This window comes from Peromyscus eremicus, chromosome 1 (assembly GCF_949786415.1).
Source record: "Peromyscus eremicus chromosome 1, PerEre_H2_v1, whole genome shotgun sequence".
Classification (NCBI taxonomy): Eukaryota; Metazoa; Chordata; class Mammalia; order Rodentia; family Cricetidae; genus Peromyscus; species Peromyscus eremicus.
Genome location: NC_081416.1, coordinates 87,109,074 through 87,181,162, shown reverse-complemented (window position 1 = coordinate 87,181,162; position 72,089 = coordinate 87,109,074).

The following is a 72,089-nucleotide window of genomic DNA, read 5'->3' as shown; positions in this document are numbered from 1 at the left end:
GTTTCCAGACCCAAAGGCATGTGAGTAGGGAGGGCTGAGGAGATGGCTCCATGGACAAGAGAGCTTGCTGTACAAGTATCATGTCTAAGTTCCTGGCAGCCATGTGGAAGTTGGGCATGGATGCATACGCCATAACCCCAAAGTTAGAGGGTAGAGACAGGGAAATCACAGGAACTTAATGGCCAGGTATTCCGGCCAAAGTGGCTAGCTTCAGGTTCCCTGAGAGACCCTGTTTCAAGGAATAAGGCAGAGAGTGATGGAGAAGGACAGTTGATTTTCTTCTCTGGCCTCTACATATGCACTCACACTACATATGCATGTACATGTACATGCATACCCACAGTTTATTTTTTTAAAATAACAATTCATAATTTTGTGGAAATATGGCACTTTTCATGATTGTCAAGATCTGAGCACTCACATCCACAGTATGCCATCAGTAAACTGAGTTGCCACTGAGGCATTGTTCATAGGATGCGACAGATGTAGAATGAAAGGGAGTAAATGGCAGCAACGTGTAATAGTGTAAGTAAATCCCACCAACAACAGAGACCAAAGGGCACACACACACACACACACACACACACACACACACACACCGTGGTTCCACATGTGTAAAGGTGAAGTGGTTTTAGGATCCTGAAGTTACATGACTTGTTCTGTTCAGGAACAGTGGGTAGACAGGGCCACGAGAGGCGACCTGTAGAATGCTGCTAATGTTCTAGGTTTTTATTTTGGCCAGTAATTCACACTGGTGTGCTCACTTTGCAGTGATCCACATTAAATAAAAAGCACAGATAAACTAAGAGTAGAAAGATTGTACCTTTCAAAGAACAAGTCCTAGAAAGCTATTCAGCATACCAGTTGTATCATCAGACCAATTAGACTTCAGGTTAGGAGTGACGTCAGAGTATGAGTGACATCAGAGCTAAAGGATCTGTCCTGTAATAGAATGATCAGTTCATCAAGAGGAAGTTATTCCATGAACTACTACCAAATGAGTAGTTGCTTTGATGTATGTGAAGCAAATAGTTATATAACTAGAGAGAAAAAGGGGCTGTAACACCATTTCACAGTAACTCATGACACAAGCGAAAAAATGTGGGTAAATGTATAGAGGATCCTAGCTAAACAGACACCATGGGTTGAAAAGAACCAAATTCCAGCACTGCAAAATGTTTTTATTTTTCAACTCCAAAAACTCAATTGAGACAGATATCCTGGACAATCAAACACATTTTATTTTTTAACATTTATTTTATGTTTGTGAGTGTTTCCCCTGCAAATGTACTATGTGCCCATACGCATGCAGTGCCTATGGAGGCCAGGAGAGCCTCTGGTACTGAAGTTATAAATGGTTGTTAGCTATCACATGGGTGCTGAGTGTCAAACTTGGGTCCCCTGGAAGAACAGCCAGTGCTCTTGACTGAGGAACCACATCTCCAGCCCCAGATACTACATATTACAAGAATGCAATCTGAAGCAGCATGCTTTATGACCAGAGAACAATAGCTTAAAATATAACAATAAGATAATTTAAAAAGCCTTAAATATTTGGAAATTAAGATAATTCTAAATCAATGATGAATCAAGCAAGTTACAACAAGGGAAATTGGGAAATAATTTAGACTAAGTGATTATAAAATCACAGCAGATTACAGTTTGCAAAGTATAGCTGAAGCAATGCTTGGGGAAAATGCATAATTTGAATTCTTATATTAGGAAAAATGGGGGTTTAAAATTAATGCTAAAATGGTGAAATACATAAAATTAAGAGGGAATTGGATAATATAGTAAAATTAAAACAAAAAGTCAGTGACATCACAGACAAATAATTCTGGCATGATATGATCAGAATTGATCCTAAGAAAGTATTAATAATAATGTTGACAAACCCTAGAGCATCTGATCAATAAAAAGTACAAATTACTAATATTGATAATGAAATACACATTACTGTTTCTCTTTAAGGGCATTAGAGGAGGGAAGAAGCTTGTATCATGAATAATTTTGTATGAATAAATTCAACATTGTAGACTTCTTAAAGAACTCAAATTCCTTGAGGTATACCACATATAGAAACTGACACAAGAAGAAATAGAAAAATTTCATGTGCCTTTAAAAATTAGAGATTTTACCAGTGTGGTGTACATGCCTGTGACACCAGCACTTGTCACTAAGGCAGAAAGACCAAGAGTTCACTGGCCTGGAGTATATACACAGTACTAAACAAGCCTGGGCTACACAGTGAGAGTGGAAGGGAAGGAAACAGGTGGGGGGAGGGAGGGGAAAGGAGATGGCTCAGTGGTTAAGAGCATGTCTCTACAGAGGACACAAACTTAGTTCCCAGCAACCATATCCAGTGGTTTGCAACCGCCTGTAACTCTAGCTTCAGAGGTATTGGTGCTGTTGACCTCCATGGACACCTGTATGTACATGTGCATACCCCTACACAAACACACATATACATAGTGAAAAACCATCAAAAATCCAAATTTTAAAAAAGAATTTTTTTACTCCAACAACATAATAGTGAAATTTCCCTGCAAAGAAAACTCTCAGCTAGAGCCTCTAGACTCCCATCTTCTTCATCTGATGGCCAGATAGGAGTGCTTGGTATCATGCTGTTTCATAAGGCTGAAGTGAGTCCCTGAGTTTAATGACCTGCACCTCCTCTTCCCTTATGGTAATGACTTGAGATGGTCATGCAGCATTGGGATTTGGGATTTGTTATACAGCATACCCAGCCTGTGCTGACTGATAAAGCAGCCATAACTAATTTGGTATATATATATATATATATATATATATATATATATATATATATATATATATATATATATACTTCCATTAGGTAGAATAAGCTAAGCACTAAGAGAAACTAAATCCATTTTACTCAACTTAGACCAAATCAAGAAACAGAACTGAAAGATAGAATTTATTGTCTCCATGACTTGAGTCTAGTTCCTGATTTGGGAAACAGAATGATAGATTCAAAGCTCTCAGAAATGGGCCACCTCAAATCAAGAAATGGAGATAGTGGGTAGGCTAGAATATATTCTATTGAGCTATTGAGTTTTTGATGGATTGCCTAAGGTTGGGTGGGGATGCAGGATCATGACATGATCCTGCATGATCATGCAAGATCACTCCCAGACTTCACGTTTCAGTACCCAAGAAGGGGCGGAAGCCACTTGTTAGCTAAAATGGTTCAGTAGAGTGGTTTGTGGATGAAGGTACAGGAAAAACAAAATGAAAATGAATAAATGAAACAAAGCAAAGCAAAATCAGAATTATTGACATTGCTATTTTATTTTAGTAATATTAACTTTAAAATTCCTGTTGGATGTCCAAATAGAAACGTGAAGTAAGAATTCTGGCCTGGTGATACATGTTGTAGTTTTTCATTCCTTGTGATTTATAAGCAGGAGGAACAGAAAAGTTCCAGGTTGTCTTTGGCTACATAGGTAGTCTAAGGCTAACTTGAACTACACAAGATCTTAATCATAGCAATCAAGCATAACAGTTGTCACCTAAGCACTTGAGATTGTTTTTTGCACAATGGATCACGTGTTCATCAAACCACTGATCATAGCTGAGTGTTGACTGTACATCAGATTCTCTTAGGTCACAGGACCACATCTGCCTGTTTACATCCCAACTCCATGGATGGAGCTTGTGGACTAATTGTTTCTCCCAAACACATGGAAGATGTTCCTTAGCACAACAGAGGGATGGTTGGGGAAAACAGGATGCTCAGAAAAACGAGGGATCTCTGTGAAAGATCATGTATTAAAGGTCAAGGACATGATCTGTATCAAAAATATAACAGCTAAAGCTTCTTATATGTATAACACATAGAGCCAACGTACAGATACAGAGTACAAGTGTACATTGCACTATGTACATAGTGCAAAGAAGTGAGAAAATACTAGAATAAATACACAGGAACAAACAGAAGTAGAACACTTTAACCTATTAAATATTTAATTTTATTAAAATTAATATGCAAAGGTGGCATGTGATATGTTTTCAGACTAGGCTATGCCCAAGCACAGATATGTAACATATAACAACAAGCACACTTAGGGCATGCATGATCACAGTTAAAGGGATAGGGGCAGAATCAGTAAATTCTAAAAACTGAAAAGCTGATTACTAAGAACTTTCTAGTTGTCAACCAAACAGGAGGTGACTGGAAGTTGGGATGAAAGTCTTTAGTGAGGAAATGTTTCCTAGACTCCCAGACAGCAACATATTAGCACATCTCTTGAGGGTTGGTTAGAAGGTATGTGTATCACATGCACAGTACTGCAGTTCAATTCAGCTCTAACCTTGGATGGACTTTGAAGGGGACACTGAGCATCAGCTTCCATCTTTTCTTCTGAAAATGGAATTAATAGTATTACCTCCTATGTAGGGTCACTGTGAATGAAACATCAATTATACAACAGTTTGGTAGAGAATATTATTGACTGAACTCACAATTCATCTCATTTATCCAAACACTGCAGGCTAGTTCTGGGCTTAACTTCACACCCAGTTTAAAACACAAAACTCTTGGAATTCTACTTCTTGAGTTCAAATCTGACTCTCTCTTGAGCCAATAGCCATCCCTCTCCATCAGTCGGCCTCCCACAGTATTGAGAACAAAGGCATCATGGGTATTGTTCCTTTCCTTTATAGAAAAATTTCTACTTTGTATCTCAAAATGAATCATCATGGGATACAATTAAAGCCATGGACTCTTGATTCATTCACCAGAATAAAACACTTAGTAGCAATTAGCCATTGTGCTAAGTGAAGAAGGGAAATCTCTGGAGTCACATCCAAGAAGCATACAGAAGGACCTTCTATCCTGACTCTGTCACTCTCCTACTATTCCCATTCCCCTTGCTTACACCTGATATTCCAGGAGTCTGGTGTCAAGATCTGGATGCTTTAGAATTCTTACTTTTTTTTCCAAGACAGGGTTTCTCTGTGTAGTTTTGGTGCCTGTCCTGGATCTCGCTCTGTAGACCAGGCTGGCCTTGAACTCACAGAGATCCTCCTGCCTCTGCCTCCCAAGTGCTGGGATTAAAGGCATGTGCCATCACCGTCTGGCTGGATGCTTTAAATTTAAGGCCACACAACAGGAATAATTCCTCTTGTACATGCCCTACACCCACCCTTAGTGCTGGTTCTTTATGAATGACTACATTTAAAGCAGGAGGAGGTATGCAATTACTGCTGGAGTTTGAGGGTCTCACTCACTTGGAGGATGCTCTCCATGTTAGATGGTTGCTTATCTGGTCTTCACTACGGTCCTTAAATTTATGCATGCTTATGGAAGGAGAGTCCTGCAAAATGAATCAAATCAGGGCTAGATCCTGTAGTCTGGGTCTCCTGGTTAGAGACTACTGATTGGCTAAGAGCTACAATCTTCAGGTCGGCAGTGTCCTGGGGACAGTGACAGCCATGTGCTCCTCATTAAGTTCTCAGGAGTTTTTGTACATATGCCAATCATGATGCTAGCAGACCCGTTCTCACTTTTCCTTCTATCTCTGCCTTTCTTCCCTCTAACCTCCCACCCATGTATAAAGTTCAATCAAGTTTCCAGAAAAAAAATCCACAGTGTAATTCAGGAGCTTAAATCGATGGTAAGATTCACTGCACAGTGTATAGTTGCCAATTTAGGTTTTCTAAGAGAAAGAACAGAAATTATTAAAGAATTACCCAGCTTTGTTGAGACCCAGGCAATTAGTTCCCTGAATGCCGCAGAACCATTTAAAGCACCCATTGCTTATTTGCTGAATTAAAAAGCTTTGGCTATTATTTCTTGTTTAACAAACTTTGACCACACTCAGACTGGGGAGTTCCATACAAAAGATGTACAGGCCTGGAAAAAAAAAATTTTTTTTTTAAAGAAACTGATTAAATTTTAACCAGCTGCTGGGCAGATAGTTTGCCTGAGGCACATTTGTCAGTTTCAAAGGGTCTTTTTATTAATTTTGCATTTTGTATTTTGTTAGTGGAAAGAGCTCTCTCTTTGGGGACTGCCAAAAGCTATAGGCTGCGAATCTCGAAGAAGCCCAAGGACGCGTCTGAGAATGCCAAGTAGATTTGGGTTCCCGAGCACTCCCCATTACGTGGGCTTTCTTGGTCCTAAAAATATATTAACTTCAGGGGTGAGTTATTTGAATTAACTTTATGGGATCCCTGCTGACTTTGCTTTGGGTAATGTAAATCCTGATGTTTGTCTGTGAGACAACATCTGACCTTGCTGTGCGAACTTGAACAATTTATGTGACTTCTCTGAGACTCAGGCTTCTACATGAACTAATAGTGCAAGGGTTGATTTCAGGGTTTCCTCATAATAGCTTATCTGCTTTAGGACTGCTTGGTAAATTCTGACACAGAAAAGGTCCCATATAAGTGGGATATGGTAGCTGGGTCAGTGGCAAGATATACTGATGATGGTGATAATTATTCTATTGTTAAAAGCTAAACTTATTGTTGTGTTTGTATACCAGGTTCCATATTAAATACTATATGCATTATATGCATTTCAAATACGTATTTACTTATTTTATGTGTATGTGTATGTGTATGTGTGCCTGCTTGTATGCATGTACTCAAAAGGTGAGCCGGAGCCCTTGGGAGTCTGAAGAGGCATTGGATCCCCTGGAATTGGCTGTGAGCCAACGTGTGGGGGCTGAGAAACAAAACCTAGGTCTTCTACAAGAGCAGTAAGTGATTTTTAACAACTGAGTCATCTTTCCAGACCTACTACATGCATTTTAACATCTACTTTTCTCAGAGGAAACTTCTGATGCAGGGACCATCCTCAGTCCCTTACTATAAATTAGGCTATTGAGAAAGAAACAGGCTAATAAATGTGCCCAGAGCTAAACCCGAATTAGCTAAGGCACGACTTGAAAACAAGCCTCCTTGACACTGCTCACAGGTATATTTGCTTCCTCTGGTTACAAAATCAGCTCCTATTCCTGGGCTTGAAATGTACCCTTGCTTCACATGGATAGTCTACAATTTCAGATCTGCCTGGGCCTGGTGAAAATATTGATACTGAACCCAACAGTGCTCTGGAAGACATATACAAGCCTCTTTGGGCTCAGACAGCTCCAGGCTGGAGGAGCTGCCTGCAGGGAAGAGGCAGGTTACAGAGAGGAACCACAACTCAGGGGTTAAATGGAAAATACAAACCTCTTCTGTGATGCTGGGGATTTCATAAGTTCCACTCAAGCATCTTCAAACAGCATTAAATACAAAGTGAAAAAGTCTTCCCTCAGGCTAGAATTTGTAGAAGATTTACCTGCAGGAGAATATGGCTAAATTTCTGCCTGAAGACAAAGCATCAGGGCGTACATTTACAAAGTAGATGTGAGCAGGATGTGTATATATATATATATATATATATATATATATATATATATATATATATATATATATTCTGGCTATATATTCCTTTTTGTATTGCAACATAAATATATCATTTCACTCTTGGAACTTTTTATGCTAAATCAATAACCTGGCTGACTTACTTCTGCATTATTTAATGTCCTCACACATCAGGAGGGACAAGATGCCATCCTCCTCCTCAATGTGATCTTCAGATTCCTGTGGAGGGTTCTTTCACTTTAACTCCAAGGGAAATTTACCAGGGTATGTTGCTTGATCATGAATGTACCTTTTTTTTTTTTTTCTGATGGTGCTGGGGGATGGAACCTAGGGTCTCACAATGCTAAGTTCTGTCACTGAGGTACACTTTGTGTGTGTGTGTGTGTGTGTGTGTGTGTGTGTGTGTGTGTGGCTACTTTTTGTTTGTTGGTCTGTTGTTCATCTGGTTTGCGTTCTTCAATCATTGTTTACTCTATTTGTTAAAAATAAGAGGGGGGACTAAATTGTACCTTTCTTTTTCTTTTTTTTTTTTGCGTCATGCTTCAGGTGGAGACATAGGTTATGTCTCAAGAGGCTTATGTGATTCTTTTGTAAGACAAACTCTCCCAACTTCTGATAATCATATCCATAATAATAGCAATATGGCACATCTTAGAACTGGTTCTAGACCCCTAAAGAATGTACACACCATGTTAGTGGCATTAAAAAGGAACATACCCCCTTACAACAACATTGCAAAGTAGGTTCATTTGGCAAATGTTTCTAGACTTAAAATAACTCATAAAGACACGGGAATAAACCATTTTGGAGACACACTTCAGCATTTCATGTGTCACAGGGATTTAGGAATTTCACAACCAACTTGCAGGCACATCATTTTAGATTGAGGAGCCTGAAGTTTCTGTGGATTCTTGAGTAGTCACTGCACAGCAGCCTTGAGGTATGAGACAATCAACAGGCTACACATGCATGAAATTAAATACAACAGTTAAATACAACTGGTCATAAGAGCAGTGACCAGCATGTGAACTAGCTATAAATCAAGTGCACCAGAACTGGTCCATCCAAGATGGTCTAATGCAATGTCTACTGATAGTTGTTACTGAATGTCAACTTGACCAGATCGAGACTCACCTAGGAGACAAGTACCTGGACATTCCTATTAGGGATATCTAGATTAGGTTTATTGGGGTTGGAAGACCTGCCTTAACTGCAGGTGGTACCATTTCCTGGGTTGAGACCCTGAACTTAATAAAAAAGAGACTGTTAGCTAAGTGCCAGTATTTACCTTGCTTTGCTTCCTGACTGCAGATGCAATGTGAACAGCTGCCTTAAGCTCCTAAAGCCTTCTCTGTCATGATGGATGACATGACCCTCACATAAGCCCTTCCTCTATTAAGCTGCTTCTCTCAGGCATTTGGTCAGAGCAAGACAAGGAATTATATATATAACAAGCACTGATATTTGTTGTCTCTGATAATTATTCTTTTATGATGGTTTATTTCCCCCGAATGTTTGATGATCTTTTATCAAAAACTTTCATTTGCTTGATTTTAATTTTGGGGAATGGTTTGTGGTTTGAATTATTGTTTTCATCTAGCTATATATTTATTACTTCTGGGAACCCAAGACCTCTTTAAGCTTCATTCTGAACTTCTAGCTTACTGTGCCTAAGACAAAGAGTGAACTTTTGAGCTGGCCCTCACTCACTAGGATGAGGCTACTATTTGTCTTTCCCAGGCAAACCTGGAAGTCTGTATTTGCTTATCTGCCACACTCAACCTTCTGATCTTCTCTTTTGATTGGTAGAATAGCTGTGTGGAAAGCTCTGGGGTCTAAGAACCCAACAATGCATTCAAAATGATGTTTTTTCTAGCACAGTGTATATTGTGTCTGGTTCCTGCCTCCTGGAGGCAGACAGCATTTCCTGTTCTATTTAAGAACAGGAAAGAAGAACTGGCCTGGCCAGAAGGGAACTTCTAGAGATGGTGGGGGGATAGCTCTGATTTTTTTTTTATTCTTTGCTCTTATATTAAATCCTGACCTCAGTTTCCCCTCCCTCCATTCCTCTCATCCCCTACCTCCCCAACTTCCCCAGATTCAATCCTCTTCCCTCCAGAAAAGAGCAGGCTTTCCAAAGATATTAACTGAAAACAGCATAACAAGTTACAATAAGACTAAGCACATCCCCTCATATTAAGATTGGACAAGGCAACTCAGTAGGAGGAAAAGGGTCCCAAAGCATGCAAAAGAGTCAGAGACAGCCCCCACTGTTAGGAGTCCCACAAGAACACCAAGCTAACAACCATATCTGTAGAGGACCTAGCTGAGACCCACACAGGCTCCCTGCTTGTCATATAGTTCAGATTTTAGTCTAGAGGTATATAAATGTCCATGTGTTCTTATGCCTCCAATATGCCAAGCCATTCCCTCTGCTTCCAAACTACAAGACAATCACCAAAGCATCCTTGGAGGCACTCAGTCCAGGATGGCCACAGAAAAGGAATGATCAAAATCCATCATCCAAGCTTCCTGAGAGCTGTGGCCTAGCACCTGCTGGGACATTAGGTATGCTTGACACCCCTCTCTTTAGGCTGGGCTGTGGAGCAGGTGTGTTTTCAAGACAGTGATGACCATAGGTGTGAGTGACACAGGCAGACAAGTGTGAGACATGAAAAGTACAGGCTTCAGCAGCATGGCCAGGTGTATCAGGAGCACATCTGGCCACAGAACCCCAGGGGATGCTCTCCTAATGCTAGAAATGGAGTTGAGTGTGCAGGACTCCCAGGGGCAGAGTAGGAGCCCTGTGGAGATGAAACACAGAGATTGTGAGACCCAGGGAGTAGTAAGGGATCTGTCTGATTCTCACACCAAAGTGGGTTTCGGAATAGGAGGAAACTGAGGCTTGGGTGCATGTCTGGGGATAGAAGCATGATATGCAGTTCTGGACAAGAGAGAGTTTTAAACATAGAGTGAGCACTCTAAGGCAGAAGGTTGGGGCCTGCAGAGAAGGGTCCTTTGTCTTCAGGCAGTGCTTGCTCCTCCAAGCATCATCCTCCACTAGCACCAGGTGCTTTTGTCTAGGACCACAGCCTGCCTTTAAACAGCAACCGCCACCACACAAGGCACTTGGCTTTCAGCTCCACTGCACTCAGTACACCGAAGGAGATCTTCCCATGACTGTAACTGGCTTTCACACCTTCTTAACATCTGCTATTTTCACTTTGTAACAAAAAGAAGAAAAAAAAGGCAAGCAAAAAACGTTTGCTTTAGAATTCATGACATTGTTTGGCCTTCATTGATTTTTGCTTTTTAAATTTCTTAAAAATTACAATTATTAGCACATTTTAGTCATACAAATGAATGGCTTTGGGGTGACTTATGAACATGAATACATCAGGCTGTACTCAGGTCTACACCCTCTCTTCTCTGCTTGTCCCCACTTTATCCTTTATCCTTCCCTAGTAACTCCAATTCTACATTCAGTTCATTAGATTATATTTATTTTTGAGACATAATCTCATATAGCCAAGGATGGCCTCAGACTTCCTATGTGGTCCAGGCTGGTCTTGAACTTTTGATCCTTCCATGTCTACCACCCAAGGACTGAGATTACAGTGTTGCAAAACCATACCTGGCTTTGCATTTTATATTTAGTTCTACATATGAGAGAAAACAAGTTCTTGTCTTTCTGCATATGTCTTATATCACTTACTTTATTTGTGTTTAGTTAAGTGATATAATGTATCTATAGTAAATTTAAGCAATATACAATGTACATGCATATATACATATATTTGACTATATATACATATACTTGACTATATATATGTATGTATACACATACACATATATATAGTCATATCTGCAGAGTTGCAGTTTCTGAAAATTGGGAAATGAACATCTTTTAGCAGTGAGGGATTTATATATATATATATATATATATATATATATATAATGTATATAGTATTGTATATTCCAAATAGATCAATTTAAGGAAAAAATATTAAAGAAAAAGAAGTATATGTGACAATTAGATATGGCACCATCAGGTCATGAAGATGTCACCGTTATGATCCTACAGTAGGAAAACCAAATCCAGCACAATCCTGCTTGTTTGGCTCAGGCTGAGGAGAATGGGGAAGAGAGGATGTTACCTTCTTTAGTCACATCTCATATTAGCATCAAAACAAGAAGCACAACCCAAGTCCTCCAATAGCCATTACAGCGGTCACTGTCCTCCTTTCTAGGTGGCTCCTTAAGCTTGGACAGTATAGGAAACACACTGTCTACTTGTGGCAGTGAAGGCCAAGCCAAAAGCAGAAGTCGGTCCTCCCCAAGCTGAGTGCCAGTGAACTAGGGAAACAATCGCCCTCTTCTCCTGCTGTCAGCCTACTCCTTCCCTTTCTCCTGCCCTATTGAACAAAGGAGGCTACTCCTTAGCCTCGCTTTAGTAAAGGGATGTGAGGGGCCTCTGTTCACAATGTCTGTGTGCTTAGAAGGCAGCTGAAGGCTATGCATATAGCAAAAGCCTAGGTGGCATGAAGAGAAGGAGTCCTCCCCTGCCCCTGCCCCATCCATCCCTAACTTGAAATGGTGATCTCTGTCTTAGAGTATGAAGGATGGGCGGGAAACTATGTGAGTGCAAGTGACAAAGACAGCTGGGGAAGTAACCCTAGACTGACTCCCATGAAGATTCCTGCTGAGCTCAGAATTCCAGATGGGTCTGTGGGGTCTGGGAACAGAGGGCTGGCTTCTCTGGCAGAGTTTTGGGAAAGAAGTATGACTGCGGAGATGGAGTAGCTGATTAATATGTCTGCAGAACAAGGCTGAGGACCCTATCAGAGAGACTGAGGGACTCCCGTGGCACAGAAGTAAAGGGGTACCCAGTGACGGGGTGACCACGTAGGAATAAGGATAGCAATCAGCCAGGAGAGCTTGTCGAGGAACAAATAAACATGAAGATCTCAAAAAAGAGCTGGATTATAAGAAGAATTTGCCCTTCTCAGCAGATTTGGTGGGCTGAAATTCATGTTTGATTTAAGAAGTAGGCAGAAGGTCTTGCACGAGCTCAGAGGAAAAACAATTGTTAGTTGGATCTGTGAAGTATCTGGGGCAAGCCTTGGGGGAGGGATGATAGGCTGACGGGATGGGAAGTTGACAGAAAGGTTACCAATGGAGGGATGTTTGTTTGTTTGTAATGTGAAGAAATAAGTTTCCCAAGAAAAACTAAGCTAAAAAACAAAACAAACAAACAAAAACAGAAAGGCAGAGGATAAATGCCTGAGTCTCTGAGACTTGGTAAAGACCTGTGCTCAAAGGATGGTCATGGCATCCAGATGTGGACTGATGTGCAGAGCACATTGTCTGTGGCTGCTTGGCCTCTGAGAGGCAGGTCCCCAAGTGTTCCAATTGTACCTGGGGGGTATAAGGGATGACCTGATGTCCTGGCTTCTACCCCATTCTGTGGCTAATCTGGAGAAAAAGTGTTTTGGAGTCTGGTGTGGTGGTGCATGCCGGTGACTCCAGCACTTGGGAGGTAGAGGCAGGAGGATCCAAAATTCAAGGTCACCCTCAGGTCCACAGTGAGTCTGAGGCAGCATAGACTACCTCAAAAAACAAAGCTAGACAAAATTAAAATAAACTAAAAAGTAGAGGTTTTTAGACATTGATGAGAGATTAGATTAATGAAGTGGTGGGGTGAAGGACTTCAGAGGTTAACAAACCAGGTTTCCAGGCGGTAATTTCCGAATCCTCGGCTTTCATATCTAGAGGCATACCTACCCTTGGGGGTGGGGGTCCAGATAATAACAGACCTGTATCTGGAAAACAACATCTGTAGTGAGTAAGGTCTTGGCAGCAACTGGCCTTTCTCCACTCCTCTCTGAAAGGAGAAACATTTTGTTATCTCGCTATCTGTCACCCTGCCTAATATTTTGTCTTACACATACCAAGGGTGATGAAGAATCATTTCCTCTGACCTGCTCCAACTCAAAGAACATGTATTACAGGCAAACAGATAATGCAAACAGTGCTGGTGAGAGTGCCTGGCTGTGGGATGAATAGAGCAGAGAAAGTTTTCCATTAAACAGTGCAGTTTCTGTCTCTGGCTGTCGGGCAGCACGAAGATAATCCCAGGAATCAAGGCACTGCAAAGTGCATTTCTAGCTGGAGTGATCATAGCAGCCCTGACATCATACAGCTGCTGCTTTCCATAATCAATGTCGGAGCGGAGTTTATTCACCTCATGAGTCCCTCATGAGATCCCAAACCCGGAACCTGGACGGTAACATTTCCCCTAATTGATGTACGTTTGCTCAGGGAATTACATCCTGTTTGATTAATTTTCGGTTTGATTTCCCTCCTCCTGCTATGATTTCCATGGACAGAGTGGTTCTTTTGATGCATTGCATGTGGTAGAGGGAGATGAATCTCAGGGAATAGAGCTGGGTCCTAACGCTAGCCTCTTGGTTTGGGGAAAACTTTTCTATGGAAAGAGACCTGGATATGATTGCCCTGCAGTATCTCCATGTAATGTTTCCACTTCCTGTTAGGAATGGAAGAAGAATTACACAGTGCCCCAGACACCAGGCTAGAGCACTTATGTGTAGACTTGCATCACCATTATGAGGCCTGTGATTAACAAAGAAACAAAACCACACACTCAGTAAAAGTGAAGCACTTGATGTAACGCTGCCTTTTCTCCACCACTCTTAGACTAATTAAACCAGAATAGTTCCATAAAGAGCTCAGGCTTTAAAAGGGGTGTGTGTATGTATGTGTGTGTGTGTGTGTGTGTGTGTGTGTGTGTGTGTGTGTACATGCATGTTCCTGTGCAATGGCACTCTTATGGAGGTCAGAGGACATCTTGGCAGAATCAGTTCTTTCTTCCATCATGTGACCCTGGGAACCTAACACAGGTTGTTGGGATGATGGTAAATGCTTCTATTGGCTGAGCCATTCTGTTGGTCCCCAAAACCAGCGTTTTAAGACAATAAAATAACTGTTACTCTTTCTCACCACTCTTGGCCTCAGCTGTGCCTTCTTGCTGTGGTGTTCACTTATGTGCATTTTTAGGTAGAACTGAAATTACATGTTCTTAAGTAAATATTGCCTTAGAAATAGCTCTGTCAGATTCTCAAGAGTCTCCGTTTATTTATTTTATTTTTAAGAAGATGTATTTATTATTTTTAATTTTTATGTGTATAGGTGTTTTTCCTTCATGTATGTTTGTGTGCCGCATGTATGTCTGGTACCTGAAGAGACCAAAAGAGAGCACTGGATCACCTGGGACTGGAATTACAGATGAGTGTGAGCTACCATGTGGGTGATGGGAATTGAACCTGGGTCCTGTGGAAGAGCAGCCGGTGTTTTTAACTGCTAAGTCATCTCTCCAGCTCCAAGAGTTTCCATGTATTGAGCTCCCTTTGGGTCTACAGGTTCTAGCAGACCCTGGAGAGTTTTTGGTTAATGATGGATTCAGGATATGGAATACTCCCTACGGTCAAACTATCCTGCCATGTTGCTCTGTCAGAGACTCAGAAGGAAACTCCTGTGTGGCCTGCTCCCTGCGATCTTGGGTATCCCACCCTGTGTGATGCAATATTTTGTATGTCTCAGTGTCACTGAGAATGTCGAGTCTCTTTTTGAGAAGTTTTCCCTTTTTCTGCAGTTTGTAGCAGAAAGTTTTATGGATTCTGGAACTAAAACTTAAATTTACTTAGCTCCTGCTTCTCTCATTACAGCCAAAACGGCCACAGCTTCCTTAGGGGATTGGCAAAAGTAAACAGTAAGATAATGCGGGTGTTGCACCTACCTTCATGTCTGGTCATGCCACTGAGGAAATACTGAATGCTCATTCCAGCTTTTCTAAAAGCTCAGAGACCAGGGGACAGAGACCTTCTCCCATGACCATGGTAGCTTCTCCTATGAAGCAGACAGTTTTACTATGAGGGTAGAGGGAAAAGGAAGTGGAACATCAGAGAGTTGAAGAGCGTTCTCTGGAAGTGCAGCAGGGAGTGACCTCCAGTTCTTCTGATGAGATGCCCAGGATGGTTCTGCTGAGGCTGAGAAGCTAGGAGGGTCTTTAAATTTCCTGTATTTTCAAAGACCTCAGAAGCCAGGTATAGGCAGTTTGTCTATGAGTATAGGGGAGAAAGGGACTGTGATGTGACAGAGAAGATGGCACTGATAACACTGTGCATGAAAGAGCAGGGTTGTACAATAACCACACGGCTCCAGGGACTTCTTGGCTCATACAGGGACAAGGTCTCTGATATTTTCCACGAAAATCCTCAGCCTTGTTTGACTTCCACAATCACTGCTCAGTATTAGTTCTTCAGAAAGATCCATCTTAGTACTTGGGGATCCAGGTCTTCTACCTACTGTGGCATTATGGGTCTGCCAGGCTTCCCTGGTCAAAGGCAAGCTTCTTAAAGTGGAACTCATCTCCATTTATCCAAGCACTGAGTAGTGCAGACTCAACAGCAACTTAGTCTGTGGTGCTCATGCTTTAGTAAGGAATGAGTAGTCCTGAGTTTGAAGACACTCCTGTGTACCTGCAGAATAGTAGAGGTCACATGAAAGGGTGTTCAGGGAGATCTGACTTCATCCAGAACAAAGACTAGGGATGATGGTGAAAGGGTGGAGCAGAGGGGGAGGGCTGTCTGATTCTGTCTGCAGAGAACTCACGCTACAATTTGAAAAGCCGATAGTAGGTTTGTTACCTGCCCAGAGCAGTTCCCATTTATGTCTCTTATCCCTGCTTGCTTCATCATAGCTGGCTCTTCCACTCTAAAAGCTTTTTTGATTCAGAAAATAAACTAATAGGCAACCTGGCAATGGTAGTTAAATGGCACGTACAAATGAATACATGAAAGAAGATAGGAACAGAAAATGCTCTAAGCATTTGGGGCAAAGAAGTCAGAGATCCTCAGGATGCCTAGAGGAAGACTTTCAGCATCTTTATCACTCAGGTTATTGGTTGGAGCTTATGTGACATTTAACCAATGGGACTTGACCTTGCCTCATATGACCTTATGCAGATGATACCAAGTGCCACTGGTGATAGGCCTTGGAGATGAAGGTTCTAACTCACGGGCCTTCTAGCATTGTATTTGCTTAGCTAAACAATTCCATTAGCCAGAACAAGTCATTGTCCTTAGGCACTTGGCTCATTGTCCTTTCTTTACATCTTAAAGTAGTTAACTAGAACAATGTAATATAGGATGGAGTTGCAAGTAGGAAATAAGAGATGAAGGATGGTATACGTGCACAGCCATTGCCTGTACTGGTCTGAACTGGTCTTGGGGCGTAGGTTCTTCTGCTCAGAGTTCAGGTAATTTACATTATTTATTTGCCCAAGACATTGAGGGTAGTTAGGGATTCCATTTATTTTAAACAGAGAACACAAAGTAAGTATTGTTTCACTTGGTGCTAAGTGAAAGTTCCCAGGAGAGGGGAGTAAGAATGTTGCATGAAATTAGAAAGGTTGGGTCATGGTTTTTGTTTCTTTGTTTTTTTGTTTTTTGTGGCAAAACAAGGGAGAGAAAGTCATACATCACGTCGCTGCAAGGCAGATGTGAAGAACCATCACTGGACAATGAAGAACCAAGGCCACCATTGCCTTCCATAATGTCCTTCTATCCAAATAATCATCCTCTTCATCAATTGACCAGTCAGCCTATTTCTAAACATACCCTGAGGACCTACTATGGAGCAGTCTCTAGGATGAGTAGAGATGACACCTAAGACTCATCCCCTCTCATCAGCAAGCTCACTTTCTAAACGGAGATAAACAAGATTATGTTAGCATTTGTCTTCTCCAGACACAACCATGGCCAGCTCCTGGCCCAACCTCACTGGGTAGGCAAATAGAAATTATAAGCATGAGAGAGTTGTTCCCATTTCACATCTGGTGGACTAACTCTACAGCTGCCCAGGTCCACTCCAAGGAAGTGTGAAGTGTGAAGGAAGTATCAGGTTGTGTGAGACCAGAGACTGGGAAAAACACTGTTATTTTTCTTATATTCAAGATGAACTTCAGCAAGTAGGTTCTTGTTTCATTTTGTCTGAGGCAGAGAAGTCAGTCACAGAAGATGAAAATTGGATTTTGTCTTTGTTTTTCATAAATAAATGTGATTGTCTGCCTTACCCAATTTGGTAAGTTCTATAGTTTTGCCTCATTAACTTTTTAATTGTATATCATGACCATATTCCAAGTGATTAAAATGACTAAATCTTTTTGGTTATTTCAAGAAAAAATATGTTCGATTTTGTAAATATTCAGCTTTTTCTGTGAGTTAGAGGACTAGATGCATTGCAATTTGAAATTATTTTGAGTTAAAGGATCTTTCAGCCATAAGTCCTGGATCTTTGTCCTTTCTTTCAATACCAGATGGTAAGTAGAGGTTGAACTTGCCTCTGAAGTAACCCACAGTGTCTGGTCCCAAATCTGCATCACCAAGTCTAAATGAAAAGATACTATTTTACCTCTTCTTTAGTTAGTATTAAAAATCAAATTGCCTTTAAACACCTCATATTTCTTTATAAATATTAACATGCATATGAAATCAAAGCACTCTAGAAAATCCTCCCTGAGATGCATGTGGACAGTGCATAAATCTCTGAACAGTTTTACTTTCTCCCTTCTTGAGCAATGCTGGTGTCCTTTGATAACATCCTCTGGGTCTGTTTTCATCCTCATGCTTGTTCCTGGACCAAGAAATATTATACACATATATGGTCTCAACTGCTAGCCATTATTTGATATCAGATCCATTTATCTCATTTTTATTATTCATGATTGCCCTGCATTTCAACACCTTTCTGTTGAAGGAACAGTTGAAATATAAGTCCTGACCAGGAGCAACTTTCTGTTTCAAAACAGAAGATACACGGGAATGGTGTAAAAGCTACATGTTCATCATGGTACCCATGAAGGTCTGTGCACTACAGATGTTTAGACAGCATCAGTTGTGGTCTCTCATTAGGTGACCTCTGTAAAATTCCTGGATGCTTTCTTTATTGTGGTGATACAATGTGTACCCTAATAAACTAGTCTGAGGATCAGAGGACAGAGCCAGCCACTAGATTAGACATAGAGGCTAGACAGTAGAGGAACACACCCTTAGTCCTATCACTCAGGAGGCAGAGATCTGTCTGGATCTCTGTGAGTTCAAGGCCACACTGGAAACAGAGCCAGGAAGTGGTAGCACACACCTTTAATCTCAATACTGGGAAGCACACACGTCTTTAATCTCAGGAAGTGACAGCAGGGTGAAGAAAGTATATAAGGTGTAAGGAAACAGGAACTAAGGCAGTTCAGCTGAGAACCTTTTGAGTGAGGACTCAGAGGCTTTCCTTCTGAGGATTTGTGGAAATAGGATCAGCTGAGGAGTTGGTGAGGTGAGGTTGGCTGTGGTTTGCTCTGCTTTTCTGATCTTTCACCCCAATATCTGGTACCAGGTTTTTTACTACAAGACAATCTAAGATTCAAACAACACTCCATATGTTGAAAAAGAAAGTGCTTGCTGAATTTGGGCAATTCCATCATTCTAGGCAACTACTTCATTCCACTGTTTCCAGGCAACTGGGATGAGGTGGTATGACTTCAACTTCTTTATCACACTCAATTTAAATACTTTGAATCTCAGGGATCCAGCATCCAGTGGCAGGAACAGTGCAGTGGCATGCAGTCTAGATGCAGTGGTATCTTTAGAAGGCTAATGTTGGAGCCCTTTGATTTGAATATTTGAATTATGTATAATTATCCTTTCACTGTCTGCAGGTCAATGGTTACAAGTATGGCTTAACTGAGCCTTTGCTTCCAGATCTCATCCAGTTACAGCCCAGATGTGGGCCAATCTCATCAGCGACTCAGATGGAGAAAGAGCTGCCTCCTAAACTCACCTACATTCAGAGTTTTTCATGGAATCTAGTTCTTTACAGTTATTGAAACCATTTTTTAAAAGATTTATTTATATTCGATCTGTACAGACTTTGCCTGTGTTTATGTATGTGCACTTCATGTGTGCAATGCACACGGAGGCCAGAAGAGGGCATGGGATCTCTTGGGACTAGTTACAGATGGTTGTGAGCTGACATGTAGGTGCTGGGAACCAAACGTGGTATTCTCTAAGAATAGTAAGTGCTTTTAACTGCTGAGGCCTGGATCCAGCCCCTAGTTATTGAATTCTTGAAGGATTGATTATTTAAGAGCAACAGTAAGAGTTTTATTTTTGTGAGTGGGACTGTATTCCAAAGTAACAATAAAAATTATAGTATACTGAGCTCATAAACCAGGAACATAGTTGTTTATTACCATTATCTAATTTTAGATATTGTACAAAATTATATTGCTCTATTTTTTATACAGCTAGCTGAACAATAGGCATATTTATACCAACATCATGGCAGACATGTGGGTGATGGACTGTGCTAGATATTGTGAAACCTACAGCTTAGTGAAGAATAAGAATTTTTCAACTCCATTATTGTCCTATGGGACTCCAGTCACATGCACAGTCTAGAAATGTTATTGGCTTAAGGTTGTATTTATAGATCCTGAAGATTGCAGGAGTGAAATTTTACTAGTTCAATATGGATTCATTATGTCACAAAGATGTCTCTGATCAGGAAAGACTAAGGCTTCAAGAATTAGAAGGGGACATATGGGTGTAAAAATACAGAATTACCTTTACTATTCATTTATCTCTGTCTCCTTGTCCTGTTGGACATTCTCTCTTCTTTGTCTAATGAAGCTACTTTATCATACTCTGCTCCATAGCCAGAAAGGTCCAGAGTTTACTGTTATCCCCAGTCTTCTCGCCTCAGCCTTCTAAGTGCTGGGATTACTTGCACAAGCCACCACACCTGGCTTCCCCCATGTGCAGATCTCAAAAGAGAAAATTACTGATTTTTTCATGTAGTAACCTACAGTTACAGATAATTAGTCAGTTTGATCCTGGAGTCCCCACAAGTCTAATCACAAATCAAACCAGGAAGATTTCCCACAGAGAAATTAAAATTCAAGATATCCTCATAATGAATCAAAAATTCCATGTCTCCGCATTCGTCTGACTTCTTCAGATTATAAAATATAACAATGCCTGATGGTGGTGAGAGGTCGAGTGAAGGGCAGGGAAAGGGTGTTTACATTTGCATAAACTTTCTGGATAATTTGGTAAAATGCATGGAACAACTTAAAATGTTTATATCCTTTGAATTAGTGATTCCATTTCTAAAAATAAATCCTAAGGACATAATAATGCAAATGTGAAGAGATTGAGCCACAATAATGTTTATCATGCTATTAAAATGGCAGAAAATTGGATAAATCTAAATTTCCAACAGAAAGAGATTAGTGGAATAAATTTTGGTATAGCTGTGCCACAGAAATTCTTTCTGGCTATTAAAACAGTTCATTATAGAGGAATATTTACTGCTAAGGAGCGATGATCATTAGATGATCATTACATTTTGAAGGTAATTCAACAGGTTCTAGCATAATATACATACTATAATTTGTGTGTGTTCAAGTGTGTGTGTGTGTGTGTGTGTGTGTGTGTGTGTGTGCATGAAAAAGAAAGAGAAAGAGGGGGGTCTTGAACATATGCACACAAAATGTCCATAATATCTGTCTTTAGAAGAGGCATTATGTCTTTGCTTTGCTTTTGCTTATACACATTTCTAATCTCTTTGTGGAATATGTATCAGTGTTGTAGAAGGAACTGCCTGCCGGATATAAGATAATCATTCTGCCCATTCTTATCTGCCATTGGTCATCTTGAGTATGAACTTTCTGATGTCTCACTTAGCATGTCTACTTTAGCATCTGTAAAGCAGAAGCTCACAGAGGAACTCCCACAGTAAGAACACAGGGATGGAAGCGAGTTCCAGAACCTTTGTGATCTAACTGGAGTCTCTTTCTTAGAGATATCTCCTGAAATAATGGAAGATCTGGCCAACATCTCCCCAACTGGTGGTGTTCACAGTATGCTTTCCAAACTTAGGTGACAGGGAGATGCCTCAGGAACTGTGGGGACCAAGCCAGAGGTGAGTGGAGCCCTGACAATGTTGACTAGAGAGTTGTACCAAGAGCAGATACATCTGTGGGGACATATTGTTTGTTTCAATTGTGGACTGGCACAATGTTCCTTAACTTCCATTAGTTCATGTTATCTACAAACTATATTACTCATTATACTTGGATTTGAAACACTCTGACGAATCTAATTCAAGTTGACCTACATGATGGGGCTTGATTTGCTTTCATTATTACAAAGCCGGATGAAAAGTAAGGTGGTGGCATGCTTACATCAGGCCTTCAATTTAAATTCTGTAAAATATTCCTGGCCCCTCCTCCTTACCAGCTGCTCTTTGATCCTGGCTTGCAAGTAGAAGACCTACATTCACCCCAGACCCTAATTCTCATTCTCATTAAACTATCCCAGAACCCTCTCATGGGCAGAATGAATCACTATAGTTCCTGAATACTATGCAACACTTGGTTCAGACAATATTGTGGAAAATGGTGGTATCTTGACTGATTTGGGCCAATACAAGCCCAATTTGTCCTCTTGCCTGTGCTTCTAAATACATTGTATTGGAACACAAGCAGAGGCTTACTTAGCGCCTATGGCTCTTTCTTTCCTGATCCAGCAGTTAAGCAGTTGCCATTACCTGACTTACAACATGGGAAGTACATCTTACCCAGCCCTTTGTGGGAAGGTTTCCTGGCCCTCGGAGCAGGCCTTGCTCCTAGAGTTGAAGCAGTTTCCCTTATCCAAACTTCTAAGCCACTCTAGTACATCGAGGGTAGGTGTAGTGAGGAAAGCTATTCTTCTGTATTTTAAAACCACTAGAGAAGTTATTTTTCTGATATTTGCAGTCAGTCTAATCCAGATGAATCCCAAGCCCACCCTGTAATGCCTTTGCTCACCGTTACCTAGAGTGTTATATTCCAAAGATCTCTAATGCCACAAGCCTGTGTGGTTAATTTGTGTTTTAGTAAGGCCAGCCCTGCTCCACTCTGTCCCACACATATCCCAGTGTGGTCCTTTTCTTCTCTTGGTCTTCTGCTATTCTGGGTTGCTCTAGATCTGTGGTTCTCAATCTGTAGGTCACAACCCCTTTGGGGGTCAAATGACCCTTTCATAGGGGCCACATATCAGATATCCTGCACATCAGATATTTGCATTATGATTCATAATAGTAGCAAAATTACAGGTATGAAGTAGCAACAAAAATAATTTTATGGTTGGTGGTTCAGCACAACATGAGGAACTGTATTAAATGGTCTCAGCATTAGGAAGGTTGAAAATCACTGCTCTAGATGCTCAAATGCTAGAATGTTCTTGCTAAAAACAAATACATCTGGGATTTTCCAGGACTCTCTCACGTTGGATGGTTGTGCAGATGCTCCCTTCCACACATGCTCAGCTGAGTCTGCAATATCTGCCTCCACTTTGTAGAAATGCTCTTGTCACATCCATTATCACTGTGCTTGCTTGCTTTCTGGAGGTGACTGTAATGACAGCCACTTGTTGTATGGTAGGCTATTAAATGGATTATCTTTTAAGGTTCACAAATCTCTACAATGTTGAAATCATAGACATCCACTTTAAAGGTGGAGACACTCAGATTTAGCTGGCTTCAATTACATTGTCATGGTTTAGTATGGGGTGGAAGAGAACTTTGCACCCAAATCTGACTAAATATACAGTGTCACAGATTTAAGCTCTCTACTACATTGCCCTGTCTGGTTTCTATCACAAAATCAACCATCTCCAGACATTCATCTGGATCCTGTTTACTCTCTTTTTATTCCCTCAAGAAAGCTGCCAAACGAGGCTCAGCCAATGCACCCTCTTCTGTTGAGTTCTAACTTTGTCTTCCCAACTAAGTAAGTTCGAGGGATTTTCAGGTCAGAGGTTCACATCCTTAACTGGAACTGATCTATGTCTCTGGAGGTTTTGATTTATAGCAACCCAATGAAAGAGCTATAGGCTTAGGGCAGCTAACAGCAGTCCTCAGAATCTTTTGCTGCTCACATCTCAGTACCCCTAAGTACACACTCAGTACCTCTAGCAGGAGAGGCTCCCACAGTGGGTCCTTGGCAGAATTCCAGTATCCAGCACATGATGAGCTAGTGCAGGCAATTGGGTGGTAGAGTCTCCTTCCCTTGCATGTGTGGGTTACAGAGAACCTAGGCAAAGTGAGCTCAGAGACTAGAACTCTTTTAATTTCACAAAGACTAGGAAAGCAGGCTTCCATAAAAATGGAAAGAACAGGTACTAAGGCAGGCATGTGTGAGTCCCAGGCCTGCCATTCTCTGGCTATGGGAACTGGCAGGAGCCTTCTAATCCTGAGGTCTCGATTCCTATGTCTTCAGAAATGGAGGCAATAGTAGCAGCCACTTCATAGAACTATTGGGAAGGCCTAATTGGGATAACAACCTCTTTCACATTGGGCCAGATGCATATTGGGTGACTGTTAAGCATAAGCTTTGATTAGCAGCTGTGTCCTTACCTGCCTTAGAGGGCTTTTTCGTCTTCATAGGCATTGACTTCAGTTGAGGCTGTCCATACCTCATTTTCATCTATGGTTGACCATGGGGTGTAGTTCTGTACCACCCATTAGTGCCCCCTTGAATTTTCTGGCCTTGCCTTTGAGTTCAGCCTGGGATTCTGATGACACCAATTGCCCAATTGCCCAGCACGGCTTCCATTAGCTGTGAGCATTTGCCCTCTTCTCCCTCAAAAAGACCCTGCACCCAGGGAAGTGAATGTCAAAACACTAGACCTGTTGCAGAGCCCCCCTTCCCCCCTTCACTTAAGAGTTCTCAGAGGTCAAAAGAAAATAGACTTAAATGTTTCCCAGTCAAGTGTGCAGCCCTCACAGCATTCCACAATGGACCCACGGTGGGAGCTTTCCACACCTTCCCCAGCCGCTGGCCGCACAAATTGATCTAATATTGACTTCCCTGGGGTTTGTCTCAAGCCATTGTAGTCCAGAGCAGCAGAGTGCATCCTCCATTAGTTGGAATTAGTGGTTAAAGCACCTGGCTTATTTTTTTTTCTTCCAATGTGAAGGAAAAGGAGTTTCTCTGTGGAGAAGAGAATTGAGTGGAACACTCACTTTGAGTCCTTTTTCCCCCCTCAGGGTTTGTAGGTTGTGATTGATGAAGTCAGTTTTCAATAAAGCCCCTAACTGAACAGACAAATATCTGGAAATAAGTTCAAAGAAGGATGGAGGGAAGAAAGGCTCGCACCATAAATCATTCATAGGATTCCCTGCCTGAGCAGAACAGAACCACATGGCTGCTTCCTCAAAATTACCAGCTGCAGAGACCATGGGCATGAGCTCCATGGGCTAGTGTTACAGGTGAATAGACTGAGGCATGTGGAAGAAAAGCAAGGGATATGTGAGTCTCCAACCTCCAGGCTGGAGTCTTGATGTATGCACTGTGTCAGCTCCAGTGCTCTGGACTGCCTACCTCACACACTGCTGTTACCTGAAGCTATGTCCCCTCTCAATAGGACAACATTCCTTTCCCCAGGCTATTGAGAAGCTGGCTGAAAATATGAATGGTAATGTGCCTTGAAGAACCTAGCATTGAACTTCATAGACTGACATCAGTTATACTTATTGACTGAACTTGTTGTTTGTGATGATGGATGGAGTTTTATTTCATAATTTGGGCTATTTTCGGTGCCTCTTTATGAAATTGTCATGGTTAGTTTTAAATGTTGGCTTACAATGTAGAATCACTCAGGGGGATAGTCATAATGAGGAATTATCCATAAGATAAGGTTGGCCTGTGGATATATCTTTGGGGGGACTGTTTTGTGTGTCAATTGAAGTGGAATGATCCACTCTGAATATAGGAGGCACCCTTTCATGGGCTGTACCCTGAGCTGTGTAAGAGTGAAGGAAGCTAGCTGAGGGAGTGAGCAGGTTGCCCAGGTGCATTTGTTTCTCTTTACTCTTAACTGAATGTGTTTGTCAGCCATCTCCAGCTCCGGCATCTCTGACTTTTCTGCTATGATGCCCTGTAACCTGAAATTGTAAGCTAAATAATCATTCCCCCGCCTCCAAGCTAGGTTTGGTCAAGGTATTTTATCATAGCAACAGAAATGAAACTAGCACATAAACACACCTTCATTTTCTTCTTTGGACCTCAGGCACACACAGCTGCTCAGAATATGTGTTGCTTGTTAGGACCTGCTGGACCATTGTTTCTGCTTCTTGCAGGTCTCACGGTGGACCTGTGTACAGCTTGCCACATCCTAAGTGGCACTGTACAGGAGAGCTGGCTGATGAGAGGAACTGGAAGACACCCATGGCATCTGGCTCTCCCTCAGTCCCAGTTCCCTTCACAATCCTGCAAAAGGTGGGCATGGCTGATACCAATGTGACTTGTATGCTTTAGGAAGGAGACTTGGAGCTTAGAAATTCTATGCACTCACTGATGCTCATGCAGCCATCGAATAGCAAAGTCTTCTGCTAATCCTTGAGTTCCAGGGTGAGTCTATTCCAAACAGATCATAAGAGAGTGTGTGTGGAGCCAGGCCTTTCTGTGATTTTTAACTCCTTTCTGGATGTAATTTCCAGCCAACAGATCAAGTAAAATATTCACTATCAAAATGTAATGCATTTGTAAACAAGAAGCTAATTAACCTATCAAACCCAGCACAGAGATGGTTGTTTTGGAGTTCCTGAAACAGTTTCCTTTTATCTCACTTGTTCTTAGAAATGGGCCTGTGAGTGATTTGGGTCTGAAATGTTCCCCACAGGCCATGTGTTTGAGCACTTGGTCCCGAGCTGGTGGCACAGCTCTTGGAAGGTTGTGGAGCCTTTATAGGGGGAACATTGCTGGAGGAAGTGGGCGTTATAGCCTAGCTACCTCCTGCCTGCTCTCCGCTTCCTGGCTGCACATGTGCCAACCTTCCTCATGCCATTGCCACCATGCCTTCCCTGCCATGAAAGATGATATCCTTTCTTACGTCAAGAGCCGAAGTCAGCGCCTCCTCTCTTGTGTCCTGTGTCAGACATTTTGTCATAGCAATGAGAAAAGGAGCTAACACAACCTGAGAAGGGGGGAGGGAGGAGGGAGAGGGGGAGAAGGAGGGGGGAGGGGAGGAGGAAGAGAAGCTGTTACTGTTATATTATTCAATTTTTTTAAAAAAATGGAGAAGACTCCAGGTGGGAAAATGTCTTGTTTGGGTGCACACAGGTATGGCTAGAGTTTTCCTGGTTTCCAGGACAAATCTCTCTCACCCGCCAGTCCCACAGCTGCTCAGACCCAACCAAGTAAACACACAGAGACTTATATTACTTAAACTGTTTGGCCTAATGGCTCAGGCTTCTTGCTAGCTGTTCTTATATCTTAAATTAACCCATTTCTGTTAATCTATAAGTTGTCATGTGGCTCGTGGCTTACCAGTATCTTAACATCTTCTCATGGCAGCGGCTGGCAGCATCTCTGTGACTCAGCCTTCCACTTCCCAGGATTCTCTCCTCTCCTTGTCCCACCTATACTTCCTGCCTGGCTACTGGCCAATCAGTGTTTTATTTATTAACCAATCAGAGCAACACATTTAACATACAGAATATCCACAGCACATAGGCTGTAAAGTTGTAAGCTATGTTCAAATCTGCCCTACAAAGCTTCTCGTTTTCTATTACACCTGATTGTATCCAGTAGTGTGTATACTTTAGTAGCAATTGTCTATGACATTATTTAATATTATTCAGTTCCTGCATTGTGCCAGATTCTGACAGGTGAATGTGATTAAATAATTTATTAAATATTCCAATATACTAAATATGCAGATTGTTTTAATCAACTAAAAAGACACGAGATTCTATTAGTGAAAATAATATGAGATAAATAATAACAAATTCTCTGCTTCTGTTTTATATGAGTCACTAGTTGACTCTGCAGCCAATTCATCCCATCACTCTAAGCCTCAGTTTTTCATATTTCTGTACCAAAAGTAGTAGCAGAACCTAGATCATGAGGTTCTAATATGGAATACGAAGTAGGTTAAAATGTACGCAGTGCTTACGGTAATTATTCAATGAATGCTAGCTATTCATACTCTATACTAACCTTCACATAAGGACTAACTCTCTTTAATTCTTTCCTGAGCTCACACACTCAGGCTGGGTTGTTATGTGCCTTTTCCTCAGGAGGCATGAACTTTCTTCTTCACTCAAGGTAGGGTACCAATTATATGCAAAATGCCTATTCCAGGTTTTTGAGTCTTAGAAGTTTCCATTCTCCCTCTAGAAGAAAATGGCTATACACAACAGGCACACTGCATCCTTCTACTTGTTTGGGAAACTATCAGTCTCCATCTGTAGCTACGCTTCGTGTAATGGGCCCCACATATTTTGAAATTGCTTACATAATGATTATGTCCCATCTTCTTGATCTTTTATATTTGAAGGCCCTCCCACTCCCAAAATAGTCCTGAATTACTCGTAAGCCATATTTCATCTTCCCCTTCCATGTCGGAGATGTAATCTAGGACATTTATATGAGGGATATGGGTAGTGAATCTTTGAGTACAGCTAGCCCCCTTATACATTCATAGGCCATGGCCTATGTTTGTAAGGATATGGACAAGGGCCAGGATGGTTGGGGAGGGAAAAGTTTTGCTTTCTTATATTGACTGCTTTTGGTTACACACTGGGGTGTATAAGGATATGTAATTGAAGCTGCCATTATATTAAAAAAATCAAGATACTCAGTTATGAAACATAGAACATATAATTAACTTTATTGAGCAGAACAAAGCGTTTTATAAAAACTCACTTAGACTGAATTAATATAAGGATGTTTAGCATAATGTGTATAGTTCAAATTACCGCCTACTAATCATTAAGCAGTTGAGTGGGAAAGTTGTTAGACTTTCAGTCTGCAAGCAGAGGAAGCCAAGGCCTGTTTTCATCGTCTAATGATCAGATAGAACACACACTTGTCTGACCAAGGGGTGTGAGGTGCACATCAGCTTCTGCTCTGAGACTTGGCATCTTAGGTTGGTGGCATCATTCTGCACACCACATTTCATGTCTGACTTCCTGCCCCATACAGCCACTGTCTTTCCATACTGAAGCTTTCCCACACCCTGCTGGAAACAAGGGTCCCCTTCCCACCCAAATCCCCGTGCTAATCCTGATCCCCAATACTGTTTGAAAGGCTATGATTGGATGACTCTGCCTCGCTGGGTGGACTCCACAGCTTCTACTGTTGCTTCTGCTTGCAATATGCTTTATTTTTTAAATTATTTTTTATTCTGACAGCCCATGGTCCATAGTATTTGGAATGTCTAGGATAGCTGGGATGACTGAACCTTCCTCTACACATCCTCTTCACTTCTCCTGTAGCAAGGTAGTCTGAGCTTGTTCTCCCTTGATGACTTAAGAGTTCCAAAGAACAGAAAAAGATGGTAAATTGCAATGATCAAGTACTTACCAAACATTTGTTTATTTCATATTTGTTAATATTCTATTGACCCAAAGAAGCAATGGGGCCAAACTAAGTTTCAAGGGATGGAGGCACAGACTGTTTCTTAGAAAGAAAATCACAAAAACAAAAAGCACAAAGTAAGGATTAGTAGGATTTGAAAAATCAGAAAACAGAAAAACCAAATCAAACCAAACCAACCTATTTTGCAATCTATCAAGGTAAACTTGAATGGCTGTAGAAGAGATTTTTTTTTAAATGTTTGGGAACTCTTACCATAGCATCTCTAAGAACCTTCCTTAATTGACTTTTATTTAATTGGACTATTCTATAATTACATTCTGAAACTTACCAGTGTTCTTCAACCACAACCCCATCTTTCTTGAAATATCTATCACAGCTTGGGTACCCAAAGTGTGAAGGCCAATTAGTCTGGTCCAGGTCACTGACCTAATTCAGTGTGAGTCTCCAATTCATGCATACAGTAGGAGACTTGTTAATTTATAACGTGCTCCACTTTAAAAGTTCCCATCCTAACTTGAACCAGATTTTATGTTTTTTTTAAACTGAAGTCTTTGATGTATAGGCAAGAGCTTCGCATCTTAAATAAATAACAGGTCAAATTCATATTTAGAGACATGAACCCAGAGCTGCACAGTTTCATCACTAAGACCTACTTTATGCTGGTTTCTAAATTGGAACACCTCCCAAGGAGACTGCAGGTTCCTCCTTTTTATGACTCTAAGTGGCTCTGCATGGGTCTTCAGCGTGGCCATTCACCTCTTAGCCTGGATCCATGACTTAGCTGTGTGAACGGTTAGGACTGTTCTAAGTGCCCAAGATCCTCCATGTCCCTGAACCTTTGTTCAATTAGTCAAAACCAGACTAATTGGCTTTCACACTTAGGGTACCCAAGCTGTGATAGAACCTTTCTGGCTGGGACTCTTCCCAAGGGCTCTACAGGGTTCCCTTCATCTGGACATTTCATTGTGTTAAGACACAGGTTTCTATGTGACTTTCTTCAGTAATCCTTACTGTTTTAACATTGAACACAGAGAAAGTGTCTCTGTGACCTTGTTATTCTAAACTTAGCCAACCAATAAACTATAGATATCAAAGGAATGTACTCTATGTGTCTCTTGTCTGGACTTCTTTCTCCTCTGGGCTATGAGCTTTGAGAGACAGAGGTCACTTACAGCTATTCTGATAAGGTTTGACATACATCAGTAGTCTCTAGATATTTGTTGATTGAATGAAATCTCTTTTAGAAATCAGGTTCTTTTATTTTTAGGGGAGAGAACCAATATGCGATTTAATAATAATATGGTATCTGTTATGAGATATTTGATTACACTGTGTAAATATATGTCATTGTGATTGGTTTAATAAAAAGCTAAATGGCCAATAATTAGGCAGGAGGTATAGGTGGGACTTCTAGGGACAGAGAGATTCTGGGAAAAAGAAAGGTAGAGTCACCAGCCAGACACAGAGGAACTAAGGCATGCGCAAGAAGAGGTAAAAGCCACAAGCCATGCAACAGCATGTAGATGAATAGAAATGCATTAATTTAAGTTAGAAGAGCTAGTTAGAAACAAGCCGAAGCTAAAGCCAAGCTTTCATAATTAATAAGAAGTCTCCATGTCATTCTTTGGGAGCTGGCTGGTAGGACAGAGAAAGACTCATTACAGTTATCCATGGTTCACATGTATCAGACACGTATTAGCTATCTTATAGCTCATTTAATCTACCTAAAATTTCTATGAGGTGAGACTTAATATTAACATTTAAATATTAAATTTAAGGAATTATAGAAGTATTACTTCTGCAGGTAAATTTCTTGATTTTCAAGTATTATTATTAATACTTGAATATTATTAACTCTCATTTACAAACTAAAACCCAGAACAACAAACTTTGCTAAAGATGGGTATTTTTATCATCTTGTTACTAGCTGCAAACATCAGAAGCCCCAAAGTAAGATGATTTAAAAATATAGATGATTTTTCATTTTACTTGTAACAATCCCCCAAACTGACACCTCCACAAAACTAGTTAATTCAATGGGCTAACAATTTTTCTAGAGCCTCAGCTTTTCTACCTTTCTATTCTAGTTTCCTGTCTGTCATACCCATCTTTAGACTAATTCATCTAATAGGAATTGAAGTTCCTAGTCCAAATTCACCCAGAACGGCCTCAGCAGAGAAGAAAAGAAGGGTGTCCTTTTCCTTCAATCAAGAGGGGAGACTTTTCTAGTAGCCACATCTTGGATTTCCATTCTGAACTCATTGTCTGTACTGAACCACATGCTCTTCTTTAAGTCAATTAATGAGGAGATAAACGAGTTTACAATTCAAGAGCTGCCTCAGGGGTAGGGTCACCAAAGAGAATAGGTTTGGGAAAAAAAAATCAATGGATTCCAGTTGAAGGCAGGGGCTTAGGAGAGGATGGAGTTTTAGGTAAGAACTTTCCATTTGCTGAAGTTTTCAAACCAATATTTGAAAATCAAGAAGTATAAATACAGAAATAGCATTTCTATAATTTTAAAGATTTAATGTATTCAGTTCTTGAGTGTGTGAGGCTTTTGATTAGGTTTTCATTGAATCTACAGATCAATTTGATGTAAATTGATGTACTAACAATATTTATTGGGACATTTTCCCTGCTTTTTTAGGAATTTAACTTCTTTCAGTGATGTTTTGCGAATTTCTGTATAGATTCTGTATGTGCTTTTGTGAAATTTAATTTTAAATTGTGTTTCTTGATGCCATTATACATAGCACTATTGGTTTCTTTAATGGTCATTTCAATTAATTGTTGCCAAATACAGAAATGCCATTGATTTTTTATTTGAGTTTGATTTCATTAAAGTATCTTATCAAATCACTTTTGAAAGTTCATTGGAATTTCAAAATAACCATGGCAACTAAGAATAAAGATAGTTTTACTGTGTCCTTTTTGATCTACATGATATTTTGTGATTTTTTTGTATTTTTTAAGATTTATTTATTTTGTGTGTATAAGTGTTCTACTTACATGTATGTATGTGTACCACATGCATGCCTGGTGTTTGCAGAGGTCAGAAGAAGGCATCAGATCCCCTGGAACTGGGGTTATGGATAGTTGTGAACCACCATGGGGGCACTGGAAATTGAACCTGAATCCTTTGGAAGAACAGCAAGTGCTCTTTGCCACTGAGCTATCTCTTCAAACTTGATGTAACCTAGACTTATTTGGGAAGACAGTTTTAATGAAGAGTTATTTAAATCAGGCTGGCCTGTGGGCTTATCTGTGAGGGTTGTCTTGGTTGTTAATTAAAGTGGTGAGACCCATCCTGAATATGGGTGGGACCATTTCATGAGCTGATCCCTGAACTGTATATGAGTGAAGAAAGCTAGTTGAGAGCACCAGCAAGTAGGCATCATGGGTGTGTTTATTTCTTTAGCCTCTTAACTGTGAGTGTGAGACAACCAGCTGCTCCAGTTCCTGCCTCAACTTCCCCACAACAATGGACTACAATCTGAAATTGTGAGCTAAAATAAACCCTTTCCTCCTAAGTTGCCTTTTGCCATCAATAGACATGAAAATAAGAAAACAATCTACATGAGAATTTTTTTATTTTCTATTTTTGTGGCTAGTGTTTCCAATATAGTGTCGAATAGAAGTCATGAAAGCTGGTATTTTATCCTAGGAAGCAACTAGATTTTCGCCATTAAATACGCCAGTAACTGTACATCTTATGAAAATGTATTTTTTCAATGTGAGGACATTGCTATTCTAATATCTTTACCTGTTTAAATCATAACTAAACATGGGATTTTTGTCTAATAGTTTTAGTGTCTACTGAGATGATCTTATGATTTTTCTTTTGGGGTCTGCTGACACAGTAAATTAGACAGGTCATTTTTGGAGTGCTCTTTTGGTCTTGTATCTCTGAAATAAACCCTATTTAATAGTAGCCTAGCATTCTCTATATGGGATTCAATTTTCTGGAGCTTTGTTGGGAATTTTGACTTATTCATGAAGCCTATTTCTCTCCAGCTTTCTTATCTTACATTTCTGTTGGTTTGGGTCTTGGAGTAATGTTGGCCTCAAAATTAGCTGAGAAATGGTCTTTCTTCCACATTCTGAAAGAGTTGGTGTGTGATTGATACAATTTTGTAATTCATTCCTTGGACTTTAGTAGAACTTGGTATAGAAGCTCTCTGAGCTTAGAAGGGTTGTTGTGTGAAGGTGTTAACTCTGCATGTAATTATTTAATGACGGTAGGACTATTTATGTTATCTACTTCTTTTTGCTAATTTAAGTTATTAAATTTATGGATATTAAGTTTTCCATAATATATGATTCCTAAGGCTGGTGGTATTTCTCAGCAGTAGAGTACTTGCTTTATAAGTAGAGGCCTTCAGTTTAATCCACACTGTTGCAAAAACAATCCCAACAGAAAAATGCCATTAGTCCCCTTCATATAGTGTCACACACTGTACTTCTTCTGCATTCTCTTTCTTATGCTGCCCGTTGCTGTTTTCTCTACATTAATTTGCCCACAGTTTTATCACCCAAGGGGTCACACGGAGCCATCCCTTTGTTCTATTGGCTTTCTGTACTCTTGACTGTTTGAACAGTTACATTCACTCTGCCCTTTGTCTTATACACTTTGGTTTTGTTCTTTGCTAGCTTCTTGAGATTGAAATTCAGTTTATTTGCTTAAGAAATTTCTTTGGTTTTGTTTTTCAAGACAAGGTCTCTCGGTAGCCCTGATTGTTCTGGAATTCACTCTGTAGACAAGGCTGGCCTCTAACTCAGAGATCTGTCCGCCCACCAGCCCCAGCTCGCTTAGGAAATTTGTTTGAGAACTTTCTTGATTGATCTCTAACAAAAAATCTTTTGATATTATTTATTTCCTTTTAAGCCAAATAATTTACATTTTTTTCTGCAGGAGTGAGATAATAAATATGATGATAAAATATACAATACAATGCTGTCTTGCCATTGCCTCCTCCTTTTCCTCCTCTTGGAACCATTTAAAAGCACAACATTTTCTTATCTTGAGGTACATACATATCATAGTGTGTTGACCTTTGCTGTAACTGTTGCTTTAATCACACAACATAAACTTTAATGTGTTGTGTTTTATTGTTATTTAATTCAAAATATTTTTTGGTTACCCTTGACACTTCCTCTTTGACCTAGATATAATTTAGGACTAGATTGCTTAATTTGCAAGTTCTTGGAAAGTATGAGGATATCTTCCACATATTTGCCTGTAGCTTAATTACATTTTGTTAGTGAGCGCACTTAGCATGCTTTCAAAGTCTTAGAATCTTGTTAAGAAGTGTCTGATAGTCTGTGTTGTTTGTACTTAAGAAAGAATATGTGTTTTGCTCTTATTTGTGGAATGCCCTGTATATAAATGTCAGTTCATTCAGGCTGGTTGATATAATTGTTCTTGTTCTCTAAATCCTTGCATATTTTTTTTCTCCTCATGGCTTCATTTATCACAACGGACATTGAAGTTCCAAATAATAATCACAGGTTTGATTTATAACTTTTTAAAAAGATTTACTTTGTGTTTTGTCTGCATGTATGTTTTGTACACCATGTGCGTACCTGGTGCCAAAGGAGGCCAGAAGAGGGAGTCAGATCCCCTGGAATTGGAATTACAGAGGGTTGTAAACTGCCATGTGGGTGCTAGGACCCAAATCCAGGTCCTCTGCAAGAGCAGCCGGTGCTCTTAACTGCTGAGCCATCTCTCCAGCCCCTGAACTTACTGTGTATTATTTCACTTTTAGTTTTCTCCTATTTTAAGAAATAATAGGTGAATTTGAAACTTTACTGGCTTTTTAAAATGTATCAGGGCTTTTATTATTATTGTGTAGAATTCTTCTTTATGTAATACTGTTTGAAGTCTAATTTTTCTGATATTAGTACAGCCAATCTGCTGATTGTTTTCTCAAGAAATGCTTTGCCTAGCATTTTATTTTTACTTTGTGATTCTTTATTTAACATAGACATCATAGAATTATTTCTTAAATCCAATATTACAGTTTCTGATTTTTAATGTTTTGTTCTCTCACATTTTATAATTATCGACAGAATGGGGCTTTAGCTTATCATCTCTCCACTTTATTCCTGGAGGGAGGGTGGCCCCTGCAAGTGTCATGACAGCAGGAAACCCATCTACAAAGAGGTGAGAATAAAAACTCGGTTCAGCCCCGACTTAGTCTGCCAGGCTGGATCAAACTTCTAGAGCAGTGGTTCTCAACCTTCCTAATGCTAAGACCCTTTAATACAGTTCCTCATGTTGTGGTGACCTCCAACCATTAAATTATTTTCATTGCTATTTCATACCTGTAATTTTGCTACTGTTATGGATTGTAATGTAAATATCTGACATGCAGGATATCTGATATGCAACCCCTATGAAAGGGTTATTCGACCCCCAGGTTGAGAACCACTGTTCTAGAGTCTTATGCCAGGCTGTTTATTGTCAGCATATTTAAACACAATATAATTTGAAAAAAATTGTTTACTGATATAACACAATCCTAGTGCACAAGGAAGCAATAATTACATTAAAACTTAACTCAAAGTACATGTCACTTCTTCCAAGTTGGTTTCTAGAGATAGGCTCTCTGTACTAGCTTAAAGGCTTTAAAAAGGATTTGGCCTGGTCTCAGCCATACAGATAACATAGAGGTCATTTGGGCTATTAGCCACCTCTGCTGCTGGTTGTGGGAACTTGGGGGAGCCCCTGGCTATACAGGTAATATAAGAGTCATTTAGATTATTAGCCACCTCCAGTCCTGGTTTATGGATGCTTGATATGGCCTGCACCAACAGATGTCACAGATCACCAGGCTATTAATCACCTCTGATTCCTAGCTTCTGGATGGAAGAACAAGGTTTTGTTTTTTTGTTGTTGTTTGTTTGTTTGTTTTTACATCTTTCTATTGGAAAGATGATCCTGTGTACTTGACATTCCTGGTTTCCTTAGAGATCTGGGGTGCAAGGACCTTTGTGCTCCCAGCAGATTCCTAGTTATACAGGGTGTTACTTATCATTGTTTTAGATGTTGCCTTGCCTTTGGGGGCCGTCCCTTGACTTTGTAATGTTTCCATTTATTTTCATTATTCAGTTATTGGATATACTCTCTGTGGTTGTCTCAGGGTTCATAATACGCATCTTTAAAGCACACAACTATCTCTAAATTTTAGAAATGTTTTGTATCTACTGAACCCTACACCATCATCCCTCCACTGTCCACTGCTGGACTCGGTGCCACTGCCCTGCACTGATTTCTATACATGCACACATTCACAAGACATTTATAATTTCGCATTTAGATGCCCATTATTTTAGAAAAGAAGAAAGAAATAGGAAAGAGAGAGAAATGGTGTTTTAATGCATGTCTATATACTTGCTATTTCTTATATTGCAGAGCTCTGAATTTTCACTAGCTATCATTTTTCATCTGCCCCACGAAAATCTTCTTGTTGAAATGCTGGCAGTAATTTTTTTCTAGGTTTAAAGAAAAAAATGCTTTTATTTTGCTTTCACTTTTGAAGGACAGTCTCCCTGGGCTGACAGGTTTTTTTGTTGTTGCTTTTTTCTCCCTTCTCAGCATCTGAAAGATGTCTCTGGTCTGCTTACAATTGGACAAGAACTCAGTTGTCATCCTGTCTCAGCCTCTCTGTCACGTTTCCGCCTCTGTCACTGGTTTGTAGCAATTTGGTTGTGTTCTACTTTCGCTTTCTTTGTGTTGCCGCAGCTCGCATCCAAGTGAGCGGCTGCATATATAGATGTTTTCAACCAAATTTGGACATTGGATGAGATTTTATGGATTTTTATCAAACTTGGAAAGTTCAGCGACGACTTCGAACATTTTCCTTGACATCAGCTTGTATCCACATATCTGGGTTCATAGCTCCATGTGTGCTCTGACACTCAAACTCTGCTCATAAGTCATTGAAACCGTGTTGTGTTTTTTCCACTCTACCTTCTTTTGCCAGTGATACATACCTTTTGTGATGAAAAATATCAAAATCTACCCCAGTCACGTTCAAGTATACAATACATTATTAACTAGAGTTGTCATGGCATACGATGGCACTGCAGAATTTCTTCTTCCGGAACAACTGAAAAGTTTTCTGTGATCAGCATTCTCCCAAAGCCCTCAACTTCTCTCCACTTGGATGCCACCATTTTACTTGCTGTTTACTCTTTTATAGTCCACGTAAATGTAAGATCGGTGGTACTTACTTTCTGTGTCTGGCTTGTTTACCATCACAAAATGTTCCTCAGAGACCGCCACGTTGTAAATGATTCCACTGCGTTCTAGAAGGGTATTTTGCAGCAGAGCGGGGACTCTTCTCCTTTTCAAAGCCTGAATGGTATCACATTATGTATGTCTGCTACATTATTTGTGCCCATGAATCCACTGCTGGACACCAATGTGGAGTCTGTGTAGCGGTGTGGCGTGAGCAAGGCTGCATCGTGCATGCGCATTTGCTTGTCACATGCAGAAGCCTCTTCAACAAATGGCTTTTCATACCCTTTACATTGAAGCCTGGTAAGTGAGACTGCTGAGTCATGACAGTTCTATTTTTAATATTTTGAGAAATATCCGTCCTGTTGACTATGCTAATTTGCATTCCTAAGCAATGTATCAGGGTTTCCTTTCTCTGTGCCCATGTCAACACTTGTTATCTTTTGTTTTTGTGTAACAACCATCCTAGTGGTATGTCTGGTGTCACCTGTGGATGTAAATTTCCATTTTCTGATGATTAGTACCATGTTTTTATTTACCAGTCAGCCGTATGTTATCCCTTGAGAAACATTCATTCAAGACCTTCTCCCTGTTTTGAGTTGAGCCATACCTTACACAAAGACTGGTTTTACTGCTCATGAGCAGTGGATGCTGACCTCTTCTCAGATGTGTGACTTGTGCGGATGGATCGTTTCTTCACCATGGTATTTCCTTTACTGTGGAGAAGTCTTGCAGCAATGACACCACCTGCTTCCTTTGGTACACTTTTAGATCATAATAAAGGAAAAAAAACTTTGCCTAGATCAATCTCATCTGAGTTTATCTTCAGCAGTCTTACATATTTAAGTCTTATTTTTAAGTTTTTTTTTTTTTTAATCCAGTGGAGCTTTGTATATGGATGACATTGGGTCTATTTTCATTCTTTTGCACTAACATGTCCAGGTTCTCCAGTACCGTTTACTAGAGAAATGGTCCTTCTCCTTCTTGTCATCTTTGTTGAAAATCAATTGATCATAAATGTGTGGAGTTTATTTCTGAGCGCTCAATTCTGTTCCACTGGTCTATATGGCTGTTTGTGAGTTTTTTCTTGTTTGTTTTTATTTTTTTTTTAATCTCAGTACCATGGTCTTTTAATTACTATAGTGCTGTGCTTGGTTGTGAAACAGAGAGCATGCCTTCTGTGTTCTTTTGCTCAAGATTTCTTTGGGGTCTTTTGTAGTGTTTTACAAACATAAGAACTGGTTTTCCAATTTCTATTAAAAATCCATTGCAATTTTGGTAAGAATTTCTGTGGCTCTGTAGAGGACTTTTGTAGCATGAACATTTAAAAACAGTATTTCTGTCCATGAACTTGGGTTTTCTTTTTGTGTTGCTGTTTTCCCTTTCTTTAATCAATGCTATAGTTGTCGGTGGAGACGCTCATATTTGGGTGAAGTTTATTACTGAGTTTTCTGTAGTAACTATAAATGACATTTCATACTTGGTTTCTTTTTCAGGTAACTTACTAGTGTTTAGCAATGCTACTGATTTTTGAAGGGTTGTTTTATGGTTTGAAATTTTACACTCTTCCTTTTAGCTCTAACAGTGTTTTGGTGGGGCCTTTTCTATATCCTTTTGTCTGTAAACAGCCAATTTGCCCTATTTGTTTTCATTTTTTATTAAGCAAAAGTTTATTAAAAATATTTTAAACAAATGTTAAACACATGTTAAAAATGTTTAAACAAATAGTGTTGTAGAATATTATCTTAAGGTGTGTTACTTTTGTTTATGTTGCATTTGTTTAACTCTGTGAAGCTGTGTTACTGTGCCTGTGTAAAACACCTGATGGTCTAGTAAAGAACTGGTCAATAGCAAGACAGGAGAAAGGATAGGTGGGGCTGGCAGGCAGAGAGGATAAATAGAAAAAAGTCTGGGAGCAAGGAAGAGAAAAGTAGGAGCCAGAAAAGGAGGAGGATCCAGGGGCCAGGCACCCAGCTACACAGCAAGCCATGGAGTAAGGGTAAGATTTACAGAAGCAAGAGAACAGGAAAAGCCCAGAGGCAAAAGGTAGATGGGATAATTTAAGGAAAGCTGGCTAGCAACCAATCAAGCTAAAGCCTGGCATTCATAATTAAGAATAAGCCTCCATGTAAGACTTATTTGGGAGCTGGGTGGTGGGCCCCCCACAACAAAGACCCAAAACAAACAACAACGCAGTAGTATCTGTTGTCTTGCCTACAAGATCACTGAATTTCTCAAGCTTTTATTCTTCAGTGTTTAATCTGAAGTTATTCCCACTTTAATTATTTTGTTTTATACCTTAAAGTGTACTTTTTATCACTAGAGATTCCATTTAATATTATTTTTAGTTTTCTTATCTTTCCCCCTAATTATATTCTTGCTTCAGCTTACATATTTAGACATATGAACTAGATTTATAATAATTGACTTAAGGTCATCATCTATTAATCTCATCATCTCTCTTTCCCCCTTGGTCTATGAGTTTTATTTTCCTGTAATTTTGCATGCCTAATTTTCCTCACTCTATATCAGACATGATGACTTTATATTCTTGTGCAGTAGACCTGGTTGGATTTATTTTAAAAGTTGGAATACTTTGCAGCATCTACTACTGTAGCTCAGCAAATTCCAATTAGCTTGATGCTTTTGAAGCTTGCTTTAAAGCTCTGTCACTGCTGCTGTAGAGAAGTCTTTAACTCTGGGGAGCAACTTGGTCCAGATTATGTGATGTGTGCCTGCTGAATAGTCTACTTAATACCTCCACTAGCCTGGAGAGAGCCCACACTCATACTATTGAGTGTCAGCTCAGACTTTATGATGCTCAGTGTGCTTTAGTTGTTGCTGGTTTTTTTTTGTTGTTTGTTTGTTTGTTTTGTTTTTCTGTGCTTTATGCAGCTTTTGCTCATGCTTTCATAGGTTCACCCAGCATTAAGCCAAATACTTGTCATGAACCTTCTGGAAGTCTCTAGAAGTTCTCTATGTAGCTCCTCCTTCCTAGTACTGCAAATTACAGCCATTCTGGCTGACCACATTCTCTGAGTTGCTTCTTTAAACAGGGCAGATGAGATACTGACTATGACTCTGAATTTCTTTTGCACTGTGGCATAGAAACACCCCCTGTCACTAAGATGGTGCAAAAATAGGGGTATTTTGCTTTCTTGTTTCTTAGAGTCTTATAGTCTCACATTGCATATTGTTTGGTGTCTGTGAACCATGTTTGCATATTTCTGTCTAGGTTTCTATAACATTGGTATTAAAACAGGACCATGATTCTCTTCTAAGTCAATTATTATTTACTAAATAAAGTACAGGTCTCCATAATCTTCATATGTAATGATATTTGAGAATGTCTCTGTCAAGTCTGAGGAAGGATAGACCAAACTTGTAGAAATTTACAACTTTTTGAGATATTTCAATCGGTAGTGTTGGGGTTTGAGCTCAGTTCTATTTTAGATCGCAGCTGGGATACTAAGTGTAGAGAATAGCACTGTCCTTAATAGGAGGCAAATATATGCCAATGACAGAAAAAATAATTACAGTGAAATATAATGGCACCATTATAAATCTGTGCAGATTGAAATAGAAAAGGTCATTCCTTATTTGTAACTAGAGTTTTCCTGCCTGGCCCACAATCAGGACAAATCTCTCTCACCTGCCAGCCCCACAGCCGCTCAAACCCAACCAAGTAAACACAGAGACTTATATTGGTTACAAACTGTATGGCCGTGGCAGGCTTCTTGCTAACTGTTCTTACAGCTTAAATTAATCCATTTCTATAAATCTATACCTTGCCATGTGGCTCGTGGCTTACCGGCATCTTCACATGCTGTTTCTCATGCCTTCCACTTCTCAGCTTTATTTTTCTCCTTGTCCCACCTATACTTCCTGCCTAGCCAATGGCCAATCAGTGTTTTATTTATTGACCAATCAGCAACACATTTGCCATACAGAACATCCCACAGCACTTATTTACCTATGACTATCAGTGTATAGATTGTGGCTGGATACTCAATAGATACTCAAGTCAATATTTATTGCTTCTAAAACTAGTCAAATCACAAATGTGAATGTTGTTTGCCTTCCCTGTGCTGATGGTGATGGTAGAGCCTAAAACTAGGATTCAGCATCTAGAATCACTGAGTGGTGTAGTGGGTTATGGTGGTAACAGAATTCTGCCTATGTTTACAAGCTGCTGCCTGATTCAGATAAGCCTTTGGGGAGTGCAGCTCAGATTAGGAAGTATTGTAAAGTGTGGTGGATTTAGGGATGAATTTTAAAAGTAGCTCTATACAAGGCTAGTCTGCAATGATATTTAAGCACAGCATTACCTGTTCCTTTCTTGAATAGGTCTTCCTGACATAGGCAAGCATAATGTGCCCAAAGCTAGTTTCTAGACCCAAGCCACATGGGTGGAAGTACATATCACACTAGACTCTCCCTCTTCTCCCTCTCCTTGCTCTCCTCCCTCTCCTCCCTCTCCTCCCTCTCCTCCCTCTCCTCCCCCATGACCTGCCTTATTTAAACCCTTTGTACAAAAGTCCAGTCATCTAATTTAGTTGCCTGATTGTCTTTGCTTGATGTGATTACCTTACAGTGCAGACTGACCAGTGCTATCCATCCTCCCAAGTTCTACTTTTCTGCTTATTTGTCTATATGCTGAATGACAATATATGTGTGTGCATGTGTGTGTGTATGCACACACACACATGCACACACACGCACACACACACATTGTATTAGTCAAAGCTTCTTACACATCTAATCAATTTTTAAATCAGTATACAAAGTAGTAGGTTTCATGTTGACATTTTTGTACAGATATGTCATTATACTTGAATTCTCTCAGCAAGGCAATGAAGACATTAGGTCTCAGCTTCCTAGAAGACATCCAAGGAAGCATCTAGAATTTCTGCCTCTGGGATTAAAGCTTGAGGAAGTTACTAAGTTTTGAGGATATAGCTTCTCCATGAATTGTGGTGTCACCATCTGAGTCTCTAAGGGAGGCTAGTTCATCTTATTAGTGGCAAATCTGTTCCTAATGAGAGGGACTTGCAGGATGATAGAGGATCACATTTTCATTGGGCAGAAATATGATGTGAGGCTAGTTGGAAAATTGGAGCCAGCCCTAAATATTTCTTACTTTCAACTCTATCGTAGAGGAGGTAGCTTGCTTTAAAATATGTTGACTATATCTTCTAATTAAACACTAAAAACTACTTTTTAATATATATTCAAAATGATAAAATAATTGCTAAATTATGCAGATTTTTATGGTGGGCCCGAAACAAGACAATTTTTTTAAATTGGCACCTTGTGCTGATTCGAAGATGTTAATCACAGGGACCCTAATAGGCCTATCAGACTTCTCTAATGTACTCAAATAAAATGAGCAAAATCATTAAATGTCCAAATATTGATTTAAAGTGCTCTAGTTGGTAATGAAATTTGGCTCTCTACTTGAGACAAGGCACACTGGCTGTGTGCTTTAATTTCAAGGAAACAGCTGAAGTGTGAGGAAGGTAGAGATGAGAGAGGGGAGGCATGGGGTGGGAGACATTGTCCATTGCCGTGACTTTAAGACACTGACCACATGACTAGAATGGGACCATTGGTTTCAACAGACAGAAAAAGTTGAGGATTTGGTTAACCTGATAAAAAGGAGTAAATAATTTGTTCTGTGGTTTGTGGTGTGAAGACAGAAGACCCAGATTGTCTTCTAAACAGAATGAGGACATGAAGCGTGACTAACTCCAAGCTCTAGGTCCTTTTGCTCAAAGGTCAGCATAAAATGAAATTTAAATAAATGTACTCACAGACAGGGAAACTCCATACTCAAACACCTGTGCATTAATCTCTAATAGATACCATAGCCAATTACACCAAAGACTGTAACTTTGATACAAATATGTATTTTCAGAGTTTAGGATGGGCGTATAGAGTCAAAGTGTCACCAGGGCCATACTTTTCCAGAGACTCAGTGGGAAAAGCATTTCTTCCCTCTCTTCTAATGGGGCTTCCTGGATTTGTGGGCACAATAGTCTTGGCCTTTGCTTCTCCTGTGCATCTGGATCTTTTTCTCATCCATATATCTTATAAAGATAGTTGTTATTACCTTGAGGGTCCACCTGCATGAGTCAGGGTCATCACAAGATCATTAGTGACATCTATAAAGGGCATTTCCCCCAACAAGGTACAGGCACATGTTCTGGGAACTGGAACACAGCTATGTCTTTTAGATTCTGCTCTTCAGTCACTACAGTGTGCTTTTCCTTTCATGAACCTTGTATGTGCCTTTAAGGGAGATGAAGACAAATCATAGATGTCTTACGAGGTCGGGCATAAGCTCAGGTCAGAGTCCAGGGTGAGACGGATTGTATTTAAGATGAACAGGGATGACAAACAAGGGAGCTTTTCTGGAAGAGGGAACAGTTGCTATTAAGCCCGGGGATAAAGGGAGATGGTGATCCTCTGGAAAATGACAGCAAAGGGGGACGTGTAGAATGAGGGGACACATACAGCAGGGTTTAAACCAATATAAAGTTTGGACAAATCTTGAGGATAAGTGGAAGCTATAATTATTTTTCATCTGGGACAATCCATAATTTGTATTTTAGGTGTAGGTGGTTGGGGGCCTGGTGTAGTCTTTGTAGTCTGGACTAGGATGGTGGCAGTCTGCTATGAGATGGAAATGAACTTGACCACCAATACAAACAACATAGAGCTTGCTGTAGACCTAGATCTTCAATCCTTTTTTTCATCCCATTGCATTTAGGTGTAAGCAAATAACCAAAGGGATATGATGACAATAAGAGTGGTGGGGAAGCATCTGGATGCCCCTGATCATGTTCCTCTCTGACAGTATTGTTCTTATTTGGAAGGCCACTTGACTTAGACTGACATCTGGTATTGCTGCAGCCTGATTCTACTCTCTGCCTTATTGGCATAGGGCTTCAACCAATCAGCTAAGGTCTTTGTTATTTCCTTCAAGTGCTTGAGGGGTCCTAGCATGCTTCCCTGCTCCTGCACCCAGATTTCTGTTCTAAGTTTCAAGTCAATACATCATCTAGAGATGGGGGGACATGTGGGTCAGCTGAGACTGGACCACAGGCCCAACTATCCCCACCTTTACTTTCCTATTAACATACTCAGCTGGAGCACCAAGTCTGGGAAAAGGACAGGAAGCTCGGTAAAGTTCATAGGCACATGTCTAAAAACTGGAGTTGAAAATAAATGTAGTGGCGCACACCTTTAATCCCAGCACTTGGGAGGCAGAGCCAGGCGGATCTCTGTGAGTTCGAGGCCAGCCTGGACTACCAAGTGAGTTCCAGGAAAGGCGCAAAGCTACACAGAGAAACCCTGTCTCGAAAAACCAAAAAAGCAAAAAAAAAAAAAAAAAAAAAAAAAAAAAGAAAAGAAATGTAAGGATGTTATTTGTAGGGGAGGAGAAAGAAGGACTGAGGGTAAAGAAGAACACAGCGACCAGACTCTAGAGGTTCAATACACCTAGGGAAATAGTGAAAAGAAGACTTGAACAAACAGAAGAAATAGAAAGAAAAATAGTTATGATGCAAAGAAATGTATCTGCATATTAAATAGACCCATTGTACACTAGCAGATGTAGTCAATTTAATCTAGTGACTTTTTAAATACTCTGCGATTAGACGCATTATGACAGATAAATGGATGGAAGAACAGTCCTATGAAAGGAGGATTGAAAAACAAGCTATCCTGGCACTTTGCTGAAGAAGAAAAAAGAAAGCCCACCAAATTCCAATTATAATCTTTGCTGAAGAAGAAAAAAAGAAAGCCCACCAAATTCCAATCATAATCTTTGCTGAAGAAGAAAAAAGAAAGCCCACCAAATTCCAATTATAATCTTTAAAGATTAAACCACTGCCATTCACAACAAAAATCTCCAACGGAGTGTAAGGATGAACACAGACAATTTACAACAAACTAAGTTGTCTTACATATGTAAAAGCTGAGAAAGGCACCCTTGGGTCCCAATAGGCTCAGCAGGAAGAGATCCTCCAGTCCTCTCTGGAAATGGGGAGGTAGATGGAACATGAGTAGACAAAGTGGTGTTCATAACTTGACAAAATATTTCAGCTAAGATACAAGTTTGAATGTGAAGAACTCAGAAATTGAAATGTAACAGAATAAAACAATGTGCAAAATTACAAAAAAAAACTATTGCTATGAGTTTTAAAATTAAGTAGCATATGTAATATGTGTTTTGATCAGACATTATTTTATAATAACAGCAATAACCATCCAGTAATAATCAGGATCTAAAATACAAAATCAAATCAGCAAAGGGAACAGGTGGGAAAATCTCCTGTGCTCTCAGTTCCTATCTAAGATAGGAAGGAAGCAAAATACTGAACATTGATGAAAAAATTTCAACAAATTTAGGCAAATTGTAACCTGAAATAATTTCTAATGAAATAAAAATAATGCAGTTCTTTCAAATTAGTAAGAAAAAAGACAGCGCTGGAAAGACAAGTGTAGATCCCACAGATACATTCTCTCTGAGGGCATCACCTGTCCAGAGGGGACAGTAGCTAGCAGGTACCACTGGACTCACATCCTGAGGTGAATCAAGAACACAACAGCTGCAGATGCTCAACACCTCCATTAGTGTTGGAAACTTGCATTTGGAAAACTCTGAACACTCTGCCAGAGAGGCAGACAAAGAGACGGGAGGCCATCTGCAGACAGAGACAGGCCAAGCTCAGCCATAGATGGCCATTTCCCATACCTATCAAGTGAAATTCCACATCTAGAGAAGGTAGATATTTATCAAATTATTCAATATAGAACAGTCTTTCAGAGCAAAACATAAGACACATAAAAACAATAAATATAGTAACTCTGGTGGCATGAAACAATATTAAAATATCAGATACAAATGAGAATTAAAAGTTGCTAACTGAAAACGTAATAACACTTTGAGCCGCAGTTTTCAGACTGCTCCCCACTGACATGGTGTGAGATTAGCTGTCTGGTCAAGGTTACCAAAGAAATGACATTTGGAATTTACAGTCAGCTATGACAAAATAATGGAGTGGGAGGGAAAAAAGAATATATATATTGTTAGTAAACCAAAACAATTGATGGTATCATTATTAACGAAATGTAGCTTCGCCTAAACCCATGGCATAAGGTTTTTATTTTATACTGGTGAAAGTTATACTTTTGAACATCAGTATGGAATGTTCAAATATTTTAAAATCTGAAAAATATCCTGTGGGAGGGTGAACATAAAACTTGAGACTACTCAAATGACAAATGAAGACTATAAAGAATGTTTGTGTTTTTATTAATGAAGTTACACAAATACAAATTTGTATAAGAACAACTTTAAACATTAAAAACAGAATGCATACTCTTGGAACTAGCAAAATAGATGACTCCAGAAATTAAGAGTGCTTGCTGCTCTTGAAGAGGACCATGCAGGCAGCTCACATTCACCTGTAACCCAAGCTCTGGGGTATCTAGTACCCTTTACTGGCTTCCACAGGCACCCACAAGCACTGTGCATACACACAACATAGACACATAAGCAAAAATTTAAAAAACTTTTTAAAAAATAAAAGCATATTCTTTTATAAGCATCTATGGATCATTAACAAATATATAATTAAGCACCATCCTCAGAATTCAAAGAAGACTGTGTCTACCTTCAGCGTCACCATGAGATTCCTACCACATAGTCTGGTCCACTGTAAGTGAATTCTAACTATTTCATTGGATAATTAGCTTTTTTTCTTAAAATGCAGAAGCTGTATTCTACAGTCAATTTGCAGCAAAGTAAAAATTATAAACAGTTTAAAAAGCATAATCCTAAAAATGGAAAGCAATATCATCAAAATTTTAACTCATAGATTGAAGAAAGAACAAAAACACTCAAAACAATTTAAAGAATAGTTGCAGAAACTTCTCACATGGGTGAGAGAGGGAGAGGAAGAGAGGGGTGGAGTAATGAAAGAAGAGAGAGGAGAAAGTGAGGGGGAGAGACAGAGAGGGAGGGAGGGAGAGAGAGAGAGAGAGACAGGGAAGAAGAGAGAGTGAGAGAGAGCAGTGGATGTGGTAGAAGGGAGGGTACCGATGGTCTTCAACATTGCTAGGACCAGGATGTACAGTGCTGTCCTTCTGCCTTCATAGTGGGATGCCCACTGTTCCATTGTTGACACATGTCTAAGTCACTCTGACTAAAAGCTGTACTGGAAACTAGGTCACTCTGTCTTTCTCCTCTCTGAACCCTCTTTGTTCCTCATTTGTTTCACAGTTGGGGGTGTGGAGAAGAAGCGCTATTTCAGAGGCTTCACGGCACCCTTCAGAGTTTCAAACAAGGAAGCAGTCTGCCACAAGTCCCCTTCTTCTGAAGATCTCCCAAAGTTTGGACAGGCCACACTGGATGGGAAGAGGGATGACTGTGGCCACTGCCTTCTGTGATTCCCATTTTCTTGTCAGCCTCTTTCTACCTGGTGCCTCATGAAGCCAGACCCAGATCATGACATGTCCTTCTTCATAGCCCACCATCTACCAAATCCTATCAATTGTTTCTTCCATGGACTTATCACAATCTGTCTTTTTCTCCTTGTACCACTACTACTGTTCATGGGAACAGCAATCATGGTGAGTCTCCTGATAAGACCCCTGCCTTTATCTCATTCCCGACCCATGCATAAGCCTAACAAACCAGTTTCAAGATTAAATGTGATCATTTGTTTCTTCATTGCCCCATCCCATCTCACTGTGATTTTGATTTGTATTTCATGAATGACAGTATTTTACAGGGCTTCATAAAACAGTTGACCACCTGTATATCTTCACTGAAAATGTCTGTTTGAGGCCTTTGATCATTTCTAGGTGGGAATATTAGTTTCTGTTTTATATCTTTTACTTTAGAGTTATTCCTATGGGAAGGGTAGATAGATTTTGTGTGTGTGTTTGTGTGTGTGTGTGTGTGTGTGTGTGTGTGTGTGTGTATTTTTCATGCTCTTGGTAGATTGACCTTTCATTCTGTGCATTTTTTTGTTGCTGCGCAAAAAAAAGGAAAGAAAGAAGCAAACAAACAGGAAAACAAATGAACAAAGAAAAATAAGTGACTGTTGGCAAGGATGTTGACGAACCCTTATATACTTTTTGGTGAAAATGCAAAATGATGCAGCTGCTAAGGAAAGCTGGCTGGGAGTTCCTCAAAAACAGTAAGACTAGAATAACTCTGTGATTGGCCATTTCTGCCTTTGGTTATGCATCCAGAAGACTTTAGAGCAGGGGCATGGACAGGCGGGCATTTATACACCCGTGTTAGTATTATCATTCAACATACTGAAAAAGGTCAAACTAATATTTATCAATACATGAATGGGTGAACAAGGTGTCCTGGGTACATATGTCAATATGTTGGGGCTGCTATAACAAAACACTTCATGCTGGGTAACTTGCAGGCAATGCAAATTTGTTACTTACAGTTCTAACTGTAGGAACCCAAGGTCGGGGCACCAGCAGAGCTGATGTATGGGGAGAGCTCTACTTCAAAGATGGTGGATTCGTTCTGCATCTTCTGATGGTAAGAAGAAGAAAACCTCTTAATAGAGTTCTTTTTTGAAAGTTTTGAAACCAGATCTAACTATGTAGCCCAGGGTAGATTTATATTCATACCTTCTAGCATCAACCTTCAGAGTGTGGGGTGACCTCAGCCTCTGAGATTTTTTTTTTTTACTAGATGGGTCAGTATTTCTATCTACAGCCATAATGCTGTGAGATCTCTCGAACTCACTCATCTTGTACAACTGAAATCTTATGTACCTTAACTAGAACGCTTTGTTTGCCTGGAATCCATTCTACCCTACTTTAAAAATAATTTGACAATTTTAGGGCAGGGTTTCTTAAACGTCTCCCACCTGTGACCCCTTTTCACTTGAAAAATTTTTATGTGAACTTGAATATACAGGAAATAAAATGGGTATACAAATCAAACATTTTCTGACAAAATAAAGAATTTTATTTTAAAACAGTTTTCCAGTATACATATAATTTTACTATTTATTAAAGACAAAGGCAAATTTGCATACTAATAAGATAGATGTGCTTGTTTATTATTGCATAAATAATTAAATCTTGGCTGAATGCTTGATACTGCAGGATGTCTAGAGCATCTTAAACATTTTTCAGAGTTGTTCCACATTCTGATTTTAGAATCATTGATGCTAAGAACACCACTTGGCATAAACATGTTGCACAAAACATCAGAAATATATTTTAGGGTCATTTCAGAAATTATTGGAAATTCTGTCCTGACCCCAAATTCCATCTAATGATTTTTTTAAAATGAAATTCAAGAAAACAATTCAAACAATAATTGGGGTGTGTGTGTGTGTGTGTGTGTGTGTGTGTGTGTGTGTGTGTTTGTGTATGTGTATACATATCCTCATGCATGTGTGATGTGCATATGTATATACAGAGCTTAATATCACGTGTCTTCCCCAATCACTCTGCATCTCAGTTTTTGACCCATTAAACCTAGGCTCAGGGATTTGGTAGCCTGGCTGGCCAGGGAGTCCCAGAGATCTTCCATCCCCACCTATCCAACTCTGGGATTATAGGTGCTGCCACACCCTGCTCATTACCTGAGTGCAAGGATCTGAATTCAGATCTTCATGTTTCCATGGCAAGTGCTTTACTATGACATCTCCATGTGCTCTCAAGCAGCAATTTTAAAAGTAGTACATTCTGACACAATACAACTCAAAGATGCACTAGTCTGATCCATACTGAGGAATGACAATAGGAAACTAGGAAAAGCCCTCACTTTTTGTTTCTGTAAGAGCAGAAAAGTCTGTGTGTGCAGTAAGATCACTGACATGCACCACACACCCTGGAATCTGAGCTGGGGTTGTTAGCTCTCATTGGTGTTGCATGAGTAATGTCATGCGCAGTGCAAAGGGAGACCACAGGATATCACAGTTGCTACACCGCTGAACGCTGCCACAAACTCCTTGGATTTTTTTAATGGATTTTTAATTCATTTTTGGTTATTGGATGCATTATTGTTTCCACATTTTTCATGCATGCCATATTTAGCCACATGACTCCACATGGTAGTTACATCCCAGCTTAAGAAGCCAGAGTACCATGAAGTATTCTTCCTTCGAGGCTATCTTCTTTTACGTAGCAGAATTTAGTCCTGTTGTTTCATAGTGCAGGTTTTCTTCTTTTATGAGGGCAGAATAGTATTCCATCTCTCTCTCTCTCTCTCTCTCTCTCTCTCTCTCTCTCTCTCTCTCTCTCTCTCTCTCACACACACACACACACACACACACACACACACCATGCACCATTTTCTTTACCCATTTATCTCCTGTGACATTTGGACATTTCTACCTTTTGGCCATGGAGCATAATGTTGCTATGAAGAAGAGGATACTAACATTTTTTTTTTCAAATTTTCACTTTTCTCAGGTACAAACCCCAGAGAACTGTGGGGCCAAGCAGAACTTTCTCTTCACTTTCCTGTAGTCCTTAGGGATTGTTACCACAGCATTTTTACATCAGTAAAAAATTTTCATAACGGTTATATTTTACATTTGGCTCATGAAATTCCTGAAAACGTCACAGGCAGCACCACAAGCCAGGACAGGTCACCAAGACCAGTGATCTGGAGTCCAATCCCATCATATTCTGTGCTGTTACACCTCTGTGAACCTTCCCAAGCCCTGCTCACCTGCCACATTCTTTGCACACCTTCATGACTTCCCCTGTCACTCAGTCTAGACAACCCTCTCTTCTCTGCCCTGTCTCTGCTCCCCATATTTGCCTCTCATGACTCATGATATGGTTTATATGTTTGTTTTTCCGTCTTTCACTCTTGATACACTGTGACCTTATTAGCTCAACCGTACACAATTTTGGCCTAGTGCCCAGAACAGATTAGGTCTTCAGTATATGTTTGCTGAATGGTTCCAACAGATTTGCCTATTGGTTCTGTCTGAGAGGAAAACCAAGCAGGCAGCCCCACTCCTCAGAAACCCATAGCGGGCCCGAGTCCATGCGTGATCCGCACTCTGAAATGGTAGCCGTTTATAAGAGCTAGGTTAAGGCAGGGTTGGATCTCAAGCAGTTTCTCTGCCTTTCTTCTGAAAATTAACCAGAAAAGCAGCTGGAATTCCACAGAGATCCAGAAGCACAGACTTCGGAGAAGAGTTTGAGTATGGCTTCAGTTTGACTAAGAATAAAATGGTTCCCAGACCTGAGATCTGGTGAGGGTTCTCTGGGACTTTTGTCTGTTCTAAGAGGTGGGAGATACTCTAAACTTACTCTAAAGATTCCCATCTGTTATATTTAGGTGGTGAAGACCTTCAGAGTATGCTTGGGCACTGGATGGGTGTGGACACTGATCCCAGGAAGGGCCTACCTCCCCACTCCCTCTGCTGTTCATGGCTGTTGATAGCATCAGCAAGAAACGAAGAACCAGAGTGGGGTTGGGAGCTTTCCCATTGGATACATAGATGTCCTCCTCAGGACATCGCAAGGACCATTTGGCACATCCTGTACCTTGTCTTTAACTCTCATCTGTGTTTGTGCATGTCACACCTGTCAGAGGTCAGCTGGTCTCCCAGGTGACTGAGCGCTGTCAGGAGTGAGGGGACACTTCTGGGGTCTGCCTGGCTACTGCTTTCGGTGGCACTAATGAACACTGCCCTGTTTCTTCTCCAACCCCGGATCTCACCTCCCTTCCATGCTCCCACCACGGCTTCTCTCTCTTTTATTACTAAGTGCTATGGCTCATGTTTTGAAAACTAAGAATCATTTCTATCCCTGTTCTCTCTTGTCAATGTATGGTTCCAGTAAACAGAATCTAGGGTATAAGGTGATCAATAACCTCATGGGGAGAAAAAAAGAAAAGAAAAATGCTGAGTGAATCTAGATGGGACACCATCTTAGAAACACAGGATAGCTTTCCACCTGTGTGAGAACAGCATCCCCCCGCGCCCCCCCCCCCCCGCGCCCCGCTCCCCACTCCCACCCCACTCCAGCCAGCTTGCCAACTGAAGTGAGTGAGAGACAATGCCTACTCAGTGCAGGCTCCCTGGCTGGCCTTGAACATCCTTCTAACTCTTCGCATCAGTGGTGTTTGGAGTTCCACAGGTGCCTGCTATGCCATTTCAACTTTGGCTTAAGGGTTGCAAAGGGATTACTTCCGGTCTGGGCCTCTTAAATTTTGTCTCTGCCTCTATTTCTATTGAGTGTGATTCTATATCCAGTTTCTCTCTCTCCCTCTTTCTCCAAATTTGATTAGGAAAACAACAGTACAAAACCCACCAAAACCAAACTTCGTTACTCCAACAGCGACAACTGTGTATCACCACCCATTGGTTCACTGCTGTTTCAGCAAAGCGCCAGAGTGCCAAATCCTACCCTTGAGAATGAGTGGGCTCTCCTTTCATGTTCTGCTCGGCTTCCTGTCACTTCATTGCCAGTCAACCCCGTGCTTATCGGGCCATCCATATACTGGATTTGCCGCTTTAGATTTCTTTCTTTATTACAGTTAATCCTCAAAGTTAGATTCTGTTCTCCATGTTTTACCAAGTAGGAAAAAATGACTCAGACATACAAATTGCTCATCTTCATAGCACTGTGAAATAGAAACATATTCCAAAGTCTTCACTCTTCATGTTTTAATACACAGACACACATACATTCGCACACTCACATGCACTTACATGCACTCACACATGTAGACACCTATACACATGCACACACAACACATGTGCACACACATGCATACACACACAAAAATCACTGAATGAAGAAGCATGTGGAAATATCAATTTACGTAAGTGGCTGTTGGTCCTTCTTGTCAATGGGACCGTCAGAGGACAGCTCTACATGGTAGGGTAGAGTAGTTATTCTAGGCATCGCAGTTCCATGTTTCTGAGTTTGCTTTCCTGAAAGGCAGCACCAGAAAGCCAGCCTTGTTTTCTCCTGTCCTGTGGACCCCACGCAGTGACTGGCACTAAGTCAATACCCATTGATTTATGTGATTGGCACACTGGGACTTGAAACCACTGCGAAAGAAAGCATCTCCTTGTCCCGAGGTACTGACCTCTGTCCTTTTCCATTGCAAGTCAAGACCTGCCCCAGGCAGCTAACGTTCTTCAAGCAGTTAATTATCATGACAAATGCCCACCCCTACCCTGCTGAGCCTTGCATCTGCTGATGGCATATTGTTGAATTAGAAAGCATAACTAATTAAAGGTGACCTCACACCAGGCTGCTGGGTCTCTGTGTCAGGACTAACTGCAAAACTGGCCTTCAGTACATTTCTTCCTCCCCTTGCAGCACCCCCTTTTCATTTTCGTGTGTGTGTGTGTGTGTGTGTGTGTGTGTGTGTGTGTGTGTGTTAATTTCAAATCCTCTCCCTGCATCACCGAGCAGATGAGACCCTCAGCCAGCTTTCATCTTTCAGAAAAATGAATAGTGCAGAGAGAACATTATCAAATGAGCTGTTGAGGAAGTCAGTGAATATGTCATTGGGTGTGACTGCTTCCAGAATGAATTTAGATTTATCTCTGTTATCTTCCCGCTTCCCCCTCAACCCCCCTTGCTGGGAAGCCCTAGGGCAGGCATGTGCCATGAATCCTGGCCCAAGGCCGTCTGTCTTGGCTGACAGGTCCAGCAGAGGCCTCTGAGCATGTTAAGGAATTTGGTCTGTTAACATTATGAACAATGTGGGGGAAGCCTTGTTAAATGTCTCACACTTGCTGCCTGCAGGTCTGTAGTGGACTTTATTTCTAGTAGCCACATGTGCTTTGGGGACATCCATAACCAGGATGGGGGCAGCCACACTCTTACAACAAATTGATCTTGTCCTGCCAAGAGCTGCTGAATGGTGGCAGTACCACAGGCAATAGAAAGCCTATCTTTTCTTTTCACATTGCTGTTACAGTAAAATCAGGGAACTTCTCGGCTCATTCATCATTCATTCATTCATTCACTCACTCACCCAGTCATCCATCCATTTACCAAATATTTACAGAACACTTACTCCTGGGAGGCAGATCTCTGTGAGTTGGAGGTCAGCCTAATTAATCTACATAGCAAGTTCCAGGCCAGCCAGGGCTACATAGTGAGACCTTGTATCAAAATAAATAAGTAAACAAACAATGTGGTAAGATCAATAAAAATATCCAACGAAGGTATTGGAAGGTAAAAGGATAAAAACAAGATGGAGAGACAACACAGGAAAATTAGAGCCTGAAATAAAGAACTCCCACTTGGTGTCTCAGATATGGCGGAGGAAAGAGGTGGAAAACTCCTAAGGAAAAAAAATCCAGGCAAACTGAAGAACATGCTTCCTAAATGAAGGACATATTGATACTGGAAATTTGGGGGTATCTTTAGAGTGACAGAACTTTTCTTGGCTCTTGGTGAGCTTAGCTCTGAGGGTTAGAGTCCCCCAAAATTCAACAGCCACCAAAGCCTTCTCAAGCCAATCAGTGGGTTCTTGTCTCAAGAACTTGAAGAATGCAGTTCATGGATCTCAGAGGAAGAGTTCTAGAACTATTTTATTATAGGGTGCTTTAGAAAGAGAGAGAGAATGCATAAGAGCCCTGGAGTAGAGCACTCTCCAGCTAGTCTGCCCTGAAGTGGAGCACTCTCCAGCTCGTCTGCCCTGAAGTGGAGCACTCTCCAGCTAGTCTGCCCTGAAGTGGGCACCCTCCTCCAGCTAGTCTGCCGTGGAGTGGGCACTCTCCAGCTGGTCTGCCCTGGAGTGGAGCACTCTCCAGCTAGTCTGCCCTGGACTGGAGCACTCTCCAGCTAGTCTGCCCTGAAGTGGAGCACTCTCCAGCTAGTCTGCCCTGAAGTGGGCACCCTCCTCCAGCTAGTCTGCCCTGTACTGGAGCACTCTCCAGCTGGTCTGCCTGGAGTGGAGCACTCTCCAGCTAGTCTGTCCTGGAGTGGGCACTCTTCAGCAGCTAGTCTGGAGGTTTTTATAGGGATTTACCATGAGGCATGGGGAGGCAGATGAACTGGTCAGTCCATATATCCCTGACAGTTAGGTGTTCAATACTTCCTCTTGGTTTTAGTCAGGTAAAAAAATCCAGAATACAGCTTCCGGGCAGGGGTGAGAGAGGACTGAGAACCAGGAACCAGCTCTCTTCTGGCATCCCTGGCCTTCAGCAAGGCCTTTTTTAGAACTTACGTTCTGGGGTCTTTGCCCTGCCTGACCAGTTCCTGTCTCCTGCTTTCAACCACAGGATGGTCAGAAGTTACACCTAAAGTCCCCCATTGCAGTCTCAGAGTGTAATGACGGAAACCGGTCTAAAAGCGGCAGGGTTTTCAAGATGGAGGAACTGAAGCTATGTACTGCATGGCAGTCAGAGGCTGGTAGCCTGTGCTGCCACCAGTAATAGGAAGGCCCTCATTCACCTCCACCCTGATGCCTTTTGGAATAAAGTCACAAGAGTTCAATTCCTACAAAATGACTCTGGGAAAACAGAGCTCGATATCTTAGCAGCACATTCAGGAAGTCAAGGTGATGAGGGGGCACCAAGAAAATCCCATAGACCCCTTTATTTATTTACCAACTATTAAGCACCTGCTTTGTGCTTCCTGGATGCTTTCCAGGCAATCTGCTGACCTAAGTTACACAAGTTTTGAATGTCCTGATGGAAATGGGAACACAGAATATCCTGTGTGGATGATGACTTCACAAATTGGGGAAGAGGGGGTCAGATAGACTAGTTCAGAGCCCTTGGCAGTTCAGCTAGGGCTTGGATGTGGCCAGTGTGAAGGAACACATTGGAGAGGTAGGTGAGAATAAGGCAGACAAAGAGCAGAGAGACAAAGCCAGTAACAGAGTTAGTAGAAGCCAGCGATACTATTGAGAAAGAAAAAACAAGGATTTCGTTAGCATTCAGTAGTACAAGAGATAAAAAGGAATATCCAATTAACACACCATATAATTGCTTGCAGACATTCTTTTTTATTTAAAGATGAAATAGGAAGAGTTCTAATCAAAACTAGGGTCACAGCCTACATATTAAATGAAAGAAATTGATTGGGTTTTTATTATGCCCTGACTACTGCCAATGTGCCTGGATCACAGATTGCCATAAATTTATACTTATAAACTACTAATTGCCCAAGTCATAATGGTAACAATGGGATAATGAAATCACTCTGATCAAGCTGAAGCCAAATTCTGCTTGACAACATGGGGGCTTTGTGAGGGGGGAGGAGGCAGGCAAGAAGGATGCTCCCCTCCAACAAACACCAGCAGGGAAATACAAAGACCTCTGAGGTCCCAAGTCCTGTGCTAAGGGTGGGAGGCTTCCTTTCCAATAAATCACTTAAGAAGGAGGGCGTTTACGTTTTTAATATAAGCACTTGTATCCTTTATTTGTCTTGGAAAACTAATGACTGACTTAATCACATTTGATTAAAGGAGATGTGTTGATGTAGTCATGTGTTTCTGATTGCATTAGGCTTGATTGAAAGTGGCAGGGAGAGTGTGTAAGAGTCTAACTGGCCCCTATATCTTGTCACTGGGGCTTGGCAGGCACAATGTGGCAGAATCCTGAGGGAATCACTGTGGTGAACAATGTCATCTTTCAACTTGGGGGAAGGGATCTTGGGTAGTAATCTGCAAAATCAAATCAGGGCTCCTGTATCAGAGTTGATGAAGGACTCAAAATTGATTCTCACACACTTCCATTTTTAGAGAATTAAAAATAATAATAAAATGGAAAAAGGGCAAGCACACACCAACATATTCTCTTTCTAGAAATATGGATATTGAATGGCAAGCTTGGAAGGTTTTGAAACATTTATTCCCGTTAACGTGTACTAGAAGCCAAGTGTTTACATGGAAGAGTTAATAGGCAAATCCAATTTTCAAAGTGAGTTTATTGAAAAATCTGCCTTTTTCTGAGAAAGGAAAACACTGATAAAACAACAACAGACTCTTAAGCTCCCTGTAAGAGTGTCTGCATGTAGATTATAGGTGCTGTAAATCAGGGCATGAGACTGTGGATTCAACCAACAACACCTGGGACCGGATTCGGCTCCCCACAGCTGCTGCTCAGCTTAGTCCTTTCTGAGAGTGATAACTTCCACCCAAGATCATAACATCTCACCTGGATGAGTGAGGGGACCTCCAGCCTGACCACTATCTCTGTCCCATCAAGATATGTTTTCTAGTATTTACTAGAAAACACTTGAAGTTTTTAAGCTCTGCCATGCAGGATAATCACTGTTGAGCTTGATAAAAAACATAGAGTTTATTTATTTTATGTATGTGTGTGTAAATGTGAGGTGTGAGGCGTGGGGTGTGCATGCACATGTGAGTGTAGAAGCCAGAGGACAACCTCCAGTGTCATTCCTTAGGAGCTGTCTGCCTTGTTTTTTGAGACACTTGTGTTCATTGGCCTGGGGCTTACCAAGTAACCTAGGCTGGCTGGCCAGTGAGACCCACCTGTCTTTCTCTCTGAGGCTGCCACCATGCCCTGTCCTTTTCCATGGGTTCTGGGGTTTGAACTCGGGATTTCATGCTTGTGTGACAAGTACTTTACCAACAAAGCTCTCTCCTTAGCCTCAAAGTTTAGATTTCTTGGTTTTCCCTTCCAGAGTCTTCCACTCAATAAGTCTGGAATGGGCGTCAAGAATTTGCATTTTTAACTAGTCCCTGATGGCAAGGATGTAAAGACTAAAGTTGTAGGGCATGGTGCTGGGAAAGTATTTCTCATTTGTTAATTAGACAAGGTTTTACACACCTGTTCAAAACTCTTCAGCACGTCCCACTTGTTTATTGAGTCAAGTCTAAGTGTCCAGTCCTTTTATTTCTGGAAAGGAGGCAGGGGTTAGAGCACAGATGAGTAGATGGAGACAGACATGCCCAACAGACAGACAGCTCTCTCAGCCTGCCATCCCAAAGCTTGCTATTACTGAGCACTGACTGACTTTCCAAATGAAATTTTTATGTGCATTTTATAAAATAAGCACACATGATCCACAAAGAAATTGGACAACATAGCGATATATAAAGAGGACAAGAGTGTGTTTTCTGACACAAACAAGCATCAGTAAAGTTGTCCTTACCATGATGAGTGAGCAGCACTTGGTGATCACTCTACATGTTTTCTGTATTTTGTATGAGTTTTCGATATGAAAACCATGCAACAGTTTTCTATGAAAAATAAGTTGAAGAAGTCATCTATGTTACTTTTAAATATGTCGTTTTAATGTTTTTTTGCTGATGTAGCCAAGGTTTCAAAGTGAATTTTGAAACTTGTAACTTTCCAAATGCAACTTGAGTTCTGCATAGCCCTTCTGCTCTGTCCTTCTGACCATTAGCCTCCGCATCAACAGTAAATCCAGGCTAACTTGATTGTCCTTTGGTGGGGTCCTGCCATCTCCCTGGGGCCACTTTCTAAAAAGCTTTGGGGAGTTTTCTCAGTTAATAAAAGACCCTATGTCCATTTCTGAGTCTACAGGTTTGCTGTGACAGCTGAGGGCCTGGCCACACACTCACAGAGAGCAATCAAGGCTTGCCTTCAGCTTAGTTGCTCTCCAGCACTGTGACCAGTGAGGTTTACAGACCCCTAGGTTCCTGCTCTGTAGAACATTGATGTCAATACTTCATGGAAGGTGGGGTCTGGAGAGATGGCTCAGAGGTTAAGAGCACTGGCTGCTCTTCCAGAGGTCCTGAGTTCAATTCCCAGCAGCCACATGGTGGCTCACAACCACCTGTAATGAGATCTGGTGCTCTCTTCTGGCCTGTAGTCATACATGCTGTATACATAATAAATAAATAAATCTTTAAAAAAATACTTCATGGAAGGGTTGACCGTGGGTTAACCAACATGTGAACATGCCTGGCCCGTAGGAAGCTGTTCTACTCAGCTTTCTGTTCTTATAAAAAGTACCAGAGATGATTATCTTACATGAAAAGGCTTTATTTGCTTCACAGAGTCTAGATGGTGATTGGTTGACACATTATCTGTGACAGTACAGGGCAGTATGACTAGAATGCATGGCTCAGTGAAATTGTTTATGTCACACAGGAAGCAAAAGAGTGCAAGACAGACAGCACTGTTCCTTTGGGGTCAACTACACCATGATCTTCCCTAGGTCCCTCCCAAGGCCTCTATTTCCTCCTAATAATGTGACATGAGATTAAACCTTTCCCATGGTGCCTATTTAGGGACATTAAAAGTCCAGCCTATAGTAGAAATGTTCACAAGCCCCATTCCCCTCTCTGCTTCATTCCCCCACCCAGCAATGGAGATGGTCCTTTCAGGGCTCAGCTTCATCTCATGAGGCCACATGCAGACAGATGGATTCTCAGGTGGGTTTCTGTTTTAAAAAGAATGGAAGGGGGAGAATGCTTTGTGCAGTATTAATATCACAACTTGAATTCTATAATGTTGGGGAAAGTCTATGGAGGTTAGGATCCTAGTTTTATTTTCTAATCCAAATTTTGTTGCCTGGTGATATACTCCTGTTGCAGATTAAGCCCTCAAGAAGCTGTTGGGTAGCCAGGCATAGTGACTTACCCTACAATCCTAGTCCCCTCGAAGCCAAAAGAAAAAGAAAAGAAATTGTTGGGAGAACGTGAATAAGTTGTGTCCTCTCTCAAACTTTCCACTCTCGTCTGCTCCTACTGGCTCACGCTTCCCTCTGTACTATGAAGATGTTGAACTCGGCCGACTTCCCCACCAACTCCCCCCTTTTTTCTTTTTGATCCTCTGTGTTCTAACATCCTCTGACTATCCGAGTTTACAGAAGTTTAGAGAGGGGAGGAGAGTGGTTACCAAGAAAAGGAAATGGGTGAGGTGAAAATTAAGGGAGAAATGGGGAAACAGAACAACAAATAAACAAAACTGGAGGCTTGCCTGTTGACAGAAAGAGGCTCCAGGCAGCGCATCCATGGAGAAGATAGACAGACACATTTCCGCATAGCTATTTTCACGCTTACATACAATGAAGGCAGAGCCATAGTTAGCATTTTTAGTAGCTTCAAGCTAATTTAAACTTCATCGTTCTGTTTGACTAGCATTAAAATATCATATAGATTTTTCTCCAGCGGGTTTGTACATCACCACATAATTGGCACCCTCAATACCTGCTATTACTCTCTCCTGCACAATAGAGGTGGTCAGAAGTTCAGGGGGAAAGAATCCCCCTTCTGCATCTATTTGATTTCACAACACAGAATGAATGTGAGACAGGGATCGGGTTTTAAATAAATTATTAGCACCATATAATTTCTTGTCATATAATCGAGGGTACATTTCATGTAGAGAAAAAGAGAGAAAATAATTTGCAAATAGGTTTCAGCATGAAAACATGCAAGAATAATACCTCAACCTCAAACAGAACTTTCAGCAATGAAAAACTGCCTCATAAATAGGAGTTTTCTTCCTCTGCTCACTTCTTTCTCTTCTCTCTCTCTCTCTCTCTCTCTCTCTCTCTCTCTCTCTCTCTCTCTCTCACTCTCTCTCTCTCTTTCAGGGGGGAAAGGAGCATTTTGGTTACAGGTAACTCCTTTTTATTTTAGTTACTATTGCTGTTTTTTGTACATGGGAAATCTACCACGTGTTCATTCAGTGTCATTTTGCTTTTGGTGAATTAGAAATAGTCAGAGTGAGTCAGATCCCATTTGCAGTTCCCTTGTGTTTGGTCATTCTGGCCCTGGTTGCCTATTTTTCATGACAGGCTGCTTTAATACTTATCAGGGAAGAGTCACTGCTTTCAGCTTGGAGGCTGAGACATAGACTTAAACCCCAGCTCTACCATCTGCCTGCTGAGTGGGCATGGGTAAGTCATTGACCCTCTGTTCCCACTGGACCACTTCTTTGTGATAGAACAGCCCTGACCATGGAGGAAGGGTGAGGTTGCAAAGAGCAAAGGACTTTGGGAGCCTCGAGAGAGTGTCTAGAATGCAGTGGGTGCTAATGAGGTCCAGCCTGATCTACATAATGATGCCATCTGCTTTCTGGCTCACAGATTCCTTTTCTTCTATGGCATCTGATACTGAGTGGGAACCCTCCTTTGGTTGCTGCTATGCTCCTAGGGACCACATGGGACAAGGCTGCCCTTCTACCTCCTCTCTGGATGCGCATCCTCACACAAACCGCATGCCACTGGGACTCTTCCCATCCCCACCCTAACAGATGGATGAGCATCCTGAATAAAGCACCTCTGTTAGAGAGCAATCATCAACCCCCAGCCAGAAACTATATGCTGAAGTAGCTTGTGTCCATATAAGCAGGAAAGTTTGGAGGAGAGGTCTGGAGATGTGGGGATCTAGAAGAAGAAGCCGCTAGTTGCTCAAGGACCTGGCTCTTTATCCTAACATTTCTCTCCTGAGTCGGCAGCATCCTCCTCCTCCAAGCATTTGCTGCTAATGAATTATGCAGCACACCTAAAAACAAACAAAGATATACAGTGGCATCTTTAAATGGGTTCGTATATACAGTTCTAACCAAATGTTGATAAATGAGCCATTCATTCCTGTTAAGTTAAGAAAGAGTTATCTAGATGAAGCCATGGTGAGGAAAACATCCTCACAAATGACCCACTACTCAGGACCTCAAGGAAATCTTCACCCCATCTTTCTAGCTTGATTACCAAAGGACCTACCAGGGTCCTCTGATAAATTGAGCTCCTTGCCTCTAGGCTCAGCTGTCTCTAACCCCCAGGCTTCATGGGAGCATTTTCTGAACACCAAGTTTAAGCATATCACTCTCTATTTTATTTATTTATTTATTTATTTATTTATTTATTTATTTATTTATTTATTTATTTTTGTTTTGTTTTTCGAGACAGGGTTTCTGTCACCCATGATACCCTTCAAGTCAAGAGCTGACTCCCCCTCCACACACACACACACACACACACACACACACACACAACCCCTGGCATCCTCCCCCACCTTGACCCCCAACCCCTGGCATCCTCTCCCAGCTTTGTTCACAGTATATGCCTTGCTGTCCTCAGCTCAGCTCTACTCTGCAAGTGCCACTCCCCCTTTCCTCTTCTCCCTCTAGAGACTTTCTCTTCTTTACATTGTGAGTCCAATGTCCCCTTCTAGGTACTTGGTTGTGACTTAAAAGCCACCTGTCCCTACCTGCATAGCATGTGGAATGGATATCCGTGTTAGCACTCAGTCCACCATAACTTGCAAACTTTCTTCTCTTGCTTGAATTTTGAGTTCTCTGGGGGTCTTTTTTGGTCCATCTTTGCTTTAGTACCTGCCTCTCATTCTGTAAGTTTGACTTGGGGCTGCTAGAGATGAGAGGGTCGTGTAACAGATTGGAAAATGCAGACCACATAGAGTGATGGTGGTGGCTTTTATAGAGCATCTGTCCTGGTAGACAATGTCTTTGATACTTAAAGTTCACATCCTCATTTAATTTTCTCTATGCCTGTGATATAGGCATCTTGGTACCACTTTATAGGAGAGGCGGGAGTTAGCTAGTGGCTTGTTATTAAATGTCCTGGTGTGAGCTGTGGTAAGCCTGTTCAACATTCCCTTCTCCCTTGTGTTCAGATTCAATCTCTTTCCTTCCTCTTGGCACTCTAGTCTTTCTATCAGTTACCCTTATCATTTAGCACTTATCCTTATCTTTTATTTATCCCCAAACATTTCTCCACTAACTTCCAGCTCCTTTGCCTCCATTTCACTTCTTGATTCAACTCCTATTTCTTTTCCCCCTCTTCTCCCCTCCCTCCCCTCCCCTCCCCCCTCCCCTCTCCTCCCGTTCCCTCTTCTCCTTTCCCCTCCCCTCCCCTCCCCTCCCAGCTTCTTTTTCCAGGCCCAGTAGTATTCCTTCAGGAAATGCCAGAGCTTTCTTGCCCTGCGTTTAGTCTGCAGCTGGCTCCATTTCTTTGGCTGTGCCTGTTTCTGGTTCCCTTGCCCTCAACCTGACTCTTATTCCCAACATACACAGTCTTGCTAAAGCCCTTCTAGATGGGCAGATGTCTGAATGAAGGAGAAAACCTAACACAATATAGCCGTCCCTACCTAAGCTCCTAAGGAAAGCTTCCAAGGTGAAGTATGTAGTTCGGTTTCTGGCCAGGCATCTGCTGGCTTCTGAAGGTGGCAGAGCAACAGATACCTTAGAACTGATTCAGTTGTAAAACCTTCTCTGAGAAAAGCCCCAATTCCACAGTTTGAGCTGCTTGTCCTAAGGTGTTTGGAATAAATTCTATAGAGCCATAATGTGACTTTTCTGGGGGATGTGTTGATTATGTGATTGCAAACAATTTTGCTCATTTAAACTGTTCATTAACATAAAAAGATGAGAAATTCTTAGAATATATTTTGCATAGATTTCGAACTTAAAGAATTTAATCAAAAGTAAATATAACCTTGCAAATTAAGCAATTAAATATTAGAGAATTAAAGACTACACTAGTATGATTAATAATTGTGGGTATTTTGTTTCTTTCTCTTGTAAGGGAAGGTTCTTAGTGATTCAAACCTTGTAAGATCATTAGGTACATAAGTAGAAGTAACTCAGTCCCCAGCATCCAACAGGAGGGACAGACACAAAACACCTTGTCCTGTGTCTGAGAGACGTTTGCAGACAGAGAAGGGGGACTTTAGAGCATCCCCAAGAGAAGTGAAAAAAATTAAGTTACCTGGAAGTAAGAAACTTCATAGCTGTTGGGGAAGCACAGTGACTTTAGCTGGAGACCCAGTGACTCTGCTCCTTATTCCTCTGAGCCCTTTGAGACCTTACCTATGTCTAATACACCGTTGGTACCTCCAAGCCTAACCTAACACAGTACCTGGGCATAACAGATGTTCAATAACTGTTTGCTGAGTGAATATCGTCTAACATTTTTTGAATGTTTACTATATTAAGCTTGTCCAAGTGATGTATATGTGTACACACACACACACACACACACACACACACACACACACACACACACAAAATTTCATTATAACCTTACAAGGTTGACACACTTATCATTTTCACTTAATAGGAAGAAACTGAGGCACTGAGCTTAAATAATTTATTCAGGACCACCTAGGTAGTCAGGAGTCTAGGAAGTATTTGGACCTATAGAGGTTGGTCTCAAGGCTCAGGCTCTTGGGGACTACTAGGAGCTAGTTACCAAAATAACCAGGCACTATATGAACAATGCCAGAGAAAGGGGGAGCAGGGCACCAGGAATCATGTCTTGGAGAGGTGTAGTTCTTCCAGGGGGACTACCTTGTTTTGTGCTAAAAAAATAAAATTAATCTTCTTTAGTCTTCTCGGTAACTGCTGAACTAGGTAGCAGTATTCCTGTGGGAAAAGCTGAGAGTCAGAAAGACTGGGAACTTGAGACAAGCCACAAAGCTAGTAAACTAGTCAGCTCCTCATGTCATCTATTGACTTAAAAAAAAAAAAAAGAGTAGTTTGTGGACTATTGTTTAAGAAATATGGTTCCGCCGGGCGGTGGTGGCACACATCTTTAATCCCAGCACTCGGGAGGCAGAGCCAGGTGGATCTCTGTGAGTTTGAGGCCAGCCTGGATTACAGAGTGAGTTCCAGGAAAGACGCAAAGCTACACAGAGAAACCCTGTCTCAAAAAAAAAAAAAAAAAAAAAAAAAGAAATGTGGTCCTGCCACCCCCACCCCCTCGTAAAATCATCCCAGCAGAAATTCTCTTCATTTGACTCCTGAACGAGATAGGTCAGTGAGGCAGGGGACAATATAATAGGGTATAAAGGGACATGACTGTACTTACGAAATGAGTTAGTTAAAGGAGATGCCCTGATAGAGAGCCAAGTGCTCAGGGACATGAGGTTGGCTCCAGCAAGGCAGACAGGTAAACTAAAATAGTGTTTAGTCTGAGAGGTCCAGAGATGAGAAACATGGGCTGTGTTGTACTCACAGAAGAGTTCAGCTTCCTTGAGAAGGTTACTAGAGAACCTTCCACTCAGTGGATGTCACACCCTGCTTCAGCTCCAGTCATAAGAAGACCCTTTTCACTTTGACTCACTGAACCTCCATATATGACAACCCTCAACGTACACCACAACTTGGTTCAGGCAGCCAGACTCACAGTCCTGGGCTTTTGAGCTTGGAGAGGAGCAAGAAAACTGGGACTGCTCTGGCCCTGCTTCTTCCAGCAATTTCCTGAGCCCCTTCTGTAAGATGGCTGGTTAGTGAATGGCCCCCAGGTAGGGGGTGTGCTGTGGGATGTCTTTCTGTATATTGTGAATATGTGTTGCTTTGATTGGTTGATAAATAAAGCCATTTGGCCTATGGCAAGTCAGGTTATAGCTAGGCAGGAAATTGAAGAGAGAGACAGGAAGAAGGAAGGGGGAGGCAGAAGAGACACTGTGAGCCACCGGCAGGAGAAGCAAGATGTGAAAATACCGGTAAGCCACAGCCACATGGCAACTTATAGATGAATAGAAATGGGTTAATTTAAGATATAAGAGCTAGCTAGCACCATAGGCCATGGCCATAAGTTTGTAAATAAGAATAAGCCTCTGTGTGTTTATTTGGGTCTGAGCGGCTGCGAGACTGGGCACAACACTGAAGAAACCTTCCAACTATAGAGGTGGATCCTCTTTTGCCTAGCTGCATATTGGCTGCCAAACTTTGTTCCTCATAAGATATAAGAGAACCAACAATCTGCTGTGTGTTCAGATTATAGCTAGCTTCCCATGGAACTGGAGAACTATGTGCGAAACAGGAGATGACAGCATTGTCAGCAGGCTACCTTGTGTTCTGGTCCCATGATTCCTACCTATTGAGCTGCCCAACTGTGAGCTCCAGCTGGAGACACTGTTCCTCATTCCTGGAACTCACTCTGTGCCCACTCACCCATGTGCTTTCTTCCAGTTTGAAGAAATTGCATATTGGTGATCAATCTCTAGCCCTTCACTCCCTCTACCTAACGGAAGACCTCACAGGGAACCTGACCCTTCAATGTCTCTCCATTTCCAGCCCTCTTAAGATGACCTGAGCTCAAGTATGTGGTGAAGGGGGACTGTCTCTAAACCTTCCAAAGCAGGAGGAAGAGACCTGGGCAAAAGACTTGTGTATCTCATAGTAGCTGTGTGACTCAGTCTCTCCAAATTCCAAATTTGATGTCTATAAAAACGTAATTAGAAATAGCACCTACCATAGAAGCTGGAGTGAGATAATGCACTTAGAATATGCAAAGGGTTCAATGAACAGCCCCTTTTGCTTGAACATCTGCCATCCATCTCTTGATGTTGATTGTGACACTATGGCAACATGAGTAGTGTTCCCTGAATCTCTTCTATTACACTATACTTTGCTATGATTTTATAAGAACTATTTCCCCAGCATTTAAAATAGTTCCTCTGAAGAAGGCATTAAAGGAATCATGCCTGTTCTTTTGTCTTCTGCCTTTTCCAAATGTTCAACTCCAAATGAACTGCTCATGGGAGTGGCCTGCTTACATGCTTAGACGTGGTTCCATTCATTAATTGCCCAATTTATCCATATTTCATACATATGCCATTTGTTTGTATGATGCTGGCAATTAACTCGAGGCCTTATGAATTCTGAGCCAGATATCTATCTACCAATAATGTATATCCCTAAGCATCATTCTTATTTGGAGACAGCATCTCACTAAGTTGTCCATTTTAGCTTTGAACTCATCCTGCAACCTAGACAGTTCTTGAGACTTCATTCTCCCAGATTCATCCCACAGAGTAGCTGGGGTTATAGGCCTAGACCATCCAGCCCCATTAGTGACTGATACTTATGATCTACCTGGCTCTTACTTTGTCTCCGTCTCTCAAATAGTTTTGTGGAGTGTTTGTCACACAGATCATTAGAACTCTACTCTTACAGGCTGTTCATACACTCAGTGCCACCAGCCTAGCTTCATGTATCACCACTGGCGACCCTAATTCAGTAGGAGACTTTCTGTTTAGATGGTTCTCTAAAGAGTTAATGACTCTTGCCTGTATTCCTTTATAGTCTATATACATTTTATTTCTTCCTAGTTATCTATGTGCTCGGTTTATATATCACTGCAGTTCATGCTCATGATCATTCCCTTCTCAGAAAATAAACACATGGGCTGTGATAGCTGTAGGCTCTTGGCACGCTCAATGAGGTTGGAAGCACTGTACAGCAGATAGCGTCTCTCTTCACTTCAAGGCCTGGGTCTCTAGTGGGAACTATCTGGTATTAACAATGGCCCTGGGCTAGTTTGGGTTGTAGCCTAATCTTTGTTTCTGAATTTATGGTACATGGCTATATTATTTTACCTCTATGGATTTCAGCATTTTCCTCTTCGATACTAAAATAATTATGTCTGCCTTGATTAACTCCCAGGGTAGTTGTGAAGATCCAAAGATATGCGATGTATTTCAAAAAATTATAAAGTAACATACAAATGCATGATGTTCATATTATTAAATTTAATGCTAATCAAAGTAATTGGGTAGGAACCAAAATGATACTAAGAAATGAGCCATTTTAAGTATTGGTCAGATGTTAGCACTACCCAGTTAACTCTAAGTTTTACTTTAGGGAAATAATTTGGGAATATTGGCTGCTACTGAGGCAGAATTCAGATTTTTAGAAAAAATGTCTAAGTCGATGTTGAATTAAGTGTAGATGTGGACTGTCCTCTCCTATGCCTTAGAAACAAAGAAACATGGGCACACTCACACAGATGCACACATATCCTCCCCTGTCCTCTCTCTACCTCCCTTCTTTCCTGTGCCCCCCATATATTTTTCATGAAGAAATACCACTCAAGTATGAAATAATGAAATTTTTCTAGCTATATTTGAAAAGGAATTTTTTTCAGAGTTCCCAGCAAATGATGGATTAATTGCAGGAAATAACATTACACCGTGCAGCAATACAACCATCAGAGAGCCCCAGTTATCCATGTTCTATGAATGAAGATGTTAGAGATGGTGCACAACCTGCTTCTGGCCACACTGCTTGTAGATGATAGAACCAGTCTTCACACCTATGTCTGCATTTCCAAAATCCCCAGGATCCCCACCAGGTGGCTTCTCAGATGCACCGTCTTTTGACTGATTTCTATGTATCAGTCCCATAAAAGCCACAGTGAAGGTTTGAAATAAAAACTCCTGGGCTAAGTTTGGTCTAGTAATTCAAGGCTGAGTCCTCCAAAATCTATGTGCTTGGTAGAGTTGTCGGGTTTCATGCCACAGGATGCTGCTAAGTCCAGTATGTCCTCTGAGAAAGGATCAAACATGACAGTAACTTCTCCAAAGGATAAAAAAAATGGGTGAGAGCATTTGAGAAACACACATACACACACACACACACACACGCACGCACGCACGCACACGCACACGCACACGCACACGCACGCACATACTCCCATCTTCCTTACTCACAAATACAACAATGTAAACTCCGCATACATCCCAATCTCATCCAAGGGCAGTGGTTTTTATTTCTTTGTGCATCCCAGTGCCTAAAGCAGTGTCTGGTGTAAAACCAATGCTGTAAATATTTGTTAAATAGGTGAATGAAATTCATTCATTTCCTTGGCAAAGAGCTAAACAGGCAAATAGAATGGGTCTCTAGTTCTGCATTCCCTAATTTCTGTGTGTAATTTTTTAAATGGTTAAACCCTAGTACAGATGTTCTCATCCAGCAACGTGTGGGTCCTTTTCACAGCTCTGTAAACTTTCTCTTGAAATTATTAATGGAAGTTGGAGAGGAAATATACCACAGTTCAATTCAGATTTGGACTTCTCAATCCCTTTGGCTCATTTCCTCCCAAATTCATGAGTTCAGGAGAAGCATGTCAATTCTCCGAACGAGACGACTGTGGAAAACCAATTTATGAATCCAATCAGAAGCGAGCAGAAGCGACTCCACTGGTTTGATGGATGTGCCTCAACGAATTGCTGCCTCCCTTGGAAGCTGGGGGCTTGGATGAAGTTTGGAGAGAGGACGTAGGAAATCTATTTATGATGCAATATAGATCCCAAGTGCATGGACCCAGAGGTGGGAAGGCAGCAGACTGAAGCCATTAGCATTGCCAACATCTGTCCTCCCTTCCAGCCGCCTCCACTGAGGCCAGCTGACCACGATCTGTCACCAGATCTGGAGCTCAGATGTTCCACTTGAGCAGCACATCTATAATATCAGGATTAGAGCAAGCCTTATAAGAGAACTCGGGTGGGGAGAACATATAGGATTTAATTTGTAAACCTTTCAATGATGGCTACCAGGTTGCTAAAAGATTCAGCATACCACAGGATCGAATTTCATGCTGTTACCAACATTATTCTAAAACAGCAGTGCACTTAGGGTCCTAAGTTGTGCTGATGTATGCCTTCATTCATCTTACACATCTTAAGCCTGTAGGTTTCCCCACGCTTAGCCTTTGCCATTCAGGAACAACCAGCATGGTGTTTTTAAATTATTCTGATAAGGTTGGAATCTTAATAGCCATATCTAACAAATGGAGATGTTCATGCTCAAAGAAGTTAAATAATGCATCCAGCCATTTGGCAAGATCCTGCCTCCTCTAGAGTCTGGGATAATTTTCACCCCATTAGCATCCTTTGGACTTGCACAACTGTGGAAACATCCACATCCACTTCCCTCTGTTCTTCAGATTTGGCCTTTTGGCTTCTTGCCAACTCCCTATCTCCCTTACCTCAACTTGGGTGCTCACATATACCCTTCATGATTAGTCTTAGGCCTCTGCTCTACAAATCTGCCTCAAGTCCAACTCCTGGAATCACTACAGAGAAGCAAAGAGAAAGAGGTGCCCTCTGATATTAATGAACAGTAAACTGGGACACGATGGTTAGTGACATGTTGTTGGTTATTTTTGCTCTTTTGAGGGGCCTTCCACCCAGCTCCCAAATAAATCACACATGAAGGCTTAATTATAAATACTTGGCCTTAGCTTGGCTTGTTGCTAGCCAGCTTTTCTTAAATTATACCAGTTATTTTTTGTCTTTGGGCTTTTACCTTTCTCTGTTTCTGTGTACCTTTCATTATTTCTTACTCCATGGCTTGCTGTGTAGTTGGGTGGCTGGCCCCTGGAGTCCTCCTCTTTCTCTGGCTACTTCTTTCTCCTCCCAGATTTCTCCTTTCTATTTATCCTCTCTGCCTGCCAGCCCTACCTACTTCTTTTTCCTGCCTTACTATTGGCCATTCATCTCTTTATTAGACCATCAGATGTTTTAGACAGGCATAGTAACATAGCTTTACAGAGTTAAACAAGTACAACATAAAAGTAACACACCTTAAAACAATATTCCCCAACAGTGACAATATCATCATTGTTAGGTGACAGAGTTTTTGGGGGGAGTGTTCCAGTCAAAGTTTCTAAGTAAAACTCACAGAGTTCCACACATGAGTCAGTTGCTGGGTTTTCAGAACTAGTGGCTTAGCTTCAATGGTTCTGTGACTCTGAAGATACAAAATGAGGAGAATTGCCCCTTCAAGACACAACACAGGTGATTGCAAGGGTGATGAACATGGGCTGCAAGGCCCATTTTCTGTTTATTAAAGAATCATGAGCACTGATTTCCTCAGCCCATGCTGTGAAAGAGATTGTTTCAAGAAAACTCTTCAATGAGGAACAGTTTTGAGGAGCATGAGTTTGGGTCTTCTCTACTATACTGCCTCAGAATTGAACCTGTAAGAGAAAACTTGCCTCCTTCTCACTGAGCCTTTGGCTGTGCCCAAAGGATGGAGTTCATTGATTTTTGGTCAAAACCATCTTCAGAGAATGTTCTAAAGCATGGAATACAACCTCCTTTCTGTGAATCACCGAAGGCCCCAACTCAGAATGCCCTTCAGCTCTGCAGTGCCCAGGAAATGGCTCTGCTCATGGATGTTGGCTGGCATCTGTGCTGGCCTGCTTTAATGACTGAATTACCTGTTTAGATTCTGAGCTGGGGAGCTGAGGAGGATTCGTGTGATGAGACTCTTAGCCATGTCCCATGAGAAGGAAAAGGTAAGGGTTGGAGGCCCTATGGCTGGGCTCCTCTCTACACCAGTACCATACTTGTTATCTGTACTCTTTCCCAAGCTCTGATGATGAGTCTGTGGGCTGTTTCCCTTACTTTCAGAAACTCCATGTAACTTGCTCAAGACTACACAAATCATGAATTCATATCTGTCAGCTACCGGGGCTGCTTTCTTCTTTATCATGTTGCTTCACATGGGAAGAGAGGACAGGAAAAGTGGTACTGAGGAGTTTTGATTAAGGGCAGAGCATGTAGCTGAGTGAGATCTGCTCTGAAGGTCAGATTCAGGTCTCTGAGGTCTCCTTGCATCTGCCCCTGAGACTTTGTTTCTGAAAAACAATTGTCAGGTAAGGCTTGAACACCTGGTCTCTCCTGCTTAAGGAAAGAAGGTCACCTCCTAATTACCTTTGTGACACAATTCACTGGAATGAGAAGGATACTCTTCAATTGTTTCACTCTATATAACATATGCCTCATTAATCAGAAACACATCATCCTGAGCCTGAGCACTAATAACACGAGAGAGATTAATGAATTGGCCTCGCTAGGGACCTAACAACTGCCATGCACTTATTTTTCAAAGATGCCCACTGTGTTTGGGCTTAAAAGATGGGCAGTCACATGAGGGATGAAGGGTAAGGCTGGGTAAGAGGAAAGGGAGGAGGAGAAGGAGGAGGAAGAGGAGGAGAAGGGGGAAGAAGAGGAAGGGGACTCTCCTGCAGTCTTTATCCCAGGATATGGGGAAGGAATGAAAAGGCATAGAATCCTTATTCTTGGGTTAAGAAATGGAGCCAAGGACCAGACTGGCCTGGGATACAGGGTATCATTCAAGAAGAAAAAGGAAAAAAACCCGAGAAATTAAAAAGGCTAAATCTAAGAGCAAAAGCATCAGACACAATCATGGGCTCTTTGCTGCCAGCATGGCATCCCTGGGTCTAGTTAGACAATAATATAGA